The 72,089-nt window shown below is 32.9% G+C and overlaps 4 protein-coding genes across 5 annotated transcripts; 2 read left to right on the top strand and 2 right to left on the bottom strand.

The window, feature by feature from the left end:
* The first annotated feature begins 5,503 nt into the window (after positions 1–5,503).
* On the top strand, positions 5,504–7,945 carry LOC115705058 (inositol oxygenase 4). The gene is made up of 10 exons (XM_030632298.2): positions 5,504–5,763; positions 5,855–6,008; positions 6,095–6,176; positions 6,284–6,488; positions 6,745–6,804; positions 6,905–6,957; positions 7,046–7,168; positions 7,290–7,438; positions 7,526–7,607; positions 7,720–7,945. Exons 1-10 carry the CDS (start codon positions 5,733–5,735, stop codon positions 7,744–7,746), a joined length of 966 nt encoding a protein of 321 aa, XP_030488158.2. The 5' UTR covers positions 5,504–5,732; the 3' UTR covers positions 7,747–7,945.
* A 29,486-nt stretch (positions 7,946–37,431) lies between these two features.
* On the bottom strand, positions 37,432–38,407 carry LOC133038673 (uncharacterized mitochondrial protein AtMg00810-like). The gene is made up of 4 exons (XM_061116817.1): positions 38,107–38,407; positions 37,766–37,931; positions 37,596–37,698; positions 37,432–37,554 (listed from the first exon to the last, which is right to left on the bottom strand). Exons 1-4 carry the CDS (start codon positions 38,405–38,407, stop codon positions 37,432–37,434), a joined length of 693 nt encoding a protein of 230 aa, XP_060972800.1.
* A 1,499-nt stretch (positions 38,408–39,906) lies between these two features.
* Positions 39,907–51,513, top strand: LOC115705182 (uncharacterized). 2 transcript variants are annotated; one of them, XM_061104555.1, is made up of 23 exons: positions 39,929–40,157; positions 40,586–41,302; positions 41,963–42,078; positions 42,632–42,840; positions 43,142–43,261; positions 43,542–43,670; positions 43,771–43,896; positions 44,723–44,778; positions 44,904–45,003; positions 45,102–45,219; positions 45,376–45,585; positions 46,379–46,703; positions 47,123–47,216; positions 47,667–47,775; positions 47,930–48,201; positions 48,314–48,441; positions 48,589–48,823; positions 49,482–49,670; positions 49,771–50,060; positions 50,150–50,333; positions 50,446–50,688; positions 50,874–50,959; positions 51,059–51,513. In XM_061104555.1, coding segments are annotated over exons 2-23 (3,489 nt in total). In that variant the 5' UTR covers positions 39,929–40,157; positions 40,586–41,300; the 3' UTR covers positions 51,207–51,513. The 2 variants fall into 2 exon arrangements, with proteins under 2 accessions (XP_030488292.2, XP_060960538.1); XM_030632432.2 differs by having other exon boundaries at positions 39,907–41,302.
* A 1,683-nt stretch (positions 51,514–53,196) lies between these two features.
* On the bottom strand, positions 53,197–53,750 carry LOC133031146 (ubiquitin-conjugating enzyme E2 13-like). The gene is made up of 3 exons (XM_061104558.1): positions 53,642–53,750; positions 53,449–53,526; positions 53,197–53,354 (listed from the first exon to the last, which is right to left on the bottom strand). The coding sequence occupies exons 1-3, from the start codon at positions 53,714–53,716 to the stop codon at positions 53,277–53,279; spliced, it is 231 nt and encodes a 76-aa protein (XP_060960541.1). The 5' UTR covers positions 53,717–53,750; the 3' UTR covers positions 53,197–53,276.
* Positions 53,751–72,089: the final 18,339 nt, after the last annotated feature.

Below are 72,089 nucleotides of genomic sequence, written 5' to 3'. Positions count from 1 at the left end.
ATATCATGAATTAATTTTTAAAAAATAATTAATTTAATTATGATATTTAGAATTGAAATAGGAATAGTAAATGTTTAAATACAAAACTACACAAAAAATCGGAAGTTAAATCCATGAAATAGCATGAAAAATTGAAGAAAAACGAAAAAAAAAAAAAATGCGAGCTGTACAGACAGTATGCTGAGCATACTGCCCGCGCGCGCATATGGGAGTGCATGGTTGAGGTCCCTCGGCGCAGGAGGCTGCACGCAGCCTGTTCTGCGTGCGCAGGGACGAAATTCAGACAAGAAACTCGGTCGAGCACTGTCTGAACGCGTGCTGTCCGAGGGTGTCACCCTCATCCGCGCGCGTGGCCTGTTGCACAACCCTGATATTTTTCGAAACTTCAAAAAATCATAACTAATTCAAATTAAATCGAAATTGAGTTCTGTAAAACAGTAAATTGCTTAATTTTTTCCATACTATCCAACAAAAATAATTCCAGAAACAGAATTTCAATTCTTTTTCACGAAAATTCACAAACATCAATCAATTATCATATAACACACAACACAACATGAAACCATCCAAATCACAAACAATCGTTTTAAAGTCCAAATTTCTTGCAAGCAAATCAATTACCATGGCTCTGAGGCCAGTTGTTGGAATTTATTTTACCAGGATCTTAGATCTACTCACAAGTATGTTGTTTAACACCCTAAATATGAACTTTCTAAAACAATAAATAAACACATATAAAGTTAAGAAAACCTTACATTGGTTGCAGCGGAATAATGTCTCCTTCCACTCAGATCTCTAACCCTTGTATCCTTTCTGTCGTAGAGTATTATCAAGATATGAGCAAGAATGTCCTTCTCTTTGTGTGTGATCCTTCACAGTCTTCCAATCTATGATTGAGGTACCACTTGCTGTGTGTGGGCACTACTCTATCACTCAGGATTTCGAAATTTAGAAGAGGAAAAGAGAGAGGGATTAGTTCGGCAATAGAGAGAGAGGGAAGGCTCAGTTTTCTGAAAAAAGTAATTTTCTAACAGAATGCTTGTTGAAAAACTTGTTAAAACTTATTATTTGACTGAGCCATCACTTTCTATTTATAGGCAACTACTAGGTTTAGGTTAGTAATTATTTGGCATTAAAATAATGAAAATATTAATTGGAAAAAACTATCCAAGTGGCCGGCCATAGGTGTTAATGGGCCTTACTTGGATTTTGCAGTTTTCACAATTTTTATTTCTATTTTTTCAAAAACGCTAATTTTCCAATTCTAACCATTTAAATGCCAAAACTAATTATTTAATAACTAAAATAGATTATTAAATAATATTGTCATTTAATTTAATTATTAATTAGACATATAAAGTCTAATAATTAATAAATAAACCTAGAATCTCTTTTCTTTACAATTTTGCCCCTACTTAGTGAAAATTCACAAATCAAACATAGTCTAACTTTTAGAATTATAATTGATTAATCACAAATCAATTATTGAGTCTTACAAGCAGTATAGTCTCCACTAGAATGGGGACCATGGATCTATATGCTGAGCTCCCAATAAGTGAACCGAATTTACTAAGTAAATTCCTACTCATTAATTCTTCGTTGAATCCACTCTTAGAACTTAGAATTGCACTCTCAGACTTATATAGAGCATATTATATGTTCCACGATATAGATATGCTATCTCATTTAACTATTGTTATAATCTTATCGTGATCGAAGATCCTCTATATAGATGATTTACATCGAGATGGGTTAATTTTACCGTTCTCACCCCTCAACGTATTTTGCCCCTTCAAACACTTAGCTACCTGTAAATGCTGTTTAGTGATCTAAGAATTAGTCACTTAAACAAGAGCTCATCCATTTACTTCTATTTAGCTAAGCTCGAAGGGAATCATCACTTGACTTCTATACACCAGTAGAAGCTATAGATTCCATATTTATGTTCAGCACTCCCACTCAATCATACTGTCATGTTCCCAAAATATACGTATCACCCTGACCCAAAAGTAGGCTTAACTAATAAATCAAAGAACATGAATAGTGCTCCTGAGTTGAGCCTAAGCATATCAGGATTTAGATTCTTTTAATCTTAAGATTAACTACTGATATTGACTTGGAAAGATATGACGGTAAGTTTATAATATCTTAACTAAGTTGCAATATCGGTCCAGTCCAATGTATACTCCATACATTCGAAACTAGTATACTTTACTAATGTCTTGGAAAGAACATAACACTTACTCCAAGTGTAAGTACACATTATCGCTGATAATCACATTAGTGTAAATCCAAAACACTGATGAAACAGGGACTTTGTCTTTTGATTCATATGATCACAATCACATTCCACTGTGTTGACGATACTGTAATTGTGAATAAACATATGATCTGGACTTAACAGATTTTGTGTGTAAATGTAATAAACATATTAAACCATTAGCATGTAAAATTCATGCAAACATAAATCACTTCAAATTTCTTATATTGATAACTAATCAGATTGTAAAGGGTTTTATTTAGGGCACAAAACCCAACAATATGTTTAAATAATAAAGGATGACTTAATAATATTGATTACAGACGACATTGGATGGTGATAATCATATATGCTCATAGCCAAGATGCATATTTTTTTCGATCCAGTTGGTAATCATCCAAAAGAAGATGTTGTGAGTGTAGTCAAAAGGTTAGATTAATTCAAAAAAAAAATCATATAAATCTTATAAAATTTATAATAAATTATGAATTATATTACCTAATTGAAAATTTATTTTATTTTTATGAAGTGCATTTGACTTATATAATACCCGAAATAATAATTTAAGAAGAAAAGTCCAATGTGTAACTTGGTATACAGTTCAGGTATGAGTACTTAAATTGAATTTTAAAACTTTTTATATTTGAATTATTTTTCTATTCAAGAATTATGACATATATATATAAATATTTTCAGGGTCTCAAACAACCTGACGATAAAGTCTGTGGTTTTTACATCATGCGACTAATGAGAGACCTATCTATGTTGAACGATCCAAGAGATTATCTAGAGAAGCATGTAAGTGTTTGAGCTATCGTATCTTTATAATATAATTTAAATTTTGAATCATAAAGAAACTAGTATATATATAAAATTTGACGCACTTTTATATTGTAGTGTTATGGTCAGAAAACATACTCAATGGATGAAATCAACGAAGTGCGTGAAGAATGGGTCTCCTACTTAACTGATTATATGCCATGATTTAGATTAAACTTTATTAAGTATATATGACTAATTATACTCATTGTCAAACTTTTGAACTAATTACAATATATATTATTATGTAATACTTTATTATATTAAAAGATGAATTACATACATCTATTTAAAGTATTGAAAGATTATTTTGCATATTATTTTTGAATTATAAATTTTTGTATGCAATTAATGTAATGGAAGGGGGAATTATTTTTTTTCCACCAGTACACTATCTCGGCGGGCTCTTTAAACAGCCAATATTGACCAATAACGAGGGGCCATGCCCGTCGAGATAGGTGTCAAAAATAAGTAAATTAGAATAAAAATATACCTATCTCGACGGGCATAGACTGCCGATATTGCATCATATTTAACGGCGGGCTTTGCCTGCCGAGAATGACCCCAATAACGAAGGGCTGGGACCGCCGAGATAGATTCCCCACCAATCTCGGCATTGAAATTTACGGCGGGCCAGACCTGCCGACATAGACCTATTTTTTTTTGTAGTGCTTCCTACTACAACCTTAAAAAAATTGAGACATAGTATTGGAATGTGTCATCTACAACATCTATGAGAAGTAACTGGTAATGTTAGTGTGAGGGGGAGTTTATTCAGCTGTAATATAGGAATAGTATTCAACTTGTAGTAGTAAAGTATAATGATTATATAAATTATACATGCATGTATTATATATCTGTAACTTAGTGGAAGCAAAGTGAAGAACAGAAAAAAAAAAAAAAATACAAAGTTTATTACTCATATTTATCTAAATTTATAACAATATATATTATTTAACAGATTTTATAAAAATTTATAAAATTTGTAATTTCTTAAAAAAAAAAAAAGTATAATTTGTAATTTCTTAAAAATAGTGTAATTACTATATTACAAAATTACATTAAAAATATGGATATATTAATAAATTTTTTTATTAAAAAATTAATAAACAATTGTTTTTTTGGTATATAATTAAAAAAAAATATTAAAGGTATATAATTAAAAAAAAAAACTTCGGGAGAAGAGAGTTTACAATGTAGCAATAGTCTAAACGGTTGTTTGACTTCATAACTTAAAAAATTATTTTCGGTTTTACATCTTTTAAAAATTAATAAGGTGTGTTTGGCCAATTTTTTTAAAAATAGTTTTCTCAAAATTGAGTTACAAAAAATCTAAAAAAAATAAAAAATATCAAAATATTATTTTTTATTTTTAGAAACAATTTTAATTTTTTTTTTGTCTCTAACATATTTTGTTTTACATTTTCGCTCACATACCTAAACTCAGACATCAAACTTGAATAAGACCCAGGACCTCGGACTCCGAACCCGGCCTTAGATCACGGACCATCCGTCTGGGTTCGAAACTGCAAACTTATATAAAATTTAATATTTTTATTAAAAATAAAAAATTAACAACTTTATCATTAATTTTATTATATATAAATACTTCAAAATTTTATACTGTAGCTAAAATATACTAATAATATATTATAAATAACACAAAAGTAAATAAAAAATAGCATATTTATAATGATGTAAATTTTATATCATAATAAATATTATGTCAAATTTAATATAAAATGTGTTAAATATATTTTTGTTAGTTAAACCTAAATTTTAATTTTCTATTATTTATTTGCATCTTCAATAAAAATACTTTAATAGTCTATAACATAACTATTGTTCCACAAAAAAAACACTAAGAAAAGAAAACAAAAACAATAATCCCTTTTATTATCACGTTTCGTTTGTAGACGGATAAAATTAGAGAGCCTCCATTAATTACTGAATAAGTATATTGGAATTATTAATATTTATTGGAAAGTTACTCATTTTTGGATTGTAATTTAAGTAATAGAAACCGAGTAAACAGCTATGATATTATCATAATTGATATATTTAAATTTTTTCTGGAAAAATAACATTAAATATAGAAATGTCAGTATACCACTTGTCAATGACTGGATTCCGAGTCAGTACTTCCAAACATTGAAAATTAAAGATAATGATTTCATATACACGCAGCGCTGACTCATGCAAATTTACTCCTAACTCACCCCAGAACTTATGTTTCTCTGTACTCGTCCCTACTAAATTACAATATTCCCGCAACCATTTTCCAAGTTTTAACAATCCTTCTTGCCATAGTAGGACACGTGTTGAAATTTTATTGGACGAAAACGATACACACTGAAACTGATGATGTACCGGATTAAAACACGCACATTTTGGAACGCTTCTTTCGGAGTATTGGGATAATCTAAAAACTTTAGAAGGTTGGTGGAAGATTTTTTTGTTTTCAGTTGAGGACTCCAAACTTCCAAAATCTCAGGCAAGGACTCTTTTTCATATAATATAAATAGCTACGACGTTAACAACCTTCTTCAATATCCATTGCAAAAACATCTTTGTTTCGTCCCTTTTATTTTTCATAAATTTCTGTATAGAGTCCTTGTTTATTTGATTTTTTTCGACTTTAGAAGCGAAAAAAATGACTATCCTCATTGACCAGCCTGTGATTGGTACATTTTTTTTTTACATTCTTGTGTTTCTTTTGATGATTTTGTTGATATTTCAAATGTGTTGGTAGTAATAATTTCAAATTTATCTCAGGTTCACATCTTGAGAACAAGAAAGTTGATGAAATAAATGAGTTGGTGTTGGATGGTGGGTTTGTTGTTCCTAATGGTGAAAATGCTGTATCAGAACTTGTCTCAAACAATGAATTTGTTGCCCCTGAAATCAACTCATTTGGTCACTCTTTCAGGTCTTTATTATCTACTTTTATTATTTGTTACTTTTGATATAATCAATTTCTCAAAATGACTAATGTGAAATCAATAATATAAACAGAGACTATGATGCTGAAAATGAGAGGCAAAAAACTGTGGAGGAGTTCTACCGCTTGAACCACATTAATCAAACTTATGACTTCGTAAGAAAACTCTCTTGTATCCAATTAAGATCAAAATTAACTTTTTTTTTTATTTGGATATTGATCATGATGTTGAAATTTTGGAATATATGTGGAAAATTGTATAGGTGAAGAAAATGAGAGAGGAGTATGGAAAGTTGAACAGGGTTGAAATGAGTATATGGGAATGTTGTGAACTTCTTAATGAGGTTGTTGATGATAGTGATCCTGATTTGGATGAACCCCAAATTGAACACTTGTTGCAAACTGCTGAAGCCATCAGAAAAGACTACCCTGATGAAGATTGGCTCCACTTGACAGCCCTTATTCATGGTACAAAATATACCAAAATAGACAATGTATTATTTTTATGTAATGAATTTATTATTATTATTTTATATTCGGCTGCATTTGACTTATTCTCTCCCCAAAATATGTGACAGTGGTATCTTTAGTCAGGTTTTTATACCCTTTTGGATATCACCAAAATAAGGAATATTATAAAATTAATCAAACTCTAGCTAGCTTTGGAAAGATAATATATATTAATTTAATTTGACTTTTTTATATTTTTTTGCATTATTTTCAGACCTTGGAAAGGTTCTGCTTCTCCCTGTTTTTGGGGAACTTCCTCAATGGGCTGTTGTTGGTGAGTATTTGGTTTATTAGAATTATGTTTATCTTATTTTATATCTTTATAAAAAGCTTTTTCTTAACTTGAAATATCTTAAAAATATGTTTTGTTACAGGTGACACTCATCCTCTGGGGTGTGCTTTTGATGAATCTATTGTCCACCACAAGGTTTTTTTTTTCTTCCATTTCAGCTTCTGACATAAAATTTGATTATTGGTATTTATGAAGTATAATTAACATTTTTATGTTATTTCAGTATTTCAAGGAGAACCCAGATACCTATAATCATGAATTCAATTCAAAGAATGGAATTTATTCCGAAGGGTGTGGATTAGATAATGTAATGATATCATGGGGACACGATGACTACATGTATTTGGTACATTTTTCTTTTCTTTTCTTTTTTTATTATCTGATCTTTGTCAATTTTTGTGGCTACTAAGGATAATCCATATTCTTTAATAAACAAATGTTTATTTAATTTCAATATTTTATTTCAGGTGGCCAAAGAAAATGGGACTACTTTGCCTCAAGCTGGATTATTCATTGTCAGATACCACTCATTCTATCCTTTACATAGGTGTGGAGCCTATAAACAATTCATGAATAAGGAGGATAAAGAAAACTTGAAGTGGCTTCATATTTTCAAGTAAAGAAAATATATTAATCACTTGTTTTCATTATATAATATTAATTAATTTATTTAAGTAGTAATTATATTACTTTTTGTTTGTAGCAAGTACGATCTCTACAGCAAAAGCAAAGTTAGAGTGGATGTAGAGAAAGTGAAACCATATTATTTATCACTCATTGAAAAGGTATTTATTTATTTTGTTAATTATTATTTTTCATTTGTTGTTTGAGAATTATCACCAATTTTCATTTTTTTTTGTTTCTTTAATTTAATTGAATGAGGCTTTTTTGTGACAGTATTTCCCAGCAAAACTGAGATGGTAGAGACTTAATGGAGAATGCGGCAGTATTGGAAAGACTACTTGGGATCAAACTTCATTTGTTTATAAATAAATAAATAAATATTATTGTGGAAGGACGGTTTCTTTGGGCTACATAATACAGAGTTTTACTTGTTTCGAAATTAATATTGTATTAATGTGTTGAAAATTATAATATAATATGATTAATTTTTATTCAGCAATTCATTTGCTCTTTATTTATTTATTTTTATTTTTTTGGCACCATCAAGTTTTATTTATTTATTTATTTTTTTTTTTGAGAAAATTCACTCTTATTATAAATTAAGAATCATTTACAACAACGGAGAATATATTATAGGGAGTTTCTCCTATCCAACTAATGTCATCATCCCTAAAGCGAATTTAGCTAAATCATGTGCTGCTTGATTAGCAGATCGTTTGACATGGGTAATTAAAACCTGAGGGAAAAAGGACAAAAGACAACGAACATGCATGATAAGATCAGAAAAACAAGATAAGTTCGTAGAAGCATAATTTAAAACAGAGGAGACTCGCAAGGCATCTGTTTCAATATGAGTAATAGCAAGTTGTTTTTGCAATGCCCAATTTAGAGCATGAAAAGAGCTTTTGCTTCCATTTCGTCCGATCTGAAATTTCCTTGAACAACCTTTGAAAAAGCTGCAATAACAACACCATTGTGATCTCTAATTAGAGCTCCAATACCCAACTTTTTTTGTTCTTCATTAGTAGCAGCATCTACATTCATTTTAAAACCATTTAGTTGGGGTGGCTGCCATTTTGCAACCTGGCAGAAGAAGAATTTGCAGGTGGATCAATGCTGATTGCAGCAGCAGGTGGAGAAACTCTTCTAGCCCTAGTGAAGTCTTCATGGAACCGGACTGCATAATCAACTCAAAATCTTGCTGACTCAAAAGTGTTGATAAATTGTATAAGTAATCACAATTGAACATGTTTTGAGCCCTTGAATAGTCAAGCTGAAACTTAGAAGATCACCATATGGCTTTAGCATGCTTACATCCAAAAAGAGCATGTCCAATAGATTCCCAACTTGAGGCACAAAGAGAGCATTCAGCAGAAGTTAATACCTTTTTTTTAAATAGTGCAGCAGCTGTTGGAAAGATGTTATGAAGCACCTTCCAAACAAAAATTCTGATTTTTGGGGGGCAAAATCAGATTCCAAAAGAACTTCCAACAATCTCTTTGGTTATTTGAAGTTGAAGAGCAAAGTTGTTCTTCCAAGGAATTTGCTAAGTGAAAACCGGATTGCACAGTATATGAGCCATTGGAAGTGTAATGCCATATCAACCGATCTCTATCAGTAAAAAAACTCAATGGTATAGTTAAAATGCGATCTGAATCTATAGGTTGGAAATATCTATTCAACATTGGTACATTCCAAACTCTTTCCTCAGTGATGAAGCTTGAAACCGGCAATGAGTTTGACCCTGAAAAGCTGACTGGTTTGAACTCATTAAAACCCGGAATCCATGGATCATGCTTGCAGTCAATATGAGTACCATTCCCAACCTTATATCTCAACCCTTTAACTAACAACTCCTTACCCCAATAGATGCTTTGCCAAGTCAAGGATGGTGAGTGACCAATGTTGGCATCAAGAAAAGAACTGTTAGAGAAATACCTATGTTTGAGAAGTCAGCTCAAGAGTGAATCGGGCATATCAAAAATCCTCCAAGCTTGTTTGGCTAAAAGTGCTTGATTAAAATGAACAAAGGATCGAAAACCCATACCACCTTCATATTTTGATTTACATAAGGATTTCCATCTCTTCCAATGAATTTTGGTACCATTTTGATTGCTTCCCCACCAAAAATTGGCCATCATGCTCTCTAATTGGTTGCAAAATTTCTTGGTAAGCCTGAAACAACTCATTGCATATGTAGGGATGGATTGCACCACAACTTTCAACAATACTTCCTTTCCCCCAACTGAAAAAATTTTCTCATTCCAAGAATTAAGAAGTTTCCAAACCTTCTCTTTGATGTTGCTGAAAAGCTCATTCTTATCACGGCCAGAGTAGGAAGGTAAGCCCAAATATCGTTCATGGCACTCGGTTATTGACATTTGTAATGTTTGAGAGAAAAAGTTCTGAGCTGCTTGTGAAGTATTTGGCGAGAAAGACATTACAGATTTGTCATTGTTAAAACTTGTCCAGATGCTTTGTGATAAGTGTCAAGTGATTTCTTAATGGACATGGCAGATTGGTCATTCGATTGACAGAATAATAAACTATCGTCTGTAAAGAGCAAGTGTGAAACAGAAGGAGAGTGCCTTGTCAATTTAAGACCATTCAACATACCAGCTTGTTCTTCCGATTGCAAAAGTCTTGAAAGCCCCTCTGAACAAATGAGAAATAAGTAGGGGGAGAGTGGGTCGCCTTGACGTAAACCCCGAGAAGGATGCACTTGTCCTACTACTTCACCATTTAGAGAAAAGGAAAAGGAGCTGCTAGTTATACACTTCATAATCAATGATGTCCATGCATAGTCAAAACCCATCTTAAGCATGATAGCCTCAAGGTATTGCCATTCAACCCTATCAAACGCCTCACTCATGTCTAACTTGAGTGCGGAATATCCAATTCTTCCTTGAGTCTTGTGACGAATATGATGAATGAGTTTGAAAGCAATCAAGATGTTATCCGTAATTAATCTATTGGAGAGAAAAGCTGATTGTGTTTCAGAGATAACAAATGGGAGCACCTTCTTGAATCTGATGATGATTGTCTTGGAAATAAGTTTATAGATAACATTACACAAACTTATCGGTTGATAATCCGTCATTGAACTTGGGTTAGGCACTTTTGGAATTAGTGTAATAATAGACTTGTTGAGATCCCTCATGTCTAGACCTTCGTTAAGAACACCAAGCACCAGATTAGTTACTGAAGTGCCTACAATATTCCAATAATTTTGGTAGAACATGGCAGACATTCCATCACAACCGGGACTCTTATCAGGACTCATTGATTTAAGAGCATCATACACTTCTTGGCTCGTAAACGGTTGAATTAAAGTTTGGTTCATGTCATTTTAGATGGTAGTTGGGACAGCACTGAGAACTTCTTGCAGAGACGCATGATCTACACCATCGGAAGTAAACAAATTATCATAATAAGCACATATGGTGTTGGTCATATCAGCCTTTGATGTAATAGTAATGCCCTGAGAATTGATAAGTGATCTGATCATGCTTTTGGACTTCCTGGAGGTGGCGTGAGCATGGAAAAATTTAGTGTTCTGGTCACCACTTTGTAGCCAATCTACTCTTGATCTTTGATGCCAATATTTCTCTTCTTGTGCTAGTAATTCATCCAAAATAGATTCTGAATTTTGCAGCTCCATCATATCCCGATTAGTGGTTGCTGCATTATTTAGCAGCGACACCTATTTTTGCACCTCTGAAATTCGTTTTTTGATGTTACCAAACTTGGATACATGCCACCGTTGTAGTGCTTCTGTGCAAGAGTGCAAATTGTGCATGAAAAGATCAACTCCACCACTGGAATTTGTAGACCAAGACTCACGGATTATAGCAGCAGCCACAGGTTCATCCAGCCACAATTTTTTAAATCAGAATCTTGTTTTTTTTGCTGGTTTTTCCTGAACAGAAGTGATGTACAACACATTGACAGCAATAGCCCGATGGTCTGAAGAAAAATAATCCAAATGTGAGGTTGTCATGGGTTGGAGAATGGTATTTTATAAGTCGTTTGTGAAACACCAATCCAAGCGCTCCTTGATTGCATTGACATTATGTCTACCTTTGATCCAAGTATAAGGATCCCCCTCAAAAGGTAGCTGAGAAAGGGAACAAGAATCCAACACCTCACGGAAGTCATCCATTTGTCTCTCATTCCTCAATCCTCCCCCAAGTTTATTTTGATTAGAAAGAATTTCGTTAAAGTCACCGATTACCATCCATGGAAGTTGAGGGGCAACATCTTTGAGTCGTTTTGAAAGAGTCCATGTTAAATGCCTATTGTGGACAGCAGGAGCACCGTAAAAAGCTGAAAAGTGCCATTCGGGACCATTTGCAATAGCCATATAACCATCAAAGACATTTGTATTAAAGTATTGCAAAGTTACATCTACATCATCTTTCCAAAGTAACATAAGACCACCACTTAAACCTACTCTAGGGACTTCAAGTCCATTATTGAAATGTAAAAGACTTCGAAAATGAGAAATAGAATTACTTGCTAATTTAGTTTCTATAATGAAAAGTACACTGGGGTTTTGCTCTTTTACAAGCAAACGAAGTTTGCGGATAGCACTCGGGTTCCCCAAGCAACTAGCATTCCAGCTAATGAACTGTTGGAAATTATTTTACCAGGATCTTAGATCTACTCACAAGTATGTTTATTAACATCCTAAATAAGAACTTTCTAAAACGATAAATTAAACACATATAAAGTTGAGAAAACCTTACATTGATGCAGCGGAATTAATGTCTCCTTCCACTCAGATCTCTAACCCTTGATTCCTTTCTGTAGCAGAGTATAATCAAGATCTGAGCCCGAATGTCCTTCTTCTTCAAGTTTGATCCTTCACAGTCTTCCAATCTATGATTGAGTTACTGCTTGCTGTGTGTGGGCACTTACTCTTTCACTAGGGTCACGAAAAAGATGAAGGATAAAAGAGAGAGGGTTTCGGCCAAGGTGTAGAAAGTGGGGAAGGCTCAGTTTTTCTGAAGAGAGAAAATTCTGTCAGAAAAGCTTATTCAAAGATGTATGTTTGACTGAGCCATCACTTTCTATTTATAGGCAACTACTAGGTTTAGGTTTAGAATTATTTGGCATTAAACTAATGAAAATATTAATTTGAAAAACTTCATCTAAGTGGCCGGCCATATGGTGTTTAATGGGCCTCACTTGATTTTGCAGTTTTATCAAATTTTATTTCTATTTTCTCAAAAACGCCAATTTTCTAATTCTAACCTTTTAAATGCCAAAACTAATTATTTAATAACTAAAATAGTTTATTAAATAATATTTTCATTTAATTTAATTATTAATTAGACATATAAAGTCCATTAATAAATAAATAAACCTAGAAAACTCTTTTCTTTACAATTTCACCCCTGCTTAGTGAAAATTCATAAAATTAGACATAGTCTAACTTTAGAATTATAATTGATCAATCAGGAATCAATTAATGAGTCTTACAAGCAGAATGTTCTCAACTAGAATGGGGACCATGGATCTATATGCTGAGCTTCCAATAAGTGAACCAAATTTACCAAGTAAATTCCTACTTATTAATTCTTCGTTGAATCCACTCTTAGAACTTAGAATTGCACTCTCAGACTTATATAGAGCATATTGTATGTTCCACGATATCAATATACTATCTCATTTAACCATTGTTATAATCTTATTGTGATTTAAAGATCCTCTATATAGATGATCTACATCGAGATGGGATTTCTTTACTGTTCTCACCACTCAATGTATTTTTCCCCTTAAAACACTTAGCTACCTGTAAATGGTGTTTAGTGATCTAATAATTAGTCAGTTAAACAAGAGCTCATCCATTTACTTCTATTTGCTAAGCTCGAAGGGAATCATCACTTGACTTCTATACACCAGTAGAAGCTATAGATTCCATATTTATGTTCAGCACTCCCACTCAATCATACTATCATGTTCCCAAAATATACGTATCACCCTGACCCGAAAGTAGGCTTAACTAATAAATCAAAGAACATGAATAGAACTCCTGAGTTGAGCCCAAGGATATCAGGATTTAGATTCTTTTAATCTTAAGATCAACTACTGATATTGACTTGGAAAGATATGTATAACGGTAAGTTTGTAATATCTTAAGTTAGTTGCAATATCGGTCCAGTCCAATGTATACTCCATACATTCGAAACTAGTATACTTTACTAATGTCCTGGAAAGAACATAACACTTACTCCAAGTGTAAGTACACATCATCGCTGATTATCACATTAGTGTAAATCCAATAACACTGATGAAACAGGGACCAAAACTTTTGATTCATATGATCACAATCACATTCCACTGTGTTGACGATACTGTAATTGTGAATAAACATATGATCTGGATTTAACTGGATTTTGTGTGTGAACATAATAAACATATTTAAACCATTAGCATGTAAAATTCATGCAAACATCAATCACTTCAAATTTCTTATATTGATAACTAATCAGATTGTAAAGAGTTTTATTTAGGGCATAAAACCCAACAAACTCCCACTTGCACTAATATAAAACAAACTGTGCAAATAGGTCAATCTGATGTCTTGATCTTCAGATCAAGTGTAGTATATTTGAATCCACCCAAACTTCTGGAAACTAGTTCATAAATACACTTATGAAACATCCTTTACTATATGCTTTACTCATCAAGGGATACTGAAATCTTTTACTGTTTTAAAAGTACATCTGAATTAACAGAAGACATATCTCTCATATTTTAAAATATGTAATTGAGATAATACAGTGTAGACTTTTCTTCAGTGATATAACTTTCTGGTATTTTCGAATAGACCAAGTTATAGTTCTTCTCTGGTAGAGCTTGAATTATTATTCAATAATTCCTCCACCCCCAAAGTAAGCACCATCTCATATAAATCGAAATTAGATGGTGAGATACAAGGAAAACTGATACACAGTTCCTTAATATCTAACATATAGATCACTTTCATAAATCTTTCTTGAATATCTTCTAATGTTCCCTATTTGATTACATCTCAGATAGCTCCCACTCACTAGCAGATGTCTAGTTAAATAATGCTTTTAACCTCTGATTGTTTAGAGAGTTACCTAGTTGTGACTTTTGTATTAGTCTGAAACTTTAAGTTAAGACTAAGTCATCAACATAGCAGACTAGTATTTTGAAGTGAAAAATACATGCCAGAGATAAAGTAATCAAAATTAAGATACCATCAAATTTTTATGAGGATTAAGAATTCTTGGTTCAAGTCATTCGAATGGACTGAACTAGAGTTCTTTATATTATTCTCATAATTCTGATAAGCTATACCTATCCATGTGAATGGTTAGATTCGCTTTTCAGTAGTGTTCTTAAGTACCTATCACAATTATCAACCTGATGAAGATGGGTATAGAAATTTAAAATTCTCCCACTCAATTAAGGTAGTGTGAAACTTTAACAAAGAACTTTCAAAGGTATCAAACTTTTACTTACAACAGTAAAATCGAAATGGAACATACAATCAATATCAAGAATTTATATTGACAATAGCTGACTCATTATATTACTTCCATGTTTAAACAAGATATGTGTTTCATAGGGAATTGTGGAATGGACTCCACCCCTAAGAATATACATATAGGGTACTATGGATAACCTCCACCCCTAAGTATATAGAGATTATGATCCACCTTTAAAGGTTGTAAAGATCATGATACTCTTAGTGTGATAGAGTTTATGTGGAGTTGAATTCTATCCAGAGTTCATTAGATATAAAAGATCGTTGAACTGTATAGTTTTCTTAACTTTTCTCCACCCCTATCAGATCAAAAGATCCTTTTATTAAACAAATTCTTAATAATTGTATGAGAATTAACAATTATTGATAAACATAGAAATAATTTCTAGTGTTTATATAATATAACTATATGAAGAGTTGTAAATATTATAGAATTTGCATCAATAATAAAAACACTTACACATACAAACATACAAATATAATGTGGTAATAATTGATGAAGATGAAATAAATGAAGCTCAATCTCATAAGTTGCAATGGTGATTTCGAAAATAAAACTTTATTAATAAAAAAAGAGTATTGCAACAATATGAGAAAAACAGGGATAAATATCCCTAACTAAAATTTGAAATCCAAATTGTCTTTAAACTAAAACAATTAATTCAAAAATGAAGAGCTTCATCTTCATCTGGACAATTTTACCCTTGGTCCAGCTTTCTGATCCAACTCAATTGAGTTCAAGTAGCTGGGCCTATCAGAAGAAGAAAACAAATAAACAAAGTTAGTCCAGAATCATAAATCCAATTGGATAACAATTCACTAAACTCTTAAAGTTTATAAATGGAAATACCTTGTTTCTTTGCAAGAAGTTTAGGACATTGGGGTTTCCAATGACCTTTCTCATTGCAGTAGAAACACTTTCCTTTAAGTGTAGCACCACCGGAAGGAGCAGCCTTTTTATTGGCTTTTGTTCGCTTCTTGGTGTTGTGCCACTTCTTCTTCGATTTGGGCTTTGAAGCAGAGGCAACATTTGCTTCAGGTTTCATCGTCCCATTACCATTACCAGGATTATGAGGTTTACTCCCTTTCTTCTTGGGTCCTCCAATCAAATTTTCATAAGTTTGAAGGTCATTGACTAATTCATGAAAGTCAATTTCCTTCTTATTCATGACATAATTTGATGTATATGGTAGAAATGCTGGAGTCAGGCTATTCAAGATAAGACTGACTTGAGTAGCACTGTCCATTTCAGCACCATGATCCTGGGCTTCTTGGAAATAACTGGACATGAGGAGAACATGGTCACGCACGTTTTGATGAGGTTCCATCCGTGCATTAATGTACTTCTTAGTCGCGTCAAAGCGTGACTGAAGCGATGCCTTACCGAATAGCTCATTTAACTTCGTCATAACTTTAGCAGCCTTCTCAGTTTTAGAAAACCGAGTTTTAAGGGTGTCAACCATGCTAGAAAGCATAAAGTATAGAGCTTTGTCATTTGCTTTCTGCCAACGCTCATACTTTTCTTTCACAGCTTTGGATGCATTATCCCTGTGCACTTCGTGTGACGGCTCAGTTAAAACAAACAAGGCACTTTCTCCTATGAGAGCAATATTAATGTTCTCATTCCATTTATTAAAGTTAGATCCATTCAGCTTATTTTCAGTCAACAGTGATAACATGGGATTCATTTTGATAATACAGGATACTACAAAATAATAGAAATCAACAAATAGAAATTAAATAATGGTTTAACACACAAAATCAATTCAGAAATTATAAGCACATAGCAAGTAGGAATGATATGAGAAAATACTTAAAAATTCAATCCTAAATAATTTCCAAGGTTTTCAACAAACTGATATCAGTGTCCCGTTTAGACGAGAGTCAAAGCTACCATCCATTGAGTAGAGTTGTCAGCTCATCTAAAATGTTAAACATTCTAGCAACCTTTTATTCGATCAAGATTGGAATCCAGCGTTGTCCCGTTTAGGCGAGAGTCAAGGCTATTCTATCTCATGAGCTTCTACTATTGTTTCGCAATTTGCAAGTCAAATATGGTCGCCACCATTAGGGTGATTTATACCATATAAAACACTTACAAACCACTTATCATGCGAGATTAAACGGTGCGAAATTGCTAATGAACGTTCCTCCATTAGGGAGGATTACTCACTAAACAAACGCGGTGTAAAACCCACAATGGAGATCGAATATCTTAATAATAATAAAGCTCATTCTTTAAAATGTATTTTTTTTTATTATTCTAATAAATAAATCTCATTAAATTCTAAATTAAGAATTAAAATTCAAAAATAAGAATTTAATAAATATTTATAAAATTATACTTAGATGGTGATTGAAATAAAATTAATTATTTCCATCTTAGTAATAATCTTAAATATAAATATTAAGGAAATTAATTTAAGTTGAATTAAATTAAATAATTAGCAACTTAAAAATTTCCTTTGAGAATATATTTATTTAGTTCGAAAATTTAAAGTATATAAAAGAAATATACTATTTTCGAAAATAATAAAATTAGAAAAGAAATACTTCAAGCAAAAATATCACCTATCTAGATTTTCTTTTGACTAGTTAATTCAATTTCTAATAATATATATATATTTTGAATTCATTTATTTTAAATTAATCAATTAAATGAAAAAATCATTGATTGTAGTTGGTCCAAGAATTAATTAAAATAAATAATTAATTTACAACTCAATATATTTTTCAAAATAAAAAAAAAAATCGAAAATATTGCATAAATAAAATGCAAATTTCGAAATTGATTAATAAAATAAAGAAAAAAAAATATATATTGAAAATTATTTAAATTTAAGTTGAAAAATTAAATTTCAACCTAAAAATAATTTTCTATTTAATTAAGTGTCATGAAAAATCAATAAATATTTAAGTATCATGATGAAAATTAACTTAGATATTTAGATTTTTCAAGTTAATTAAATGTATTAAATTCAAGAAATAATAATTAAGTGTAGATAAGGCTTAATTATTTATTTCTAGTTTAATACTAGGAAAAATATACTTAATAAAATTGTACCAAAATTAATTATTTAAATAATTAATTTCACAAAGTATAATTTTCCTATTTAAATATTAGAAATTATAAGTAGTCTAGAAATAGAAAATATCTTATTTGACTAAGTATCTTTTAAAAAAAAAATTTAAAAAATATCTAATTTAAGTTATATAGAAAAAATCTAAAACTTAAATAATTTCAAATTTAGATTTAATTAAATATCAAAAATTAAGTTGTAACCACTTAATTTGAAAATATATTAACTTAAAAAATATCTTAAGAATCTTTAATAACTAATGCCTAGGATTCCTCAACTTGATTTAAAATTTAAATCAAATATTCAAATTTAAGTTAGATAAGAAAAAGTTAGTTGATACAACTAATTTATAACTTAAATAGGAATATTTAATTAAATAAGCTCCATAAAGAATCTAGTTAGTTAAAATTCTATATTTAATTAAATACAAGAAAAATACAAATAGTTTGTCTAGAAATAATATCTAAACTAAAAGTGTTTTTCTTAAAATTAACTTTAAAATATTAAAATGAAAATAAATTTTCATATATTTTAAAAGTTAATTATGTTGCTAATTCAATTTTATTAGGTCAAACTAATATAATTAACCTAGTACAGTTATTCAAATCAGGCAAATGGGCCTTCACAATTGGGGTAGTTCATGTGAGGGGGTGTTGGGTTCAGTATGTCGTACCCACTTCTATGGCTCCCAACTCTCACACAAGACCCAAAAGAGAGGAATTTAACCTTAAAATGAATAACTGTTATTAATTGAATAGGTCCAATAACTAAATGGACCTAAATAAAATCTATCATGGTGTGACATTTTATTTAGCAACAACCTATATGTATCTATATTAAAACAAAATAAACATATAGGCTCACACAGGCACACTTTGGATGGATCCTATCATGTTGCTAGGTCATACACAGATGAAAGAAGATTGTAAAATTTACATGTTACAAATTATTAACTTGACCAAGGGAGCCATCAGATCATTAGATATGGCAAAAAGTAACCATGGCTATTTGCAATCAAGTAATAATAGGTTTTTAAAAAACTTACACACAAGTTAAAACCACATACTCCTGCAACAAGGTTAGCTGGATAGTTGGAAGTAGGATTTATTTAATTTTAAATAAATAATTTCGAAAAATAAATAATTAAAAAAAATATTTAATTAATTTCGAAAATAAAATTTAAAAAAAAAATTAGGTTTCAACCAACCTAAATATCATTTCAAAATTTGCTAACTACTTTTAAAAATTAAATGTTATTTTAAAAATAAAAATTAAATAAAAATTAGAAAAGATAAATGAAATATCTTATCAGATTTTTAAATTTAATTTAAATAAATAAAATAACAAAATTTAAAAGTTAGCAAAATATCTTACATCTATTTAAAATTACATGATTATAAATATCTTATTTTAATTTTAAATAAGGTCAAAATATCTAAAAAAAGATTTGATTTTTAAAAAAAATATATATAAAATCTGACCTTAAATTTAAAAATAAGATAAGATATAATCAAATTTAAAAATAAGATAGATTTTTAAGCAAGAAGATAGATACTAATTCTATTCAAATTCAAATTACACTAATATCTTGAATTAAATTTAAAAAATATTAAATTAATTCAAAATGATAATTAGAATTGAATTAGGAATAGTAATAGTATATATACAAAACCATACAAAAAATCGGAAGTTAATTCCATGAAAAAGCATGAAAAATCGAAGAAAAACGGAAAAATTGTGAACTGTACGGACAGTTCTGCGATCGTAGGAAAACATCAGCACAGCCCCGATTTTTTCCAAATCTTCAAAAAATCATAACTAATTCAAATAAAATCCAACTTGAGTTCTATAAAAGGCTAACTTGCTTAATTTTTTCCATACTATCCATTAAAAATAATTCCAGAAACAGAATCGCAATTATTTTTACCGAAAATTTTACAAACATCAATCAATCATCAAATAACACTCAATACAACATGATACCATCAAAAGAACATACAAACAATCGTTTTAAAGTCCAAATTTCATGTAAGTAAATCAATTACCATGGCTCTGAGGCCAGTTGTTGGAAATTATTTTACCAGGATCTTAGATCTACTCACAAGTATTTTTATTAACATCCTAAATAAGAACTTTCTAAAACGATAAATTAAACACATATAAAGTTAAGAAAACCTTACATTGATGCAGCGGAATTAATGTCTCCTTCCACTCAGATCTCTAACCCTTGATTCCTTTCTGTAGCAGAGTATAATCAAGATCTGAGCCCGAATGTCCTTCTTCTTCAAGTTTGATCCTTCACAGTCTTCCAATCTATGATTGAGTTACTGCTTGCTGTGTGTGGGCACTTACTCTTACACTAGGGTCACGAAAAAGATGAAGGAGAAAAGAGAGAGGGTTTCGGCCAAGGTGTAGAAAGTGGGGAAGGCTCAGTTTTTCTGAAGAGAGAAAATTCTGTCAGAAAAGCTTATTCAAAGATGTATGTTTGACTGAGCCATCACTTTCTATTTATAGACAACTACTAGGTTTACGTTTAGAATTATTTGGCATTAAAATAATGAAAATATTAATTTGAAAAACTTTATCTAAGTGGCCGGCCATATGGTGTTTAATGGGACTCACTTGATTTTGCAGTTTTATCAAATTTTATTTCTATTTTCTCAAAAACGCCAATTTTCCAATTCTAACCTTTTAAATGCCAAAACTAATTATTTAATAACTAAAATAGATTATTAAATAATATTTTCATTTAATTTAATTATTAATTAGACATATAAAGTCCATTAATAAATAAATAAACCTAAAAAACTCTTTTCTTTACAATTTCACCCCTGCTTAGTGAAAATTCATAAAATTAGACATAGTCTAACTTTAGAATTATAATTGATCAATCAGGAATCAATTAATGAGTCTTACAAGCAGAATGTTCTCAACTAGAATGGGAACCATGGATCTATATGCTGAGCTTCCAATAAGTGAACCAAATTTACCAAGTAAATTCCTACTTATTAATTCTTCGTTGAATCCACTCTTAGAACTTAGAATTGCACTCTCAGACTTATATAGAGCATATTGTATGTTCCACGATATCAATATACTATCTCATTTAACCATTGTTATAATCTTATTATGATTTAAAGATCCTCTATATAGATGATCTACATCGAGATGGGATTTCTTTACCGTTCTCACCCCTCAATGTATTTTGCCCCTTAAAACACTTAGCTACCTGTAAATGGTGTTTAGTGATCTAATAATTAGTCAGTTAAACAAGAGCTCATCCATTTACTTCTATTTGCTAAGCTCGAAGGGAATCATCACTTGACTTCTATACACCAGTAGAAGCTATAGATTCCATATTTATGTTCAGCACTCCCACTCAATCATACTATCATGTTCCCAAAATATACGTATCACCCTGACCCGAAAGTAGGCTTAACTAATAAATCAAAGAACATGAATAACACTCCTAAGTTGAGCCCAAGCATATCAGGATTTAGATTCTTTTAATCTTAAGATCAACTACTGATATTGACTTGGAAAGATATGTATAACGGTAAGTTTGTAATATCTTAAGTTAGTTGCAATATCGGTCCAGTCCAATGTATACTCCATACATTCGAAACTAGTATACTTTACTAATGTCTTGGAAAGAACATAACACTTACTCCAAGTGTAAGTACACATCATCGCTGATTATCACATTAGTGTAAATCCAATAACACTGATGAAACAGGGACCAAAACTTTTGATTCATATGATCACAATCACATTCCACTGTGTTGACGATACTGTAATTGTGAATAAACATATGATCTGGATATAACTGATTTTGTGTGTGAACATAATAAACATATTTAAACCATTAGCATGTAAAATTCATGCAAACATCAATCACTTCAAATTTTTTATATTGATAACTAATCAGATTGTAAAGAGTTTTATTTAGGGCATAAAACCCAACATGAACTTCATGGCTGATTGCGGGACTGGTAACCAGCCTCCGCAGAATTGTCCATTACACCAGTAGAATCCATGTTGTCAACAGAAACTTGATGGTGGAAATCATCTTCATCTGACAAGGAAGAAGTTGAGGTTGTTGGTGGATTTGCTCTGCATCTTTTCAGAGTTTGCCTTAGTGAAAGACTCTCAATTTTCCTCTTTGATTGCACATTTGGATTGATATTTTCCTGACCATTAGCAGAACTAGCAGCCATTGTGGATGTATACGTGGCTAATGCCATGGAAGATGAAGTTGGGTAGATCATTTGATTAGTGGTATTAAGGACGGGAACTCGGGTAGTGGCAGGAGGGTAAGTGGCGAAATAATTATTGTTGTTGGAAATGGAAGCCATTGGGTTAAAAATCCTGGTGAGATCAGTATAATTCTCTAAGTTGCCAATGGTTTGATGTGTAGCAGACTTGAGAAAACTTTTTGTGGCACTGGTAGAAGGAATGATCGATGACTTATCAAGATGGGAAGGTGCAAAAGTGACAGGCTGATGTATTTGGTTCAAGTTGGGAGTAAAATCAGGAGTTTCATTTACGGGAGGCCTATTCAATATAGTGTCAGGATTATTAGCAACGTCCTCATAAGCAGCAGGAGCATTAGAACGAGAGGACTCACCAAAGAGCAATTTTCGTGGTTGAGGTAAACCTCTATGTTCCAATTAGGGAATTGCTGAAGTGAGACCTTTTTTGGCAAGCCTAGTCAACAATGGCCATGCATTCCTTTTTGAAAAATTCGTACGATAGCGATCGTATCCGGAAGTAGGGAGTGCAGATCCTTTGATGTACGGTCGGTACTCAAGATCAGGTTCTACCCCATTGTCAAGTTTTTCAAGATAGACAAGGCATTTGTTAAAGGGATGGCCAATAATTCCACACTCCATACAATATTCGGGAAGTCTTTCATAGCGAAAATCTACCCAAAATTTATCCCGAACATTTGATAAAGAAATCATCCTTCCCCTCTTCAAAGGCTTAGAAACATCCAATTTAACTCTCACTCGCAAGAAGGGTTCCCAACCTTCATTTAAAGAATCCTCAAAGACATCAATGTACTCTCCAATTATATTCCCAAGTGCCACAGCCAGAGACTTTGTTTTGCTGAGAAAGGGTAAACGATAAATTTGCACCCAAAATGGTGTAAATTTAAGGTCTTCAGAAGTGAAGTTTTTACCAATTTCTGGTGTATGCAAGACTATATGATGGTTCTGAAAATGAAATGGCCCACGATCAAGAACCCTTATTTTGTCTCATTCACAGCCGAAGGTTAACAAAAACATATCAGAGGGTTCCGAGACTTTCACAGGAAATCTACCATCCCAGTGCTCTGCCATTTGATTCTGCAATGTGGATAACCAAACTTTCTTTTTGGTAAGGACTTTGGCATACAACACTAGATCAGTGGAAACAGCAGGAACAACCGCTTCAGTGTCATGGAATTCGAACATGGCTTCTTCATCTTCAATAGAGTGATCTTTGACTTCATCTTGTTAGTCAGAGGATCCATTGATGAGAATCGTTAAATTGCTTAGAACAATAGGAGATTATCAAAAGCAAAAACCAATTGGAAAACTGCTAAGGGAGGGATAATAACTGCTAAAAACTGGAAAAAAGGATGCAGAAAAAAGGATGAGTATCATATGAGTAACTGTAAAACCATGAAGGACAATAACTGCCACAGAGCACTAGAAAAGGCAGACGCTCATTTTTTGTATAGCATCAAGTTTTATTAATATGCTGAAGTTTACTAATCTTGAAATATTATATATATAATATGGGGATATCATTTAAAATATTTCGGGATCGTTTATTAATATTTTTTAATTTTTAATTTTTTAATCACAAAAATATATGTAAATTTTAAAATTTTAATTTTTAATTAAAAAATTATAATGTAAAAGTTAATTAAAATTTGTTACCAAATACTCAATATTTTTTTAATTTACAAAACCACTAATTGATTATGTCCCATAAAATATTGTTAGTTTACTTTTTCATAAAATTGTGTAATAAAAAGAAAACTTTTTTTATAAAATGGACTTTAAATACAGTATTAAATAAAAATGAAAAATATTTTAACAACATGAAAATATGTATTTCTTTAAGTTTTTCTTACACTATCATAATATAGAATAAAAAATTACTAATTGGTGTATCTTAATAATTAAGATGATAAATTTTCTAAAATTTTTTTTTAGAAGTAAAAATTTAAAAACGTATATTTAAATTATTATGGTCTAAAATTATTAAATAGTGATAATTTTTATTTTTTCAAATTGAAGTAGTTATTTTTTCAAAGGGGTACAATTCAATGATAACCGACCGTCAAATATTGGATATCCCATTGTGATCGGATCGGATTGGATGTTATTTTTGAATATCCAATTGGATCGGATCAGATGTTGGATGGAGTGTCTAAAAATCCAATACATCCAACATCCAATTAAACTAATTAGTATTTTCATTTAGTTTGGATGAGTAATTAGATTTTATAATGTTATACGTAAAATGCACGATATAAGCCTCGAGTATATTTCCTAAAGATTGTTTTTGTATATTTTTTTATTTGTTGGAGCATAATGAATAACTTTTTAGTCTATTTTTTATTTATATTTATTGATAATCTTAAATAATTACAAGGTACATGAATATAAAAAATAATTAAACTAATTTTTTTTTCTAAATGTCAAAACAGATAAAAAATATACAAGAACAACTTTTTTTTATTATTTATTTATTTATTTCGAATAAGATAACAACTTTATTAAACAAAACATCCTTAACATCACTCCCATAAAACATATGACCAGAGATAGAATAAGATGCAAAGAAACTAAAGAAAGAGTCGACATCAAACTAAAAACAAACACAAAGAAACTATAGGAAGAGTCAACATCAAACTTTTACAATCCTCACGAAGTAAGAGAGCATTGGTGCACTTCCAGCAGTCAAGCGATAACGAATTGCTTGAACCAACACCAAACAATTGGTTTCGAGCACCACCTTCCTACACGGCTGCTGCTGTAACCAACTTAGAGCTTCTTTGAGACTAATACTTTCTCCAACTTCATGCTGAGGAGCACTTGGTTTACACACCGATCGAGCCTCCAACAAGTTGCCATTATTATCTCTAATGACAAAAGCAAAACTATAGTGACATGTTTCAGCAAAAAGTGCCAACATTTATGTTTTCCATAAGAGTTTTTGAATTTGGTTTTTATTAAAATATTTTTATTTTAAGGAAATAAAATAAATAATTGATTTTTTGATAAATGAATATTTTATATTTATTGAATATGGACAAAATTAATTACGTAATATTCTATATTTGGTCAGATTTCAATATTCATTACCTGATTTGATTTTCGGAATTAATTGTCAAAATATTCTGACAATTTATGTGGTGCAGATACTAATGAAGTATCTCACCTATAAATATAGGGTCTCGGTCCCTGAGCTCCTCATTCATTCAGTTTATACAGCAAAAATCCATCTAAAAGAGAGTTGAGAGAGCAAGGAAGCCCGAACTCCAATACCGTAACTATCACAGGGATTGAAGCTCAAAGATCAATGGCTGGAGCTATTTCGATCTTTCATTGCATATACATTTCGATATATTTATAGTATTTTTTGTATTACATATCGTTTATATAAGCTGTATTTTTATATTATATATTATAGTCTAACAGGTGGTATCAGAGCGATTTTAATCTCTGTCTTGATTTTATTTGAGTTTCATTCATATATATATACGTATATGATCGGTTATTAGTTTATATATTTTATATATATACATTTATATTCATATAATTCCGATCATATATATACATTTTAATTCAATCTACTTATATACATATATATTCATATTTTAATTTTATTTATATATATACTATATATATGTATTACTGTATATATATACATATATACGTATATACATATTTCATATATATTTATATATATTTGCACGTAAAATTTATAATTTTATTGCATAAAAATATATGTGATATTCTCTTTTATATATTTATATTATTTTATGCGATATGTACGTGCATATATACATATAAACATGATTAGAGTTTTTTGGTCCGATTATTTGATTTTTTTCGTTTTTCATTTTTCAGTGTTTATTTCGAATTCTATATATATATTACTATATTCTTATAGTATTATAGATCGATCTAAGCATGTGAAAATCATAAGAAAAACTTAAAGATGGAAAAAAATTTCAGTAAAAACTTTTTCGGACCTTACTTAACTTTGTGATATTAAAGTTCACATTTTTTCGTATTTTCGTGCATAAAATCTATGTGGATCTCTTTATTATTCGATTTAGAACATTTTAGATTTAAAAACACGTAATTTTATCGTCAGAATTGTCTTTTCTGATCGGGTTTGGGTTGGGTCCGTCGGACCCATGTGGCTGAAAACGGGTCAAATTTGACCCAGATGGAGGTTGAAGAAGAAGCCAAAAAACCTGTCGTTTTCCACAATATGGAAAACGACATGTTGTTTTTCATGCTTGTGGCAACCATCTTTTGCTCCAAACGATGTGTCGTTTTTCCGTGTGGAAAAACAACGTGTCGTTTTTCATTTTAAGGTAGCCAATGTTTTATTGAAAATGACGTGTCGCTTTTTGTCGTGTGAGGCAGCCTTACAGTTGAAAATGTCGTGTCGTTTTGCCTTTTGTAAAAATGACATATCGTTTAGGCAATGTCATTTTTTAAAAAAGAGGTAATTTTTTTTGAATTTTTATAATTTTTTATTTATTTAGAATATTAATTATTTTCCTATTATATGTTAATTTAGTCAATTTTCTATTTTTGTTTAATACATATATTTAGTATAAATTGAAAGTAAAAATATGTTTAATTTGGTAATTTATTACATGATTTATTTAGGCATGTAATAATTGTGCTACTTTGTATAATTGTGCATTTAATTATAAATTACCAAATTTATGTAATTTATTGTCTAAATTAATAAAATTTGAAAAATCTCTCATTAATTATATATTTAGGAATTAGCATTTAATTAAGTATCATACATTAATTGTATCAATTTGTATTTATTTGACAAATTTGTTTTAATACAATTAAATTTATATTTGTATGATTTAAATGCTATACATGAATTCTTTTTATAGTGCTAGATATATTTAGAAATATTCAAACATTAAGATAGGTTGAATATTTTATTTAGCACATTAAGTTTCATAAAATTTCATAAAATTATTCATAAAATATTCATAAATTTTTTTTAAAATGAATAAAATATGAATAAAACGTAAGTAATTTTGTGGTTTGATATAAGAAAACATGAACCTTGGACAAATGCTCATATGTAGAACAGTTTTTAATGATTTTCGGACGACCACACTTGGAGCACTAATCTCAGTGATTGTCTATTATGTTAATAACGAAATTACTTTTAGATAGAGCTCAATACCTAATGTCTAAGTGAAATTATAATTTTAAATAATTAAGGAGTAGCCACATCATCTTTAATTATATAAAATTATATATTAATTTAAATAGATAGAGGAGGTGAGTATTATGATAGATGCACAGAAGATGGACAAGCACCTGGTCCATTTGCGAAGTTTCTTGAAGAAAATGGGATTGTTGCCCATTACACCTTGCCCAGTACACCCGAGCAAAATGGTGTTGTAGAAAGGAGAAACCGAACATTAATGGACATGGTGCAGAGTATGCTTAGTAGCAACTCTAACCTTCCTAAATTCTTGTGGAATGAAGCTTTAAAGACTTCCGTGTACATATTAAACCGAGTTCCAACAAAGGCAGTCTAAAAAACTCCTTTTGAATTATGGAAAGGTTGGAAACCAAGTTTAAACCATGTACGCATTTGGGGATGTCCATCTGAAGTCAGAATATATAATCCACAGCAGAAGAAATTGGACCCAAGGACCATAAGTGGATTTTTTATAGGGCACGCTGAAAAGTCTAAAGATTACAAGTTTTATTGTCCATCTCATAGCACAAGAATTGTGGAATCAAACAATGCAAAATTTCTTGAGAATGCCTTGATCAGTGAGACTGATCAATCAAAGGACTTAGGTCCTGAGAAAGATCCTTCAGAAACTTCCTGTAACGCCCTAAATAATTAGGCAAGCTACCCAAAATACTTATGAAATCCTAATCCCCTAATCGGGATTACTAATCAAAATAGCGCAGAATTTAAACTTTTATATTAAACAGAATGAAAATAAACTTGTAATATATTTAAACTTTTAAAATAGTTGGGATCCCAAAAATATTTACAAACGCTATTACAAGTCATTTCTTTCTAGCCGACCTAAACGGCAAAATAGAATTCAAAAGTTCATCACTGATAGACCCTTAACCCGCTTGGTCTGATATGGCTTGAACATGTACATTCTTCATCTTGATCCTCAAACTCATGGTTGATCAGCCACTGACTTACCCTTTCCTGCACAGTAGAGCACCCGTGAGCCAAGCCCAGCAAGACAGTATAAATCACAACAAATATAATATACTCATCATACTATTTAATAGATATGCCATTCACATACGTCTGTATGACACAGACCTGATTATTATGCCAACATCCCCATATATGTCTACGTGGCATAGACCTATGTGTTGCGCTCACACATCTATTTAAATCTACATGACGTAGACCCACGTGTTGCTCTCACACGTCTAAATACATTAAGGCCTTAGAAGTGGTTCATCTCGGTTATGAGTACCGAGTCCAACCTGATTATGCCTTGAGCGCATAATCCCTAAATCTCATTTCAATTAACATGGCATGACATTTATACACATATATCACTAGGGTAATAACCCTAGACTATTAGACCGTTCCTATTAGGGTAATAACAGAGATTCCAAATCCCCGGGTGCTCCTGACCAGGTGCCGGTAATCCTAGTCACAATACTGGGATTTACACAAATAGGGTTAATCCCTAAATCCACTTCCACAAAAATATAAAATTGGCATTCAAAATTCAAATAATCACATAGAGCTCAAAAAGAGCTTTCCAACGGTATAAAGAACGTCCCAAACGGAGTCCCGAGTCAAAAGTTATGGCCAAAACAAAATCAGGAAAAACATATTTTCTCGCTGCCACACCCAGTCGCGACAGCCAAAAATCCCGTCGCGACGACTGGGTTCAGAACACCCAAAAATCCCATTTTTAAGGCCTAAAAATGCCCAAATTCAAACCTAACTTCACCTAAGTCATACACAATAAAAATTCATGCTAAACCAAGCTGTTTCCAGGCATTAGTTCCACAGAATATATGCTCAAAATAACCAATTCATAATCATACACAAAACATGCTACACAACCATACATAGCACAAAATCTCAAAAGTTTTGACACTTCAAACATTAAAATCTTCAAAGCGAAAACCCACAACTTCAAAGTAAATTCCCAGAATTTGAACATTAAATTCCAACCCTAAAACCTCTCAAAACATAATATAAAGCATCTTACATCAATCTTCAACACAATCAAGCATAAAGTATCAAAAATTACACTAATATCAACATGCATGCATCTCAAGAACATTCAAAACTCAAAGACCTATTTAACCACTTCCATTTCAGCAACAATTTCAAATTAAAACAGTAAGAAAACTACCTCCAAATCTTCAACAATTCAAGCTCCAAAGAATTCCCACAAATCAAGCTTGAACCCAAGCTATTTCGCAACAAATTCACAAGTTGATAAACATGGATAAAGAGAGAGAGGGGAATCGGTATGGGGGCTGAGAAACAAACTGAAAAAAAAAGGCATTTACTTTATTTAAAAATTTCCTTTTTGCTGTAGATAATACAAAGGGTCAAAATGACAATAATGCCCCTAGGGCCATAATAAAGCATAAGCATCAAGCAAGGGTAAAAAAATGTCATTCTCACATAACACCCAATTAATTCCCAAATAAATTTCAGATTTCACATATCAAATAAAAATGCCAAATAATCAATCCAATTTACATTTCGGGCCCGAACCCGGTTCGGCCCGAAATTCCCGGTTGTAACTATACTGCGCCAACCTGTCAGAACACACCTGAAAAGATAACACAGGCATACTATATAATAATATAGTTCTATTAAGCACGTAATTAAATAAATTTCACCATTTTACCCTTCTCGGGTCATAATTACCAAAATGCCCCTGGCTCACCAACGGGGTCTTAACATATTAAAATTCATATAATTTCACATATATTGAACTGTATAATAATATAATTTCTCAATTATACATAATTATCGAGTTAGGGTTTTGCTAATCCTTTCTCATAATTCCAGGTATTACACTTCCTCTTTGAAAGCAAGATTGAGAATGGTCAACGCCCCTGTAGTTCAAACGAATGTTGAATAACCATTACCAATCATTGAAGATCCACAAGTTGGTAATGATAATCTAATAGATCAAGATGTGCAAGAGTTGTCTGCAACTGTTGAACAACCTACTGAACCAGCTGCTGCTCCCCAAGAGCCTGTTGGTGAAGCCTTAAGAAGATCTACTAGAGTATCAAACCAAAGATTTACAAAGGCTATGTTGTGTATTTATTAGAATCTGATATTGGAACTGGAAATGATCCAGAAATATTTTTACAAGCTATGAACAGTAGAGAATCAAAATTGTGGTACAATGTTATAGATGATGAAATGAATTCTATGAAGTGCAACAAAGTTTGGGAACTCGTAAAGTTGCCTAATGGGGCGAGAGCCATTGGATGTAAATGGGTTTATAAAACTAAAAAAGACTCATTAGGTAACACTGAGAGATACAAAGCGAGACTTGTTGCTAAAGGATTCACTCAAGAAGAATGAATTGACTATACAGAGACTTTTTCTCTTGTATCAAAGAAAGATTCCCTCAGAGCCATCTTGGCATTAGTTACTCATTTTGATTTAGAGCTGGAGAAAATGAATGTAAAAACTGCTTTTCTGAATGGTGATCTGGAGGAGGAGGTATACATGAAACAACCAAAAAGATTCTTCTCTAGTGAAGGTCAAGATTTACTATGCAAGCTTAAGAAGTTCATCTATGGATTAAAACAAGCATCCCGCCAATGATATTTAAATTTCATGATGTCATCTCCTCCTTTGGATTTGAAGAGAATGTCATGGATCAATGCATATACCTAAAGGAAAGTGGGAGTAAGATTTATTTTCTTGTTTTATACATGGACGATATTCTTATTGCATCCAATGATAAAGGGTTTCTACGTGAAGTGAAACAATTTCTTTCAAAGAACTTTGAGATGAAAGACATGGGTGAAGCATCCTATGTCATAAGCATTAAGATTAATAGAGATAGATACCGAGGTATCTTAGGTTTATCTCAAGAAGCCTACATGAACAGAGTTTTAGAAAGATTTCATATGAAAAATTGTTCACCGAGCGTTGCTCCAATTGTGAAGGGTGATAAATTAAATTTGAGCCAGTGTCCAAAGAATAATTTTGAAAGAGAAGAAATGAAGAACATTTCTTATGCTTCTGCTGTCGAAAGCCTAATGTATGCTCAGGTGTGCACAAGACTTGACATTGCTTATTCTGTCATAGTGTTAGGAAGATTTTAGAGTAACCCAGGGATAGACCACTGGAAAGCTGCAAAGAAGGTAATGAGGTATCTTCAGGGTACTAAGGATTACAAACTGATGTTCAAATGAACTGACAATCTAGAAGTAGTTGGCTACTCAGACTCAGATGTCGCTGGTTGTACTGATTCACGTAAATCAACATCTGGTTACTTGTTTATGTTTGCTGGTGGACCTAGGAGGAGTAACAAACAAACTTTGACTGCTACTTCTACTATGGAGGCTGAGTTCGTTTCTTGTTTTGAGGCTACATCACATGGTGTATGGCTAAATAGTTTCATTTCAAGCCTTAGAGTTGTTGATTCCATTGCAAGGCCGTTAAAGATATTCTGTGACAATTCAGCTGTTGTTTTCATGGCTAAGAATAATAAAAGTGGAAGTCAAAGCAAGCACATCAACATTAAGTACTTAGCTATTAGAGAACGTGTTAAAGAAAATAAAGTGGTCATTCAACACATTAGCACTGAATTGATGATTGCCGATCCTATGACAAAAGGCTTGCCACCTCATAAATTCAAGGATCATGTAGAGAACATGGGACTTGGTTCCCTTATGTAATTTGTACAAATAAAGTTATTATTAATGAAACTATGATTTTGATATTTTCTCATATTTATGCGCATCTTAATTTTACATTTGAGAAAATTTTAGAGGACCTGAATTAACATAAGGTTTATGGTTTATTCACTTAAGTACATTGCCACATAAAGTACATTGTTATATAGTAAATATATTGTAATGCATGGAAAATAATATTCGACTCATAATGAGAACATATCGCTATGATTCGTATGTTTATTATATAATGAGGAACGCTGGGTTTGAATATTTTAGTCTAAATACTGACCAAGTGGGAAAATACTAGAATATTTCTATTTAAGGAAGTAAAATAAATAATTAATTTTGTGATAAATGAATATTTTATATTCATTGAATCTGGATAAAATTAATTACGTAATATTTTATATATGGTCAGATTTCAATATTCATTACCTGATTTGATTTTCAGAATTAATTGTCAAAATATTCTGACAATTAATGTAACGTAGATATTGATGAAGTATCTCACCGATAAATATAGCGTCTTGGTCCCCGAGCTCCTCACTCATTCGATTTATACAGTGAAAATCCATCTAAAAGAGAGTTGAGAGAGCGAGGAAGCCCGAACTCTAATACCGTAGCTATCGCAGGGATTAAAGCTCAAAGATCAATGGCTGGAGGTAATTTGATCTTTCGTTGCATATACATTTCGATATGTTTATAGTATTTTTCGCATTACATATCGTTTATATATGTTGTATTTTCATATTATATATTATAGTCTAACAGTTTCATCCATTTCTCAAGACCATCTCTTGGTTCAAACGAAGTCATAGAAACTTCATTAGAATCCCGAGCAATACACCTTTTTTGAAGCGTGACAGCTACTACCATTTTGATTTGTTGAACTGAAGCATGTTTTTGCTTCCAAACTAGAGCATTTTGACTTCTCTAAATTTACTAACATAGCATGGAAACTTCAGCGCATTTCTTCTTGACATATCTTTGAAAAAGATCATGTAACCAAGCCCTAAAACTAGAATTATAGTGTCCACCTGACAACACCACACTAGAATTACTCCAAAACCTCTTGCACAAAAGCACACTCAACTAACACATAATTAGTAGTTTCAGGTGTTATAAGACACCGTGGACAATAAATGCCAACTTTCAAGTTTTTTAACTATAGCTCAACTAACACATGACTATAAAAACCCTTTTAGAACAAATGGTGCTGAAGTATTTCTTAAAGGCTTTTTTTAAAATAAAATTTTCGTAAAAGTTTTTTTAAAGCTTTTTTGAATGAAATTCATCTTCATTAATCTCGAGCTAATCACTCAAAAGGATATTGTTTACACCAAAAGTAGCCCTGATGATGTGAACATCCATGTTTGACACGTCGTAAGAAAGATGACATCTCGGAGTTGAGTAGTCCTGAGTCATAGCAAGTCGACTTGGGAGGGGTCCCTAGCCTTACGCCAAGGTTGACTTTGGGAACTTTGGAATGGAAGTTTGAACTTTGATAACTTGTTTCCAACTCACTATCTTTTAGTATTCTATACCATGAAGATGTGGAGTAACCAAATCTAGGCCCCAAGAGCTGAAATTACATGAACATGCACCCCGGAAGTCAACCTAGACACCTAGGGTTTCATCTTGTGCTTAAGTTGACATCTTCAACTAGGATTTCAGTTTCCGAGACCGTATTAGTGCACATGGGTCAAACTAGACATACCACGAACATATTTGAGGTATCATAATTAGATTCAGAGTAAGTTCATTTTTGAGCACCCGGTACCCAAGAACTAGGGCTATACATAAACTTTTATAAAGTGTCCAACCCGAATAATCGTCCAAACCAAACTGAGATAACCCAACAAAAAATGCAAACAAAAAAACTCAACAAAAATATAACCCGTCCAATCAACCCGAATTAACCTGACCAATCCGATTAAGAGATTTTTTTTAATATATTTATATATTTTTATTATATATATTTATATATCATATAATTTAGATAACTATTTAAAAAATATAAAGTTGAAACTAATATGTTTTTTTTTATGGTAGTTGATTTTAACTTTAAATTCAATCTATATATATTTGTCTCATTATTATATTTTACTAAAACATAACAATTGAATGTTAAAATAAAAAAATAAATTAAAAAATAAATATTAGTGGTCGGTTTGGACGGGTTAACCCGACTAAACTGACCAATTTTATTAGGCAGATTACTATTTTCTTTTTTCTTAATTGGGCGGGTTGCACTTAGATTTTTGTAACCCGATCTTTACATTGGGTTGAATAAAATATAGCATAAACCAACCAAACCCACCAGCGTACACCCCTTCCAGGTACCCAACGCCTAGGCTGATAATTTGTCACCTTCCAAGTATCAAATCGATGATCCGACTTTTGCATCTTCTTTGTCTTCATCAAAAACAAGAAAATATGTTATCTTGGGGAAGAAATAACACTTCCTGGGTGCCAGAAGCAAGGCCCAACACCCAGGTTGACACCAAGGGCTGGCCCAACGCCCAGGTTGATATTTTATCAATTTGGGCCAATTTCAATGATGTTTTCTGAGAACTTTTGTGAGCATCTTCTCTGTTTTCAATAAAGAGTAAGATTCAACTATTTTTGGGGACCAAACGAAACTTTTGAAGGGCCATAAAGGGGAGCCAGCCCCCAGGTTGACACCTGACACTGGGCCTAGCACCCAAGCTGACATATTGTTGACCTGGGTTGTTTCCAATCAAGTTTTCAAAAAAAGTGTTCCGAGCATTTTTTTCGTCATAAAAAATAATGAGCAAAATCAGAGAGAAAACTAAAAACCTGAGGCCCTGGAAGTAGAGCCCAACGCCTAGGTTGACCTTATGCTGGGCCCAACGTCCAAGTTGACAATCAACCTGGTGCGATTTTTTCGATCATTCAAATGCCAAATAAAATCTGAACATTCAATATATAATGGTTAAAAATGGGGTAGGAGACATCGTCCTCAAGTTCAACATTGGAAGTTTCAAAATGACATCTTGGAAGCTCCGAAATAAGCACCCGGCGCCTAGGTTGACAAATGACCTAGTGCACTGGGTTTTGCTTATCCGATTTTGATTCTATTTCAACCATCCGTCTGTTTTCCACAATAACCAAGATCCATGAAGCCAGAAAAGTCAAATTCACTATTTTGCATTTCTCATAACCAACATGGTTAAGAACACTTGGAAATGAAGAGTTTCGAGTCTCTCATTTATATAGAAAAATAACATCTCCAAGAACTGGTGACCAACCTCACCAAAACACAGAAACAGATTAAGTGATGTCAAAATATTACTTAGGCTTCGAAAAGTACATCCCCATGACATTTTTCCACTCATCCAGCATCCAGATTGACGTCATATGTCAACGTGGGCACTGGATGTCAATGTGGGCGATGGGCACAAAACAACCTTCAATAAAATAGCCATAACTTACCCAATATTGATATGATTGATACGATTCAACTTGCATTTCGAAGCAAATTCAATGCTCTATCAAGTAATATCTCACACTTCAATCGCAATTTTGAAGTTATCAACTCTAAATTTTACCCCAAGAGAGTTACGAAAATAAGCTCCGACTTACCTAGAGCGGGTCCTGCCGTTGCAACCCGAGCTTTGAAAATTGACGATTAACCTCAGAAGTTAATTTTTTATCGTTAGATCATCATCTCTAGTCAAAAATAGCTAACTTGTATTTTTTTTTATTATTTTATTCCTATTTTTAAGGATCTCCTTCACTTACAAAAGGAGAGCTCCCTTAGTTCATTTTTCATATTCAGAGAACTACCCACAAGGTCATAGCATCTCTCTCTAGAAATTAGAGCTTAAACACTTAGCCATTTTTTTTTGTAATTCCATCTCGTGAGAAATAAAAACTCAAAGAAGACGTAGCTCCATTACCATCACGACATGGGGAGTAAATATTATAAATTGTGTGTCTCTCTCTAATTTTTTTTTTTACCTAAACTCATTATTCATCTCGCCAATCTAGCGAGCTGGTATTGACCACTTTTCAACGTCAACATTTTGGTGGTTTCATTGAGAGCCACAATTCGAGTTCCCCAACTACAATTTGAATTCTTTGCTAAGAACTTTGTTTAGAAAGGAATTTATAAGTTCAAGCAAATAATCATCCATGAACACGCGAAGCAACACTACCACTCCTAATAGTCAGGCTACTACTCAACAAGCAACAGGCACTGAGATTCCCCATAAGGAATAAAACTACGAGCGAGCGTCTGAAATGACTCGAACTCGAGAACGTGCATCTACGGGTCCTTTACCTGATATGAAGCAATCACTTGTTAGGGAAACGAGCTACGAGCAAGCGTTCGAAAGGACTCAGACTCGAGATCCCATACCTATAGGTCCACCACATGCAACTGATAAGACCAACCGTAATTCTGCTCGAAGCAATTTGAAGAATGAGGGAAACCAATCTCCTCCATTGAATTCTCTTCACAAGTCTGATGAATCTCAATCATCCTGTGACCCTACAAAGGGAAAGGGACCTACAGTCAAACATAGAGGAAGAACCCAGAATCTCTATCAAGAAAGTGAAGAGTATGAGATTCAGAGGGTGAAGATCAATGAACTACTCCACACTCAGAAGTACTTCCATGATGAACAAGGTGCTTGATGTAGGTACTTTGCCTGAGGTCTTGATGGCCAACAATATGAATACTTCCCATAGGTGCATGAAAGATTGTTGAACTTGAGAAATCGATCCAACTTCCTCCACACAGGTCACTCTAAGGAAGACTATTTTGAAGGAAATAGTCGGTATAGTACTGTGAGCAGCTCCTCATGAAGTAAATGTTCGAGAGACTACTCTATCGTCATACGGGATAGATCCCCATAGTTATCAGCAAGGCCACACGACCAGACAACAACCCCAAGGCCTAGGTCGATGAATTCTTTTGATTAACTTGGAAGATAAAATATCATGCATAACAACATCAACAAGAAGCAGCCAACTGATGCACACATCACCACAGTGTGTAGGGCTAAATTTGACACCCTTACCGCTCTGGTTAAGGGTATCACTACTCCAAATCTAACATAGTAAGAGTTAGATCGACAATAGTGTTCTCCTCTCTCAAATCGAATCAAGGCTTTGGAAATCCCCTCAAAGTTTAAAAATTTAGCGTGGCATCCATACGCTAGCAAAGAAGACCCTCTCTCTCACATACACAACTTCAAAGTATAGATTGATCTGTAAGGCATTCGAGACAATTCTCACACTGATCTGCAAGTCCTTTCGAACACTTGCTTGTAGCTTGTTTCCCAAACAAAGTAGTTATGTAATCAACGAAGTAGTTCTGCATTGTTTAGCTAATTTATTGTCACAGTACAACAATACAGGACCTTCATGCTCAACATTTAGCTCCCTTAGGATAGATAAGAGCCAAAAAATCTCACATGTTGTGTTTGCAATGGCTCTATATTCTGCCTCTACTGAAGATCTAGAAACAATTTGTTGTTTTTTTACTTTTGCATGACATGATTGATGTTCCAATGAAGATACAAAACCTTGTGGAATATCTTCTTATATCTGGATAAGCTGCCCAATCTGAATCTGTATAGGCAGGCAACTTCACATTTGTATTGGCAGCAAAATATAATCCTTGACCAAGATTGCTTTTGACATACTTAAGCACTTTTTGTGCTGCAAGTAAGTGAGTGAACCGAGGTGTTTCTAATAATTGACTCAGTTTATCAACTGAGTATGAGATATCTAGTCTTGTAATTACTAAGTAATATAATTTACCAACAATTCTTCTATACAGAGTTGGATCAACCAATTTCTCTTTCTCATCTCGTCCAAGTTTGAGGTTAGCTTCAATTAGTGTGTTCATTGATTTGCAACCTACGTATCCAAGCTCTTGTAGCAGCTGCAACATAAGGTCTCTGAGAAACAAAGATTCCCTTTTCTGATCTAGCGACTTCTAGGCCTAGAAAGTATTTCAACTGTCCCAAGTCCTTCAACTTGAATCTAGCATTTAATCCGACTTTCACGGCTTCAAGTTCTTGTAAGTTGTTATTGGTTATAATAACATCATCCACATACACCAATAAGAAAAGGAAACCTCCATTGAAGTGTTTGATGAACAAAGAGTGACTTGTAGCAGAATGATGAATACCTTCATCAATTAAAGCACAGTACTGCTGCATCTGCACCAGCTATCATAATCTTCATGATCCTCATCTAGTTGTGGAAGTTTTCCATCAACGAATTTTGCTTTGTTTTGAGCAACAAGGGTGATCATCATCGATCGCTTCCAGATGTTGTAATTCTCACTTCTGTGAGAATTTTTGGAACCAACACAACTCATGGATTGTCACCAGTATAAAGAAAGTAAGGGTTAGAAATATCATTAGCATTCGTCGATCTTGAATTTTCACTAAGCACTAAGAATCAATTTGAATCATTCAAGTTATGTTCAGGATTACGACTGCTCCTAGTTTGAACTCCTTCTTCCCGTGCCATAACCACGAACCAAAGAATGAAACAAAAAGGATGAAGAAAACAAGAACCAAGGAGCTCACACCAATGACAGCTCTGATACCATATTAGTGTGGAAGTAATATAGAAAACAGAGTAAAAGGAAAAGAAGAATCAAAATCTTTATTCAATGAACTCACCATCTAATACAAGTGATTATCAGTTATAGTAGGTAGAGTTAGTTACAAGACCAACTAACTCACTCACCAAAGCTAACTAACTCAATGAACAACCCACACAACTTAACTAACTTCTACTCTAACTAACCTTTTAACTGGATATAAGACTTTGATTTTAATTTAATGATATGATATCCTGTTTTGAGATAGCCATTCCAATCATTTTTTTTAATGTTTTATTTTGATATGGTTCATATAGTATTTCAATGTCACAAGTTAAAACTTTATCTTTTAGTATGACTTAATTGGGCCGTTCATGTTATATCCTCATTCAAGCAAGCATAACTATTAATAATAGAAATGTATACTTGAATAAGCTTGGTGTTATTTTTGATGATGTAATAGTTTTATTAAATTTAAGGAGCAGTTTAGGGTTTAGGGTTTAGAGTTTAGGGTGATTTGTGATTTGTATCATGTGATTTGTGATAATAACTTAAAAATTTTCGATTAAGCTATCTTAATTTGCGATTATTAATATCTTTATTGTAATTTCTGGAGTGATTCTCATCAATTTATCAAAATATAGATATAACTATTTAATTATCCAAATTAATCTAACTAATCCTAGTCATTATATCTAATTTTAATTAACGAATAGTTTTCCAAATGTAAGCCAGACTCCCTATTGCCAACCATCCAATCAATCAAGTGTACAAAAAAGCTAGCACAAGTATCATCAAAATGTTTGTGTCATTTGTGGAAAAAAGACTTTATAATTCTATTTTTTAAAGTGACTTTTAACATTTGATTGGAAACGGACTCCTTAACACACAACACGTATAATTTGATCTCAATTATTAGGACCATTGTACTATATTTGGGCAATTAAATTTGATAATATAATCTTCAAGTAATTTATGATTATCCCTTTTTACTAAACTACACCATGTAAGACAACATGAGTTGTTCCCTAAATATTGGCTTATTGTCTAATCATCCCACATAACTGAAAACCTTATTGATATGACGACAATGATAAATTTAAGAAAACAAATCATAATAATAAAATAATTTATAAATAATAATAAAAAGTACATCATATTCATATCATTTTCATAATGATAAAAAGAGTATTATCTAGTGGGCCTATACAATCTTAGGTGGCCCTTTAAAGGCCAAGGCCCAGCCCAAATTGGAAGACGGTGCAAGAAGCTTCTCCTCCTGCGTGCGTGTCTTCTCTCCTCAACTGAAACTCTGTCATTCTCCGCTCCTTTCCGTTTCTCGGTCACATTTGATTTTGGTAACGCCAATTTCATTTCTCCATTCATCTCTTTCGCGAAGATTTGTTTTTGTTTACAACCATAGGCCCACTTAATTTCTTGTAATTATTATTTTTGTTTTGTTAAATTAAATCTTAATTTCTCATTCCCAGTGTCACTCTCTGATCGAACGAAGAACCTATATATATATATTATTACATACACACATATATATACAATATATACGCACACAGTACACACATCCCAAGAAGGAAGCGAATTTCCATGCCAAAATCCAATTTTGTATAATTTGAATTAGAATTTGAGATAATCTGTGGGATGAGTTTTACCTTCTTGAAATGTCATCAAATTTCCAGTTTCTTCTTCTTCTTCTTCTCAATTTCCTGGCACTTTTCACCGTAAACCCTTGTCTGGGTTCCGATTTTGACGATGAATTCTCCATCGCCAGCTTGGATGTCGACGCGTTTCGTGGAGATTACACACCGCCGTCGCCTCCACCACCAGCACCGCCGCCACACCCCCCGTCGCTCACATGCGTGGGGGGTCTCAAAGGTGTTGGGTCGCTTAACACCTTGTGCGAGCTTAATTCGAGCTTGAGCTTTGAAGACGATGTCTATATAGAGGGGAAAGGTAGTTTGCATATACTCCCTGGAGTGAATTTGAGTTGCCCTTTGTTCGGCTGCTCAATTTGGGTTAATGTAAGCAAATCATTTACTTTGGGTCGGGGTTCGGCTATTGTGGCTGGGTTGGTGTCTGTGAATGCCTTAAATGCAAATTTATCAGATGGGTCTTTGATAAACGTCACGGGTTTAGCTGGAGAGCCGCCGGAGCAGACTAGTGGCACGCCGCATGGTCTCCAGGGATCTGGTGGTGGTCATGGCGGGAGAGGAGCTAGCTGTGTGAGTGATAATACGAAGCTTCCTGATGATGTATGGGGTGGTGATACTTACTCGTGGACGTCATTAGAGCACCCAGATAGTTATGGGAGCAGGGGAGGTACGACTAGTAAAGAGGTCAAGTATGGTGGAGAAGGAGGTGGGAGGATTTGGTTGGAGGTGAATGTTACCATAGATGTTTCAGGGAGTCTCTTGGCGGAAGGAGGTGAGGGTGGCTTGAAGGGTGGAGGAGGTTCTGGGGGAAGCATTTTTATCAAAGCTAATAGAATGTAAGGACTATCCCTCTTTCTGTTTAACCAACTTGATAACCGTGACCCTATGATTAAGACTTTTATCTAGTTGATGATGAAAATTATGATGGTTTCTGTAATAGTCAAAGTTGTTGGCTTTTCCATTGGTTATCATGGTAACTTTTTTCCATATATGTCATATGCTATTTGTTTCTAACATAATTGGGAGCATGATCGATTGATGTTTTTTTTTTTTTATCTTTCTTTCTTATCCGAGGTCCCCCCCTGCGCCGAACTAAAATTTCTGTTTATTGGTACTATAGACTTCTGTGCATGTGAATATCTACTTTATTTGTTAGTACCACGTTTCAGCAGTCTATGCTTTTGGAAATTATATTATTTAGAGACTTTACTTGTTAGATTGATTCCTGTTTGCAAGTTTTAAAACTGAATAGAATGAAACTTACCAACTTGGTAAGCATGTGAACTGCAGACTTTGGTCATGTGATAAATAATAGTGAGATTAGGCTTCTATGCATGAATAGGATATACATACAAAAGAGGGGGACTAATCAAAAGTAGGAGATCAAAACATGGTTTTAGATTGGCTGAACTTATGTTATTTAAGATTTGTCTTTGTTGTTTGTTCATAGCTATCTTTGAAATGTTGTAAAAAACTTTTTCCTTTTTGAAGAACAGGACTGGGATTGGCAGGATAAGTGCAGCTGGAGGTAATGGATTTGCTGGAGGTGGAGGTGGAAGAATTTCAATCCATGTTTTCAGCAGGCATGATGATACACAATTTCTAATACATGGTAATACTTTTTTGTTTGTTTTTATAATATGTAGTTGTGCAGGAGTACCCTTGACATGTATGTTGTGTCCTGCTATTTATAAAAGGACCAGTCTTCCTTTCTAGCACCAATATTAGGAAAAGAACTTGTTGTTAAGTAAATAAAATAAAAATATGCGGAGGGCATTATATTTTTTTGTTTTTTGGTTTTAGTTGTGGAATGTGGTTATCGTGGTTATCTGTTGGTCCTTGTGGCTAGAACAGAATAATGGGGTTTTTTAACATTTAGAGGGGAACCTTGGAGCCTTTTTGGGATCTAGTCAAGTCAGTGTTTGGTAGCACATTGGGTGTTCCAATTCTAAATATTTTAAAGAATTGTATTTTTCCTAATTTAATCACTTATTGGGGTACTTCATTGTAAGCGTTGAGATTATTCATTGTTATCTTTTTCTTTGATATCTTTTTTTATATTTTTTTTTAAAATAATTATCTTATGGTCAGTTATATCTTTCTGTTCTCATAAAATAAAAAAAGAGAGTTTGATTGCCAGTTTCACTATCTTGTGTTATTTTCAGGAGGAAGGAGTTTAGGCTGTCCTGAAAACTCAGGTGGTGCAGGGACTTATTATGATGCAGTGCCTCGTATTCTTATAGTTAGCAATCACAACAAGACCACACAGACTGACACGCTCCTGATGGATTTTCCCAAGCAGCCACTTTGGACAAATGTTTATATTCAAAATCATGCCAAGGCTTTGGTTCCTCTATTCTGGAGCCGTGTGCAGGTTTAGCAGCTGAAATCTTTGTGCTCCTACTGTACTATAACTTTGGTTTATTGCTTATTGTTTCGTAGGTGATCTTTGCCTTCCCTAAGACAAAAATGCTTATTTTCTAGCTGGTAATTTAATTAGGAATTTGAATCTCCAGTCAATTTCACTGGTGTGTAGATTAAGTGATGTATTGAAGGGTAAGGTAACCTACCAATAGATCCTTTCGTCAGGGCTTTTTCAAAAGCTGTAAGATATGAATTACAGTCTTCCATACGCTGTTTATGCTTGTGATTTAAAAAATTTATAAATTATATAGGTCCAAGGACAAATTCGCTTGACTTGCGGTGCAACTTTGAGTTTTGGGCTTGCTCATTATTCATCATCAGCATTTGAGTTAATGGCAGAAGAGCTTTTGATGAGTGACTCTGTTGTTAAGGCAAGTGGCTTGTATTTTATTTTGGTTGCTCCCTCTCTATGTGGTTTTCTATTCTGCTCTTGTTTATAATGTTGATTATGATCTCTTGTGTACAGTGGTGCCATCTTCTATAATTATGTGTATTTTTGTTTATTTTAGTGTGGTGTCACTTGTATCTTTATATATTTCTGTTTCTTTCTCTCAACCCTTTTCTTTTAATTTCATTTCCCAAATCTTAAACAGTTAAATTGTTGGCATTGGCACCTTTACTCTTACTTTTTTTTTTTCATAATTAATTCAGATATTCGGGGCCCTTCGTATGATTGTGAAAATGAACTTGATGTGGAACTCTGAAATCGTTATAGATGGTGGTAATGATACACTCGTGGCAACATCTTTGCTTGAGGCAAGCAATTTAGTGGTTCTTAAGGTATATCATCATCTTCTACTCTTTTTTCTTTTGTACGTATCTCAATCATATATTTGGTAGATTTTATGCCTGAACTCACAATTTTGGATTTTGTTTGTAGGAATCATCCAGGATACGTTCTAACGCAAATTTGGGAGTTCATGGACAAGGCTTTCTAAATTTATCTGGACCGGGGAATTTGATTGAAGCTCAGCGTTTAATTCTTTCATTATTTTACAGTGTCAATGTAAGCTGAGACTCGACACCAAAATTTCTTAGCTTTGCTTATTTAAATCAGTGAAATATGATGGCTAAAATTCTCAGTACTTAGTTTTTATTTTCCAAATAACCATTATTGGAGCATTGGAGGTATGTTTCCATGCTTTGAAACATGGAATTTCTACTGACAGATGATTGCCATTTTATACATACAGTAGTTGATATTTCATTTTGCTGTTGAAGAATAACATTATGGCTGACTGTACAGGCATCCTGTTGGATGATTAAAAAGTGTTTTAGTACACAGTGTACTGCATTCAAAATCTGATTGAGGTGGTACACCCACCTACTAAAAGATTTGTAGGACATTGTATAATTTTCTCATTTCACTTTGCAAATAATTGAAATTCTGACACTAATCTCATATTTCCTTGCTTAATGAAGTGTTAAAAAAGAAAATTCATATTTTGTCGTAGGGTTAGGCAGGGATCCTAGTTAAAATAATAATAAAAAAATTAATATTTTGTTCATTTTCCCAGTATTGCTGTGAACCCATATTTTGAATCTACTTTTATAATCTCTTAACTTTCCCTCCCTCCCCCCCTCTCTCTCTCTATATATATATATGTATATATATGGTTATGTGAAATGGCTATCTTTATGTGTATGAATAAACATGATACACAAAATATGTCTGTCCTAACTCCTACATAATTTTGTAGATATGTGTGCTGTAAATATATTTGCTGTTTATAGTCCTAATTTTCCTATGTAATTAGATATTTGCTTGAATGAGCTCTAACTGTGTAGCATCACTAGACATGCATTTGCTAATCTTCTCTTCTTATTTGAAGGTTGATTCTGGATCTTTTCTACGAGGTCCTTTGGAGACAGCTGATGGCAAATTAGGGTAAGCTTATATTTTTATATATACACACACACACATACATACAAGGAATTATATGTAAGTATAAGATATAAACCTATTCTTTTACAAGCTACTTCATTTTTATAATTTTTTATGGGCAATCGTAGGACACCACGGCTCTACTGCAATCTTCCAGATTGCCCCGCTGAGCTAATTCATCCACCTGAAGATTGTAATGTGAACTCTACATTGGCCTTTACTATTCAGGTTTTCACTGATTCAGATTGATACTTATGCTCTCTTCACTTTGATTTATTGTAACATTGACTCGGTGCATTTGATGTTGTTTTGGTTTGTGTCTCCAGATATGTCGAGTTGAACAAGTTGTTGTTGAAGGCACCCTTACAGGATCTATTATTCATTTTCACTGGGTTAGAGCAGTAACCATCTCTTCTTCTGGAGTAATTAGTGCATCTGGGCTGGGTAAGCCTTCCGCGTCATCTTTGCTGAACAATTTTTATACCATCAGAAATATGAATTATCAGTAAAAGGAATGGGTCCACCTTAAGAGACAAAAAAAATCCTTCTGTCCAGTTTCAGATTTGGCAAACCTTTAACAGAATTTTATTTGGGTGCTAGGTTGCACTGATGGAATGGGCCAAGGGAAGATATTTGAAAATGGTCTTTCTGGTGGAGGAGGGCATGGCGGAAAAGGTGGGCATGGATATTATAATGGAAATTTCATTGAGGGTGGAGTTGCATATGGAAATGCTGGTTTACCTTGTGAACTTGGCAGCGGTAGTGGAAATGTTAGTTTAGCTGGTGCAACAACAGGTGGTGGTATCATTGGTAAGTATTTTATGTGATGAATTTTTGGTCTTTGATCGATGTGCTTTGAAAGGTGAAACTGATTCTGTGTTTGGTGCAGTCATTTAAACTTGTAAAAAATGGTGGAAATACTCTTGCATGTTTATCGCAGTATTCATATTTTGCTAGTTATGGATATTTGTACTTAAAATCACAGTGCTTATTATGGGGCTTAAATTCCAGAGCTCAATAATCGATAGAGAACGTCCTAGTGTGAACATTACAACTTTGTTTATCAGTTTAACCAGATGATTGTGTTGAAGATTTGTACCTTTTATTAAAAAAATATGGGCCATGCTCAATAATGGACAAAGTCCTGGCGCGAACCTTACTGTTTTGTTTACCAGTTTAATCACGTTTATCATTGTCTTGAAGATTTGTACTTTTTAAATCGAATTCTGATTTTTGAAGTAGCCTGAAAAGAAATTTATCTGAAATCATTTCAGATATGTCAACACTGTTTAACATCCTAAATCAAGGTGTTATCATATCTTCTAGAGATAAAAGTACTAGTCAAATCAGATTCATGATATAGAATTATTGTATTAGGCTAGATCAGATAGGTTCCTGGGACCTAGACATGTAGCCTTAGGTATTATGGCGTTCCCCATCCAATTTTGGCATTTACTTTTAATCATATTAGCCATTGGTGACTAGTCATGTTATTTTTTCTTTTTAATACTCAATTTTTGTAATTTATTTGAATAACAGTTGGTATCCTTGTTATTTAATTTTTCTTCTGATGGGTGGTTGTTATTTCTGTTCTTTTGATTAGTGATGGGTTCAATGGAGCGTTCCTTATTAAGTTTATCTGTTGATGGCTCACTTAAAGCTGATGGGGAAAGCTTTGGGGAAGATTTGAGAAAACAAAATACCATTTCAAAAATAGGTCCTGGGGGTGGCTCTGGTGGAACGATTCTTTTATTTGTGCAAACATTGACACTTGGTGATTCTTCTACCATCTCAACTGTTGGAGGACATGGCAGTCCTTATGGTGGTGGCGGCGGTGGGGGTGGAAGGATTCACTTTCACTGGTCGGAAATACCAGTAGGGGATGCATATTTACCGATAGCTTATGTGAAAGGAAGAATTCTTACCGAGTATGTATATAACTCATTCACACACACACACATATGGTACTTCTTAACCATTGCTTCATGAAGCCACTTCTTGTGAATCATTATGTTGTTATATGCTGATTTGCTTGTAAGACACACCGTTGTCTTCGTAAATTGCTTGAATGAAAATAACGTATTGACATGAGTGCTTGTATTTTCTAGACCATTCTGCAAGCTTTCTTTTATTACAAGTAAACATAATGCTCTCTAGCTGATAAGAACGGATCAGTAAGGAGAAAGGATATTTTACATCATATCAAATGGGACCTCAAAATTTATGAGTTGTTGCATGTGGAAGAAAGGACCAGTTGTTTCTTGATTTTATGCGGCAAAAGCCTTCTTTGCATTTCTATCTCATTTGATAATTTAGTTAGCTGATGCTTCTTTCCTCTGTGTGGCAGGGGAGGATTTGGTAGAGGTCATGGTCATTCTGGCCAAAATGGAACAGTTACTGGAAAGGCCTGCCCAAGAGGTCTTTATGGTATCTTCTGTGAGGTAGCTTTTATTTGTCAATGGTCTATGCTCCTTTTTAGGCTCGTCTGGTTTTTGTTATTGAATATGATAAATTATAAACTTGCTTTTGATATTTAATAGAAACATTAAGCTACTAGGTTGGTCTAGGGAGGTCGGGAAGTGGGGGAGACAAGGTTTGAACCTTGGATCTCTAGATATTAAGGTTCTTATGGCCTCAATTAATTACCAAGTGTGCTGATATTCATTTTAAGGTTCTTAGCAATATACTATACATAAATTTCCCCTGGTGGTTTTATTTTAAAATTTCCTTGGTTAGCCATTTTCCTCCACTATATTCTAAAATACTTAAGTATTTACTGTGGAGGATATATATCTTTCACCCATATTATATTCTTAGTCTTACCTTGGATTATTTATTTATTTTTTATTTATTTTATTTTCACTCTAAATATTTGAGCAATTGGATTTCAGGAATGCCCCATTGGAACTTATAAGAATGTCAGTGGATCTGATAGAGCCCTTTGTTATGCTTGTCCATTTTATGAACTTCCCCACCGTGCTGTATATGTTACTGTTCGAGGTATTTCTCTTAGTATATACCCTGATTTGTGCTCTTCTTTTCTAAGAAGGGTGGTTTTATCATTGCTTCATGTCTCTCTGGCTTTCCCTCTCTTAAAAGGTTCTTACAATGGTGCCTGCTACAGTTAAATGAATTATCACGTTGTTTTTTACAGGTGGTGTTACTGATACTCCCTGTCCATATAAATGCACTGATGATAGATATCACATGCCACACTGTTATACAGCACTTGAAGAGGTCGTATACACTTTTGGTGGGCCATGGTTATTTGGTTTTATTCTTCTAGGTATTCTCATCCTGCTAGCTCTAGTACTTAGTGTTGCACGAATGAAGTATGTTAGTGGGGACGAGGTACCAGCTATTCTGCCTGCTCGCCATGGTTCTCAAATAGATCATTCCTTCCCTTTCCTGGAATCATTAAATGAGGTCAATGTTCTAATTTCATTTTTGAGTTGTTTGTGCTTCTTTTATATGCAATTATGTTAAAAATACTCCTTCATTTTGTGAAGTATTGTGAACAAATCTTTACTTTCTTCAGGTTTTGGAAACGCACAGAAATGAGGAATCCCGAAATCATGTGCATAGAATGTATTTCCTGGGTCCTAATACTTTTAGTGAACCTTGGCATCTGACTCACTCTCCTCCGCAACAAGTAAAAGAAATTGTGTAAGCTTTCCTTTAATGGTCTCACCTACTTTTTGGCTTATATAGAAGAAGCTGTGTGTGTGATAATTTAGGGTTTAGTTTCATATGTTGTAGAAGGTTATTATACAAACGTATCTTGAAATATAAGTGTTTTGCCTTATATGGCAGCCATGAGGATGCATTCAATAGATTTGTTGATGAGATTAATGGTTTAGCCGCTTACCAGTGGTGGGAAGGATCAATCTTCAGCACTCTTTCCATCCTTGCATATCCACTTGCATGGTTATGGCTACAGCGATGTCGAAAAAGTAAATTACAGCAGCTTCGCGAATATGTTCGCTCAGAGTATGATCATTCTTGCTTGCGTTCGTGTCGTTCACGTGCTCTCTATGAAGGACTTAAGGTTTCTTTCTTCCCAAACTTTTGAACAGCTTGTTGTCCACGTTATCTTTTGTTTGTCTGTTTTTAGGGTGTTCGTAATTTGGTTCTGGAATAGCATGTTGAGATATTTGCCATATACTAGTAAGGATGATGCATGGCTCAAAAATATGTGTATGAATGAAATGCATTTTCGCATGGATTTGTTTGATAAATTAATGTGCTCTCCTAGTACTCTTGGTGAAATTTCAGTCGATGTTTTAGATAAGATGTGTTTACTAAATACTGTCCCAAGTTATTGTTACCTGGAAGAACTTTGTCCAGTGTTTTCCAGCTGTATTTCATTTGAGTGATGGTGTCTATACACTTGGATTTCACCCGCTGAAGCCACTATAAATTTATTTGTTTTCTGTTAAAAGTATTACTAGTAAGGAGAAAAGAGTTGATACTGATCCAAGGGTGCTATGAAAGTGGTGGTGTTGCAGGAAGTCTTTGGATGGAAATGGAGGTTCCAGAAGGTCATTTATTTTCTCATTTGTCATTAGGGAAAAAAGAAATTGATAAAATAAACATGTCAGTCCTTGATTGAAATTGAAGGGGCGGAATGCATATTGTCTCCTTGCAACTTGCAGTGTATGTTAGATGTTACCAACATTGTAAGGCTATTGTTGTTTTTGTTGCAGGTTGCTGCGACTTCTGATTTAATGCTTGCATACATCGACTTTTTTCTAGGTGGGGATGAAAAGAGAGTTGATCTTCCTCTTGGTCTTCATCAACGTTTTCCAGTGTCTTTAGTTTTTGGAGGAGATGGAAGTTACATGGCTCCTTTCTCTCTCCACAGTGATAACATCGTAACAAGCCTCATGAGTCAGGTTGGCTACTAAATCTTTTGAATTTATGATTTATTTGAAGTCCCCCCAATCTTTTTCCTTTAAATGAAGCTCCCTTATTTGTAAATTTGTCAACTTTCAGTCTATCCCACCTACCATTTGGTATCGACTTGTGGCTGGTTTAAATGCTCAACTGCGCTTAGTATGTTGTGGACACTTAAAAGTAACATTGAGTCATGTCATCAGCTGGCTTGAAACACATGCGAACCCTACCTTAAAGGCGTATGGTGTACATGCTGATCTCGCATGGTTTCAACACACAGCATCTGAATATTGCCAATTTGGACTTGTGGTATCTGCTGCTGAAAAGGAGGATGTTGTAGAAGCACAAGAAAGTCAGCACATCTCGCTGCTTACTGGGCCAGAATTAGGGTAACAATATGCTCATAATTATTTTTGTCATGGTGAGTTATAAATTGTTTAGTAGTTAAGATAACTGCTTTCTACTGTTCATTTTACAGTGAGCCAAGATTTGACAGGGATGATCAACTGGGCCATTTGAATGGCGACGAACATTTTGTGACACATAAAAGGTTTTTTGGAGAGATTTTACGAATAGAGAGCTTAAGAACGCTGAAGGAAAAGACGTCTATATTTTATCTCTTTTCTTTCATAGTTTATAACACTAAACCTGTTGGACACCAGGTATGTAAAATTGTGCCTCACTGGATCTACTAAGCATTTCCATATTTTGTAGTCATGTTATGATTCTTGGACACTCTCTGACTTTCTCTTTCTCTCTCTCTAATTATTACAGGATCTTGTTGGTTTGGTCATCTCAATTCTGCTTCTAGGAGATTTTAGCTTAGCCTTCCTCACTTTGCTGCAACAGTACTCGATCTCGTTGCTCAACTTCTTCTTTGTACTATTTATCCTTCCCCTCGGTCTACTTTTTCCCTTTCCAGCTGGAATCAGTGCTTTGTTTAGTCAAGGACCTAGACGGTCAGCAGGCCTTGCACGTTTGTATGCTCTTTGGAATCTCACGTCCATGATAAATGTTGTATGTTATCTCAACTCAAATGTCTTTTCCTTTCAAAGAAGTTCCACATTGTATAAATACACCTGAAATATTTCATTTGGTGGAAAATTTGTTGCAGAATTTGTATTAAAATTACTTGTATTGCTAATTTGGATATCATGCTCTCAGTACATTCATATGTTTTGCAATTGGTCTCTTTTCTGCAGGTGGTTGCTTTCATTTGTGGACTGCTTCATTATACAGCTCACTCGAATCGAAAGCGTCCTGACTTTCAGTCCTGGAATTTTAGCATGTAAGTGATTAATCATATTAGCCTGCCATGTAAGTTAAGGCATAATGGACCAATTATAATTATGTCAGTTCATGACAACATACATTTTGGGGAATGCAGGGATGAAAGTGAATGGTGGGTGCTTCCTTCTGGATTGGCTGTGTGTAAAATTATCCAAGCACGGCTTATCGATCGCCATGTGGCTAATCAAGAGATTCAGGATCACTACTTGTATAGCAATAACCCAGATGTGTTTTGGCAGTCGTGAAAGCATTCGTTGACCGTGTACAGAGGCAAGTTAGTTATCCATTCTTTACTATAGTGTTATTCTTTCCTAGTCGTTTTGGGAAATCAGGTTGGTGGTGTATAGGATTAAATTAATATAGAGAAGTATAGTAATTGAACAAACTCCTATTTGTGTCCTGTTAACATTTAGCTATAGTTTCTTAATACATAGGAGTAGCTTGTCGTTGTGGCTGCTCTGCTGCCTGCTCTTATAAATTATTATTAAACCACAGAATGAATACATGCAATCTGAGCTCTTTCTTAGCCAATAAAACCACTTCATTTTCTCACTCGTTTATTCCCTTTCTATTTCTCTCATTTGTAGTGTCTTGCTATTTGTGATCATTCCAATCGATGAAACTACTATTTAAAAATTAGTTAGGCAATGGGACGGCCCTCAACTATAACTCTTTTTTTTTTTTGGTTACTTTGGTTATTCAATTAAATAGCTCCAAGCCTTTTATTAGATCACTTCGACTTGTACTATATTAACTTGGAATGTCAGTTTTATTCTGAGTCTTTTTTTTAACCACTCATTAGTCAGTTATTAAATGAAAAGAAAAACACATTATGTAATAACACAAATATGTTGAATTATTCATCTCATGTTCAAACAACAATCACAATTTTCTTAATACTAGTAGAAAATTACTAAATTTTATGTTAGGTATTTTCTATTTTATATAAAAGTGATATACTTAAAAATTAAAGAAAAAATATTATTAGTTTTTAAGTGAGATTATTTTTATATATATTTAAATAATATAATTTATAATTTTGATAATTAAAAGTAAATACTAAATGTAATATATTAGTGTTAAAGCTTAATAATTTAAATATGTTATTAAGATAATCCAAAAATAAATTAAAAATTGATGTTCAAATACTTAAGAATACACAACTTAAATGTGTGTAAGATAAAAAAAAAATTAAAAATCAATCTTTAAATTGTCGATAGTTGAAGATAACATCTGTCTAAAAATTGTAGATAAAGAAAAATAATGATACTCATAGGTGGATTTCAATCTTCCTTTGCTTCGACATATACAATAGTTGAATTTTTATATTTTGCACTTTTCATGTAAAAAAATGACAAAATAGATGAATAGATTGTAAATAATTAAAAGTAGTTGAATTTACTGATATATAAAAAAGACATTTATTTTTTTTATATAAAAATAAATAAAAACATTGCAAAAAATGTTAAACCATGAATTGTAATGTGAAATGACTTATCTTGTTAAATGGAATTAGTAATTGAAGAAGATTCACAAACACTAATTCAATTATTTAAATAACTATTATAACTCCAATGACTTTATAACTCAAATAACTAATAATTTAAATTATATTTGTAGTAATCTAATTTAATTACTTTAGATAAAAAGATTTAATAATGAAAAAGTATTTCAAAAGAATATACAATCTCAATATTTCAAAAAGAATATACAATCTCAACAAAAATTTAAAATGATTGATAGGAAAAATATCTATATGATTGAAAGGAAAAATTATTTATCATTCAACCATTTTTATAAAAAATAATATTATAGTAATATTATAATATTAAAAAAAAATTAAATTAGTAGAAGCGGCTATATTACTTAGATTTTATTATAATTTAAGTATTTATATTATAAAAATTAATGAAAAAGAAAATCAATTTACAACATTTTAAACAATCAATAAATATGTATTCAGTAGACTTTTTAATGAATAGAAAATCCAATAAGAAACTAATAATAATAATAAACACATTACTACAAAATAGTCTAATAAACAGATTATACTATAATTATGGAAATAATTTAAAAATAACATAACTTGCGCTCATTAACAGCCATCACACCAGTCATTGTTGACCGCCGATGACGAAGTTTCTCAACTCTCCCGACTGACTTATATATACTCTTGACGGATTAATTGTTCAACAGCTATTGTTCATTACTTAAGAATGTGCAAAGACAAGAACGGTTGTTTAAGAATAATTGTTAATAAATAGAATTAAAATCGTCTACATAGATCCATTGCTGGAGGTGATTATTAAGGAAAATTAACACATTTCTTGTGATTTTCTGACACAACGACTGACTTTCTTCCTGAATTCGCCTCTTCTTTCTCTCCATTCTTTCTGCAATAACATAATTTGCAAGATTCTAAATCAGAGTGCCAAGCCAATAGTATGTTGGTCTAAAGGAGGAAATGAAGAAAACAATGACACTTACCGCAGCTTCAACATTTGCAGGGGATTCATCGTTGGGGCTAGAAAGCATTGATATAATGCTCAAAACTATACTCTCAACCTGCAAATTGAATTCAAATTTGACCATTATGAATAGGAAAGACATTTTAAAACTTAATAAGAAAAATATATCCTTCCACTCTTTTATGGAATTAATGTATAATCTACAACTCAACTGAATTTTCTGCAATGCAATTTCCACTCCTTGGCCATCTGGATGCAGTTCGATCTACAATGAGGGAAGATGACATAATTATGAATATTTAAATAAATCCATCATGGCCGGACGAGAGAAAATTATAATATTTAAAATGAGATTATAATTATTTTTAAAATGAGATTATAATTATTTTGAATTTACATATTTGTTAATTTATATTTAAGGGTTAAAGAATATTCTGTTAATTAATGATATATTCTCTTAAAGTTAAGATTTAACCCATTAACCTCAGCCAAAAAAAACTTATTATTTTTTAAAAGAATTTTTTTTTTTTAAAAAAAGTCACCTAATAATTTCTCATAAACCAATAATTCTGCTATATAGCCACATTTTATATAGAATAGATATTCCCAATTTTGTGTATTTACTATAGGGCCAACTGGCCAAGGATGTGACTTTCGTTATAGGGCCAAGATTCAAAATGGCTTTAAATCTAACAATTAAGTTAATAAATGTCCCTTTTTATAAAAATTAACAAAATGTCCATTCTGTTAAAAGTTTGATGATGAAATTACAATTATAACCTTGAATAATTAAGTATTTGATATAGTTATTTTGCACAATAGTATATCGTTTTTATGTGTAATAGCATATTAAAAAAACAGAAAGGTAGTATATTAGTTTAAGATTGTAGTATATTATTTTTATGTGTTATGGTATATAATGAACGAAAGACAGAAATTAAAAAATGCAGAATATTAGTTTAAGTTTGAGATATAGTTATATTTCACTAGAAAATATTGTCTTTATGTTCATTAAAATATCATGAAGGAAAGAAAAAGAAAAAAAAAACATGTGGAACATTAAATTAAGTTTTTGGTATATATATATTTTTTCCACTATACTGGTCGTATATTAATTTTTCAGTAGTATTTATGCTTACGATTGCAAAATATAGTTTTTATATGCTATTGTATATCGTGAAAAAAAAAATCATTTAATAGTATATTAGGTAAGTTTATGGTATATTCATATTGGTCGAATGTATATCGTTTGTATGTGATATGATATATCGTGAAGGATAGAAAGAAAAAAAAAACTATTAAATATTAATTTAAGAATTTAGTAATTTTTTTTTTATTTTGTACGGTATATCTTTATTATGTGCTATGATATATTAATAAATAAATAGAGTGGTATATTATTTTTATTTGCTATAGTATATCATGAAAGAAAGAGAAATAAAACTTGTGGAAGTTTATTTAAATTTATATAGATATATTTGACTATAGAATTGTTGTGGTATATTCATATTACTCTAAGGTATAATATTTGTATGTTATATTATATATCACGAAGGAAAGAAATAAAAAAAAAATTAAAAGAATTGAATAATAGTTTAGTATTCGGTATATTTATTTTGCACTATGATATATTGTTTTTATGTGTAATAATATACTAAGAAAAAAAATTGAAAGAAAATATATTAGTTTAATATTGTGGTATATTGTTTAATGTGCTATGGTACATAATAAACGAAAGAGGGAAAAAACATGAAATGTTAGTTTAAGTATGATATTTGATTGAGGTATATTGATTTGAAGGAATGAACAAAAAAAAAAACTTGGGGAATATTAAATTAAGTTTTTTGTTTAATTTTTTTTTTTTTACTATGTTGGTGGTATATTAATTTTTTTTTTCACCGCGCAAACAGTAGAACAAATTGAAAAAAATAGAGTTGAGCTTCATCTATATAACCAAGGGCATTTTAGGTATTAATATTTATAAAAGGCCATTTACTTAATTTTTTTAAAAAATAGATATTAACTTTCATTAGTGTGAGATTTAAGCCATTTATTACAATTTCCCTTCGTTATATACAATTTGAAAATTGCTAAAAAATAGTATTTGGTATTCCTAATTTTCCATGAAGTACATACTATTATTTGCTTAGTTTTATTTTTCTCTAGTAAAATAGTGAGTGCTAAAAAGCATTATGCGTGCTTAACAATTTCTTTGGTGTAATATTAGTGTAATTAAGTATCGGTTTATATGTAATTTAATAAAATAAATTTTAAAAAATATCGTTAACCAATCGCAGGTACTTACTTATTGAAGCTTCTATTTTGTTTCTTACCCCTCCTCTCTTCTCCCATGCGATTCTCATACTAATCCATTCTCATGCACACTACCTTATTAATTCAAAAATATCATTTTTTTTTCAAAAAATGCAATTGTTTATTCATGTTTTAATCTGTGTAACAAAAAAAAGTTACTGTTGTAAATAGCATATCTCCACGTATTTTGATTAACCAAGATTATTTGTCCCCCAAAACTCAAATGATTATTGTGTTCAACCTACCCTTGTCGGTAAATCTTGAGCATATCTTTTAGCTTAAATTAACGTCAATCTACAAAATGTCATTAGGGATATTAATAAAAAGAAAAACGGAAACTTCATAATCTTTATTTGTAAAAGTAACCAATTTAATACTCATTATATTATATATAGAATAATAAGTCTAGTGTGGGGATTTAAATTATGGCCCCATTAGTAAGGATTTAATTTGGTGTGGGGATCACATGATCTAAAGGTTTGGAGTTCGGGTATATTGTAGGTGGTGTGTTTTTGTGCATAGAAGATTTTTTTTTTTTTGAAACGTAGCAAATTCAAAGGGATCAGGAATGGTTGTTGTCAACCATTGATTTAGTGTTCTTGTTCTTTCATTGTTTGTCCTTCTGGTTTTGGTGTTCTTTCTGCTTCTTGTCGTTGGCCCAGGACTTTGACCTTTTATTTTGTTTTACTGTAGCTTCTAAGATCTTTCATTTGTGATTTTGCCTCCTCATGGAGGTACAGTTTACCAAAAAAAAAAAAAAAAAAGAATGGTCACTACAGATGATAGCATGGGGAAGAACGAAACGATGGAGTTTTATATACCTTTTAGATCCTGTTTACTAATTAGATCATCTATTTTGTTAAATGACAAAATAGACTCTGTTAATTTTTCAAAATTGTATAAGTAGGATCTTAAACTGTTTTTTTATCAAAAACTTAATAATAATCCGATCAAGAGATATTAGGCAAAACTGGTTACATTTTTTGTATTTGTTCATGTTAGAAATTGTTTTCAAGTTGGTTATATTAAAAAATAAAATTATCGAAAATTGAATTCAGGGTTCTATTTTTACTATTTTGGAAAATATCAGGTATATTTTATCATTTAACAAAACAAAGGATGTTAGGGTTTATAAAACACTCAAAGAAATATATAAATCACAGATCTAAACATATTCCTAAAGTGCTTTAATGTAGAAAACCTTAAATCATATAGATCTATAAAGCCTTTGCTAAATTAGAGAAGAAGATGATGATAAAAGATCAGCGGAAGCACTAACCTGAAGCCATTGTTGGAGATTGCAGAGAAGGTTTTGATCTTCCAAGAATACACTATTTTCTAAAGTATTTTCTCTGATGGGGAAGGAGAGAATACAGAAACCCTAGTGTTTCTTGGGGACCACTACCTATTTATAGAGTCATCTTAGAATAACTCTTGGGTATTTATAATTTGGCCCCTCAACAAATTATAAATTAACTTATGGTATCTACACATTAATTCCATGACACTTTAATACCCTTTTGATACCCATAACATAATTGGTCACTTAATTTCGTATCACACTTTATAATAGCATATACATTATACATATGTGCCCACAAAGGATTTTTTAATCCAACAATCTCCCACTTGGGCAACATATGTTACCTGATAAATGTATAACCTTATGAGCTCAAAATTTGCTATTATGTAAAGGTATTCACAACAATCTCGTCCATCAACTATACCCATATAGGATCAAAGCGATTTTCGTCATATCAATCATGACTAAACCCATCAATGGTCACATATACAAATATAGCCAAATGACATAGATCAATCATGGATGTGTAGCATGGAAATTACATGCAATGTGAACCGAACATGCCTATTTCCAACTGGTCCTCCTTAAACCAAAGTGAGGTCAAACTTAAACATAACAAAACAGAGTGAATAAACTGAAAACTTTATTTCTGATCAGAAAATAACCAAATACATAAATGTCTTAAACAAACATAAAGCAAAGAAAATACAAACTCCCACTAAATCATGATATCCTCAAGCAATACTACACCCATATGAGCAGTGTGCTCATGAAAGACCTTGGGTGGTAATCCTTTTGTGAGCGGATCCGCTATCATGGAGTTTGTCCCAATATGCTCTATGGAAATCTGTCCACTTTGCACTCTTTCTTTCACAACTAGGAACTTTATGTCAATATGCTTTGACTTGGATGAGCTCCTATTGTTGTTGGAATACAGCACCGCTGATTTATTGTCACAAAATATCTTAAGTGGTCTTTCAACATTCTCCAAAACACGCAGCCTAGTGACAAAGTTTCTCAGCCATATTCCCTGATTTGATGCCTCATAACACGCTACGAATTCTGCTGCCATGGTGGAAGAAGCTACAAGTGTCTGTTTGACACTTTTCCAGGATATAGCTCCTCCAGCTAACAAGAAAATGTAGCCTGATGTAGACCTTCTGCTATCTTGGCATCCAGCGAAATCAGAATCAGAATACCCTACGACCTCCAAATGATCTGATTTCCTGTATGTGAGCATGTAATCTTTTGTTCTCTGAAGATACCTCATAACCCTCTTGGCTGCTATCCAATGGTCCATACCAGGGTTGCTTAAATATCTGCCTAACATCCCAACAATGTACGCAATATCTGGACGCGTACATACCTGAAGATACATTAGACTCCCTACAACTGATGCATAGGGAATCTTTTTCATTTCCTGAATTTCAAGGCTGCTTTTAGGGCATTGTCTAAGACTGAATTTGTCTCCTTTAGCAACAGGGGTATCACCTGGTCTACAATCTTGCATGCCAAATCTTTTGAGTACTTTATCGATATAGCTCTTTTGTGATAATCCAAGAATACCCCGAGAACGATCTCGACGTATTTGAATTCCTAATACAAAAGAGGCGTCACCAAGATCTTTCATCTCAAATTGCTTAGATAAAAATCTCTTGGTTTCGTGCAATAAGCCTATATCATTAGTAGCAAGCAATATGTCATCGACATATAGAACCAGAAATATGTATTTACTCCCACTGAACTTGTGATATACACAATCATCAATAATATTCATCTCAAAACCAAATGAGATAATTACTTGATGAAACTTGTGATACCACTGACGAGAAGCTTGCTTGAGTCCATAGATGGATTTCTTTAATTTGCGAACCATATTCTTTGGGTCACCAACCACAAAGTTTTCTGGTTGCTCCATATAAATTGTCTCATCAATGTTACCATTGAGAAACGCTGTTTTAACATCCATCTGATGTAACTCAAGGTCAAAATGAGCAATAAGTGCCAATATTATCCTAAAAGAGTCTTTCGATGAAACTGGAGAGAAAGTCTCTGTATAATCAATGCCTTGTTTCTGAGTATAGCCTTTTGCTACAAGACGTGCCTTAAATCTCACCACATTACCATATTCATCCTTCTTGGTTTTAAGTAACCACTTACAACCAATTGGTTTTACACCTTCTGGTAATGGGACAACTTCCCAAACTTTATTGTCTTGCATAGACTTATTCTCTTCATCCATGGCATCAATCCACTTTTGAGAGTTAGAACTTTTCATGGCCTGATGCAAGTTGATTGGATCATCTTCCATCATTCCAATTTCATCCTCATGTTCTTGAAGAAATACAAAATAGTCATCTGAAATAGCATTTCTTCTCTCTCTTGTGGACCTCCTTAATGGCTCTTGTTCTTGAGGGTGTTGAATTTGTTCTTCTGGAACAATAGCCTCATTTTGATTTGGGAGTTGTTCAACATTATCTTGTTGAGGTTCCGGATTCATTTCTTGATCAATGACAGGTGTGGAAGCCTGAACATTGTCTAAAATGATAGTAGGAACTGAGTTTGAATTCAATTCCTCCTCAAAAACAATGTCTCTAACCTTATTTCTCCCCCCAAATTCAACATCCTCAAAAAATGTTGCAGTTCCCGTCTCAAAAATATTTCTGACAGTGGGATCATAAAACTTATAGCCCCTAGATCGCTCAGAATAACCAATAAAGTAGCTGCTAACTGTTTTGGAGTCCAATTTATTTTCATGTGGCCTATAAGGCCTTGCCTCAGCTGGACATCCCCAAATGTGGAAATGCTTTAGACTAGGGTTTCGACATGTCCGAAGCTCATAAGGTGTTTTTGCAACTGCTTTACTTGGTACTCTATTCAGAATGTAAGCTACTGTCTTTAATGCTTCTCCCCGTAGGACTCGGGTAAGGTAGAATGAGCGATCATGCTCCTTACCATATCCTTAAGAGTCCTATTTCGTCTCTCAGCAACACCATTCATGCTAGGTGATCCTGGCATGGTGTACTGTGGGACAATACCACATTCCTCTAGGAATTTAGCAAATGGTCCCGGACGTTGTTCACACGAGCCATCATATCTACCGTAGTACTCACCACCACGATCAGATTTGACGTTCTTAATCCTTTTGTTGAGTTGATTCTCAACTTCAGCTTTGTAAGCTTTGAACACGTCCACAGACTGAGATTTTTCATGAATGAGATATAGGTACCCATAACGTGAGTAATCGTCTATGAATGATATAAAATATTGTTGACCATTCCAAGATGCCGTAGGGAATGGCCCACAAATATCTGTGTGAATCAATTCTAAGACTTCTGAAGCTCTATTGGCACCTAATCTCTTAGTTTTGGTCTGTTTTCCCTTGATACAATCTACACAGACATTGAAATTTGTGAAGTCAAGAGACTCTAAAATGTCATCAGACACAAGACGCTCAATTCTACCTCTTGAGATATGACCTAAGCGTTTATGCCATAATGACGCTGAATTTTCTTTATTTAATTTGCGTTTAGTACCTCGTGATTCCACATGCAAGGTTTCATTATAGGATGCAATTGTTTCTAACAAATAAAGATTGTCATAAGTATTCAAATAACCAGTTCCAATAATATTTGAATTTAAAGACAAAGTAAACTGATTGTTTCCAAATGAACAACAATATCCAAATTTGTCCAACAAAGAAACGGAAACTAAATTCCGCCTAAAAGACGGCACAACAAAAGTGTCTTTCAAATCCAAATAAGAACCAGTTCCTAATAACAATCTGAAATGCCCAATTGCTTCCACTTCCACCGATTGACCATCGCCCACAAAGATGTATCTTTCACCATCACTTGGCTTTCGGTAGCTCATGCAACCCTGCATAGAAACACTTATGTGAGTAGTAGCACCAGAATCTATCCACCAAGTGTTTCTAGGTACTGAAACTAAATTAACCTCAGAACAGACCAAAGCAAGATTAATACCTTTCTTTACACGCCATGCGTGATATTTGGCACAATCTTTCTTCACATGTCCAGGTTGGTCACAAAAGAAACAACCCTTAGAATCCTGTTGTTGTTTCTTTTGAACTGGACCCTTAGCAGCTTCATTCTCAAATTTCCTTTTCTTGCCCTTATCCTTAGGAGTAGTGGCCAAATGAGCACTTTCGGTTTTGTCCTTTTTCAACCTTTCTTCCTCTTGCACACAATGAGAAATAAGCTCGTTGAGAGTCCATTTCTCCTTTTGACAGTTGTAACTAATTTTAAATTGGTTAAACTGTGGAGGAAGCGTTAACAAAACCATGAGTACAAGTACATCATCTGAAAGCTCAATCTTAAGTGTCCTTAATCTTGAGACAATATGATGCATTTCCATAATGTACTCCCTTACATTTCCTTGACCCTTATACTTCATGTTCATTAAAGAACCAAGAAGTGTTGTCATTTCAACCTTATCGTTTTTAGCAAAACGTTCCTCAATTTGTTCAAGGAAATTCTTAGCCATAGTAACCCCTTCGGATTCTGTGCCCCAAAAGGCTTCTGGAATGCTGTGTTTCATAATCATTAGACTCATGCGATTTGAACGATCCCACCTCTCAAATTCCCTTTTATCATCATGGGAACTTTCCTTAGTGAGAGGTGCAGGTTGTTCATTCCTTAGTGCATGGTCCAAATCCATACATCCCAGAACTATAAGTAGGTTCCTTTTCCAATCCTTGAAATTGGTCCCATTAAGCATAGGAATAGAATTAATGTTAGCAGATATTGAAGCAGCAGAAGATGAACTAGCTGAATATAGAACAAATAAAACAAGCTCACATTAATATGCATAATTAAACAATAGATTCAAAATTTGGTTAATCCCATCTCAAGATACCAAACACACATTAATATCAAGTCTTTGGACAGTAATATTAACTGTAAGCGGTACTCTTGGTGTAGCAATCAAATATTGACAATAAACTGTGTCAAACAATAGATTAATCTTTGGACTAACGTATTGCTCACACAAAATACCTTATAATTGTCACACATTTATCGCCACAGGTATGTTTGAAATCTAGCAAAATATTCACTTACCTTTGGGCTAGTCAATATAAGCATCAATTACAAACACACAACCAACCTAATATTTAAATAAATTAATCTACACAAAAGAGGTCACTTTGGCGACGTATTGTTTTAATTAATTTATTCAAAATATTAGTCCTAAACCAACACCAAAATTTAAATTAAATTGTTTGCACCAAAATACATATTTACCAAACTATACTATAATATAGATTACACACTAAAACATATTATATATATAATAACTGAAGTCCAAAATAAAAAAAAAAATAAACGAAAAACACTTACAGAAACATTCAATCGAAATATATATATACAACATAGAAGACAAAATTTTGTATATATATATAAGAACCTATGGTTGCATTCAACCGCAAGAGGCATAATAGGTTATCAGTTTATATATATATATATATCTAACTATCTGACATGATTCATTACGAAACGATTGGGCTTATGTATATATATAATTCATAAACGAAAAGTGTGAATAGACACCATAATTCAATTAAAAGCAACGGCATATATAATATAAGTCGTACATATATACTGCTTGAATAATATTTCAAGCGATATGAATAGTTACTGAAGCCAATGAAATTAAAACCAAAGTGATAAACCCAAAATCATTTATATATATATGCCAAGTATATACAGACTACATCAACACATAATTTTAACATATATATAATTGAAACTAAAACATTGCAGCGCAATATTATGTATTCAAAGAAAAATCAAAATCTTAATTTTTAAAAATCCCCAAATTTTATAAACCAAATCATCAGATCTTCAATTAATTCAACAAAGGTCGCTCTGGTACCACTTGTTAGGGTTTATAAAACACTCAAAGAAATATATAAATCACAGATCTAAACATATTCCTAAAGTGCTTTAATGTAGAAAACCTTAAATCATATAGATCTATAAAGCCTTTGCTAAATTAGAGAAGAAGATGATGATAAAAGATCAGCGGAAGCACTAACCTGAAGCCATTGTTGGAGATTGCAGAGAAGGTTTTGATCTTCCAAGAATACACTATTTTCTAAAGTATTTTCTCTGATGGGGAAGGAGAGAATACAGAAACCCTAGTGTTTCTTGGGGACCACTACCTATTTATAGAGTCATCTTAGAATAACTCTTGGGTATTTATAATTTGGCCCCTCAACAAATTATAAATTAACTTATGGTATCTACACATTAATTCCATGACACTTTAATACCCTTTTGATACCCATAACATAATTGGTCACTTAATTTCGTATCACACTTTATAATAGCATATACATTATACATATGTGCCCACAAAGGATTTTTTAATCCAACAAAGGATCCCATTGATAATTTTCGCGAAAACTGAGTCCAAAATTATATTTATCCTGTAATTATTAATCATTACTCATCTAAATTAATTAAAGCCAATAAAGGTTAAATCTGTTAGAAATTATTGGGGTCACAATTGTATATATAAAATGTGTGTTGGGTCATCAAATAAATAAGTCAAATTTATGTGGTCTATTTTGGAATAAAGTTTATGACTTAAGGGCATGATTGCCATGATTTTAATATGTGGATACCAATTAGACAATTTCTAATTTGATGAGGGGCCAAATTGGAAATAGTCAAAAAGGATTAATTTAAACAGGTATTGGTCCCTATTTTTTGCATCGCTTCATATCGTATTCTTGAATTCCCATCATCAAGAAAACTAAAGTTCCAGAGAGAAGGTTTTGATGCAAAAAATTGGAAGATCATACCAATCAAAGATCGATTCTATGGACTCCGGTACACTTCCGCTAATCTATATTCTATTGTTTGATTCTTATGAATTAATTAGGGCTATATTCTGAGTTTACAGTATTCTAACATGTGGTATCAAGAGCCTCCCTAAATTAATTCTTGAGGATTTATAGTAATTTGATCTTCCATTAAATTATTGTTTTTGCATTTGAAATATTTAGTTAATCATGCTATATATATGTCCCACCGCTGGAAATTTGTTCTGAGTTTCAATTGCTGGTTAATATATATTGCGATTGAAGTTGTTTTTTATGTATATAATGCGATGATATATGAAATGAAAGTTTTGCAAAGCATTTATATAATGCTTTACGATTGAATATATATTCTGCCGCATATATCTATTGCTTTACGATTGCAATCGTCAGCCGCATATATGTGCGAAAGAAACTCTCACATATTGAAAGTTTTGGTTTTGTTTGGTGATATCGACATATGAGAATATATATATGTGTTGGTTTATCAATTTGGATTATAGCATTTTTTATTGCACTCACAGTGGGATACCAATTTGCGATACAGATATATAATTTACTGTTTGCAATATCAATATGCTTTCCATTGATGACTGTTTTGTTTTATATATAAATATATTATAAAATAAAACAAAAGTTTGCTGCGATTTGTATATTACAGTAAACGAAATACAATTTTTCTTTTATATATATATATATAAGAAATCGGTGTGCACATAAGTTTATTAATATATATGTGCAAAGTTGTTAAGTATTATAATTTAAATTACTTATACATGTATGCATAAGTTTATTAATTTTGTAATAATTCAGTAACAATTAATTCAAATTTTGGTATGGAATTTATTAAAGATATCTAATATTTTAATTAAATTAATTGAAACAAAATATTACCAAAGTGATCTCTTTTGTGTAGATTAATTTAATAAAAATATTATAATAATTGTGTGTATGTGATTCATAAATTTATTAACTAACCCAAAGGTGAGTTAATATTTAGTTGAATTTCATGCATGTTTGTGGTGATAAATGTGTGACAATTATAAGGTATTTTATGTGAACAATGTGTTAGTCCAAAGATTGCATATTGTTTGACATAATTTATTGTCAATGTTTGATCACTACAACAAGAGTACCGCTTACAATTAATATTATTGTCCAAAAACTTAATATTAATGTTGTGTTTGGTATCTTGAGATGGGATTAACCAATATTTGAATTTATTGTTTTATTTGGATTCTTATATGAGCATGTTATTTATGTAATTGTATTGTTCTTTTCAGCTGTTGCTAGTGTATCTGCTAACCTTAATTCGATACCGGTCCTTAATGGTAATAACTTTAAGGACTGGAAGGAGAACATTTTTATTGTTCTTGGTTGCATGGATCTTGACCTTGCATTAAGAATGGATCGTCCTGCTTCTCTTACGGATACCAGTACCTCCGAGCAAAGGAGGATTTATGAGAAGTGGGACCGTTCAAACCGCATGAGTCTTATGATCATTAAGCGCGTCATACCTGAGACTTTTAGGGGTGCGGTGTCCGAGGAGGTCACCGATGCCACAACTTTCCTTGCTGAAATTGAGAAGCGCTTTGCAAAAAGCGATAAGGCGGAAACAAGTACTCTTTTAAAGAAACTTATTTCCATGAAGTTTAAGGGCAAGGAAAACATAAGGGAGTACATTATGGAAATGTCTCACCTTGCTTCAAAGTTAAAGGCACTAAAGCTTGAGCTTTCTGATGACTTGCTTGTGCATTTGGTGCTTATCTCTCTTCCTCCACAATTCAGTCAATTCAAGGTCAGTTAAAACTGTCAAAGGGAGAAATGGACTCTTAATGAGCTCATTTCATTTTGTGTTCAAGAGGAAGAAAGATTGAAGCAAGAGAAGATTGAAAGTGCTCATTTGGCAAGCACCTCTAAAGGTAAGGGCAAGAAAAGAAAGAATGAGGCTGCTAAGGATAAAGGTCCTGCACATAAGAAACAAACTCAAACCAACAGTGATGATGGTTGTTTCTTTTGCAACATGAAAGGACACATGAAGAAGGAATGTGCTAAGTATACTGCATGGCGAGCAAAGAAAGGTACATTTCTTACTTTGGTCTGTTCTGAGGTAAATTTAGCTTCAGTACCAAGAAACACTTGGTGGTTAGATTCCAGTGCTACTACTAACATCAGTGTTTCTATGCAGGGTTGCCTGAGTTACCGAAAGCCAAATGATGCTGAAAGAAGCATTTATGTGGGAGATGGCAAGTCGGTAAATGTGGAAGTAATAGGGCATTTTAGGTTGTTGTTAAGTACTGGTTACTATTTGGACTTAATAGATACTTTTGTTGTACCGTCTTTTAGACGGAATTTGGTTTCTGTTTCTTGTTTGGACAAATTGGGTTATTGTTGTTCAATTGGAAACAATTGTTTCAGTTTATCTATTAATTCAAATACTGTTGGAACTGGTTCTCTTATGGTTTATGACAACTTATATTTGCTTGACACCGTTGCTTCTTATAATGAAACCTTGAATGTGGAATAACGTGGTACTAAGCGTAAAATGGATAATGAAAAATCAAGTTCCTTATGGCACAAACGGTTAGGTCACATCTCTAGAAATAGAGTTGAGCGACTTGTGTCTGATGGAATTTTAGATTCAATTGATTTTTCAGACTTTGATGTTTGTATTGAATGCATCAAAGGCAAACAGACCAAAACAAAGAAATTGGGTGCGAAAAGAGCTATAGATGTCTTAGAGTTGATACATACAGATATTTGTGGGCCATTTCCTACACCTTCTTGGAATGGTCAACGATATTTTGTATCATTCATAGATGATTGCCATGATTTTAATATGTGGATACCAATTAGACAATTTCTAATTTGATGAGGGGCCAAATTGGAAATAGTCAAAAAGGATTAATTTAAACAGGTATTGGTCCCTATTTTTTGCATCGCTTCATATCGTATTCTTGAATTCCCATCATCAAGAAAACTAAAGTTCCAGAGAGAAGGTTTTGATGCAAAAAATTGGAAGATCATACCAATCAAAGATCGATTCTATGGACTCCGGTACACTTCCGCTAATCTATATTCTATTGTTTGATTCTTATGAATTAATTAGGGCTATATTCTGAGTTTACAGTATTCTAACATGTGGTATCAAGAGCCTCCCTAAATTAATTCTTGAGGATTTATAGTAATTTGATCTTCCATTAAATTATTGTTTTTGCATTTGAAATATTTAGTTAATCATGCTATATATATGTCCCACCGCTGGAAATTTGTTCTGAGTTTCAATTGCTGGTTAATATATATTGCGATTGAAGTTGTTTTTTATGTATATAATGCGATGATATATGAAATGAAAGTTTTGCAAAGCATTTATATAATGCTTTACGATTGAATATATATTCTGCCGCATATATCTATTGCTTTACGATTGCAATCGTCAGCCGCATATATGTGCGAAAGAAACTCTCACATATTGAAAGTTTTGGTTTTGTTTGGTGATATCGACATATGAGAATATATATATGTGTTGGTTTATCAATTTGGATTATAGCATTTTTTATTGCACTCACAGTGGGATACCAATTTGCGATACAGATATATAATTTACTGTTTGCAATATCAATATGCTTTCCATTGATGACTGTTTTGTTTTATATATAAATATATTATAAAATAAAACAAAAGTTTGCTGCGATTTGTATATTACAGTAAACGAAATACAATTTTTCTTTTATATATATATATATAAGAAATCGGTGTGCACATAAGTTTATTAATATATATGTGCAAAGTTGTTAAGTATTATAATTTAAATTACTTATACATGTATGCATAAGTTTATTAATTTTGTAATAATTCAGTAACAATTAATTCAAATTTTGGTATGGAATTTATTAAAGATATCTAATATTTTAATTAAATTAATTGAAACAAAATATTACCAAAGTGATCTCTTTTGTGTAGATTAATTTAATAAAAATATTATAATAATTGTGTGTATGTGATTCATAAATTTATTAACTAACCCAAAGGTGAGTTAATATTTAGTTGAATTTCATGCATGTTTGTGGTGATAAATGTGTGACAATTATAAGGTATTTTATGTGAACAATGTGTTAGTCCAAAGATTGCATATTGTTTGACATAATTTATTGTCAATGTTTGATCACTACAACAAGAGTACCGCTTACAATTAATATTATTGTCCAAAAACTTAATATTAATGTTGTGTTTGGTATCTTGAGATGGGATTAACCAATATTTGAATTTATTGTTTTATTTGGATTCTTATATGAGCATGTTATTTATGTAATTGTATTGTTCTTTTCAGCTGTTGCTAGTGTATCTGCTAACCTTAATTCGGTACCGGTCCTTAATGGTAATAACTTTAAGGACTGGAAGGAGAACATTTTTATTGTTCTTGGTTGCATGGATCTTGACCTTGCATTAAGAATGGATCGTCCTGCTTCTCTTACGGATACCAGTACCTCCGAGCAAAGGAGGATTTATGAGAAGTGGGACCGTTCAAACCGCATGAGTCTTATGATCATTAAGCGCGTCATACCTGAGACTTTTAGGGGTGCGGTGTCCGAGGAGGTCACCGATGCCACAACTTTCCTTGCTGAAATTGAGAAGCGCTTTGCAAAAAGCGATAAGGCGGAAACAAGTACTCTTTTAAAGAAACTTATTTCCATGAAGTTTAAGGGCAAGGAAAACATAAGGGAGTACATTATGGAAATGTCTCACCTTGCTTCAAAGTTAAAGGCACTAAAGCTTGAGCTTTCTGATGACTTGCTTGTGCATTTGGTGCTTATCTCTCTTCCTCCACAATTCAGTCAATTCAAGGTCAGTTAAAACTGTCAAAGGGAGAAATGGACTCTTAATGAGCTCATTTCATTTTGTGTTCAAGAGGAAGAAAGATTGAAGCAAGAGAAGACTGAAAGTGCTCATTTGGCAAGCACCTCTAAAGGTAAGGGCAAGAAAAGAAAGAATGAGGCTGCTAAGGATAAAGGTCCTGCACATAAGAAACAAACTCAAACCAACAGTGATGATGGTTGTTTCTTTTGCAACATGAAAGGACACATGAAGAAGGAATGTGCTAAGTATACTGCATGGCGAGCAAAGAAAGGTACATTTCTTACTTTGGTCTGTTCTGAGGTAAATTTAGCTTCAGTACCAAGAAACACTTGGTGGTTAGATTCCAGTGCTACTACTAACATCAGTGTTTCTATGCAGGGTTGCCTGAGTTACCGAAAGCCAAATGATGCTGAAAGAAGCATTTATGTGGGAGATGGCAAGTCGGTAAATGTGGAAGTAATAGGGCATTTTAGGTTGTTGTTAAGTACTGGTTACTATTTGGACTTAATAGATACTTTTGTTGTACCGTCTTTTAGACGGAATTTGGTTTCTGTTTCTTGTTTGGACAAATTGGGTTATTGTTGTTCAATTGGAAACAATTGTTTCAGTTTATCTATTAATTCAAATACTGTTGGAACTGGTTCTCTTATGGTTTATGACAACTTATATTTGCTTGACACCGTTGCTTCTTATAATGAAACCTTGAATGTGGAATAACGTGGTACTAAGCGTAAAATGGATAATGAAAAATCAAGTTCCTTATGGCACAAACGGTTAGGTCACATCTCTAGAAATAGAGTTGAGCGACTTGTGTCTGATGGAATTTTAGATTCAATTGATTTTTCAGACTTTGATGTTTGTATTGAATGCATCAAAGGCAAACAGACCAAAACAAAGAAATTGGGTGCGAAAAGAGCTATAGATGTCTTAGAGTTGATACATACAGATATTTGTGGGCCATTTCCTACACCTTCTTGGAATGGTCAACGATATTTTGTATCATTCATAGATGATTACTCAAGATATGCGTACCTATTTCTACTTCATGAAAAGTCTCAAGTGTTGGACGTGTTCAAATCTTTTAAGGCTGAAGTTGAGAATCAACTTAGCAAAAGAATAAAGTAAGTCAGGTCTGACGGTGGTGGTGAGTACTATGGCAGATATGACGGATTAGGTGAACAACGTCCAGGACCTTTTGCCAGATATCTAGAGGAGTGTGGAATTGTCCCACAGTACACTATGCCAGGATCTCCTAGCATGAATGGTGTTGCTGAAAGATGAAATCATACTCTTAAAGATATGGTAAGGAGTATGCTCAGTCATTCAACCTTACCAGAATCACTCTGGGGAGAGGCACTTAAGACAGCAGCCTACATTTTGAATAGGATACCAACTAAAGCAGCTGCAAAAACACCTTATGAGCTTTGGACAGGGCGAAAGCCTAGTCTTAAGCACTTTCATGTTTGGGGATGTCCAACTGAGGCTAGGCCTTATAGGCCAAATGAAAAGAAGCTGGAATCCAAAACTGTGAGCAGCTACTTTATTGGATATTCTGAACGATCTAGGGGTTTCAAGTTTTATGATCCCAAAGTAAAGAATATATTTGAAACGGGAACTGCAAAGTTCTTCGAGGATATTGAGTTTGGGGGGAGAAATACGGTTAAAGACTTTGTTTTTGAGGAGGATCTAGAATCAACCACTCCTCTTGAGGATGAGTTGATTCCTATTCCAATAGTTGCTTTTGACAATATTCAGGATTCCATTCCTAATATTGATCAAGTTTTAGATCAAGAGCAACCAAACATAGTCACTCAAACCCCAGAGGTACAAACTCAACAACCTCAAGAACAAGTGCCTTTGCGACGATCCATTAGAGAAAGAAGAAATGCTATTAATCCAGATGAATACATAGTGTATCTTCAAGAACATGAGGATGGCATTGGAATGATGGAAGATGATCCAATCAACTTTCATCAGGCCATGAAAAGTTCTAACTCTCAAAAGTGGAATGATGCCATGAATGAAGAGAATAAGTCTATGCAAGACAATAAAGTTTGGGAAGTTGTCCCATTACCAGAAGGTGTAAAACCAATTGGTTGTAAATGGATATTTAAAACCAAGAGGGATGAAAATGGTAATGTGGTGAGGTTTAAGGCACGTCTTGTAGCAAAAGGCTATACTCAAAAAGAAGGCATTGATTATAAAGAGACTTTCTCTCTAGTTTCATCGAAAGACTCTTTTAGGATAATAATGGCACTTGTTGCTCACTTTGATCTTGAGTTACATCAGATGGATGTTAAAACAACGTTTCTCAATGGAGACATTGATGAGACAATTTATATGGAGCAACCAGAATGGTTGGTGACCCAAAGAAAATGGTTTGCAAATTAAAAAAAATCCATCCATGGACTCAAGCAAGCTTCCCGTCAATGGTACCACAAATTTCATCAAGTGGTTCTCTTATTTGGTTTTGAGATGAATGTTGTTGATGATTGTGTGTATCATAAGTTTAGTGGGAGTAAGTGTATATTTCTGGTTCTATATGTCGATGACATATTGCTTGCCACTAATGATATAGGCTTATTGCACGAAACCAAGAGATTTCTATCGAAGTATTTTGAGATGAAAGATCTTGGTGACGCCTCTTTTGTTTTAGGAATTCAAATACACTGAGACCGTTCTCAGGGTATTCTTGGATTATCACAAAAGAGCTATATCGATAAAGTACTCAAACGGTTTGGCATGCAAGATTGTAGACCAGGTGATACCCCTGTCGTTAAAGGAGACAAATTTTGTCTTAAACAATGCCCTAAAGGAAGCCTTGAAATTCAGGAAATGCAAAAGATTCCCTATGCTTCGGCTGTTGGGAGTCTAATGTATGCTCAAGTTTGTACGCGTCCGGATATAGCGTACATTGTTGGAGTGTTAGGCAGATACTTAAGCAATCCAGGAATTGATCACTGGAAAATAGCCAAAAAGGTTATGAGATATTTGAAGAGAACAAGAGAGTACATGCTCACATATAGGAGGTCAGATCACTTTGAGATCATTGGATACTCTGACTCTGACTTTGCAGGAAGCCAAGATAGTAGGAGATCCACTTCGGGCTACATATATCTGTTAGATGGTGGAGCTATATCATGGAGAAGTGCAAAACAAACACTCATAGCTTCATCCACCATGGCAGCAGAATTTGTTGCATGTTATGAGGCATCCAACCATGGTATATGGCTGAGGAACTTTGTCACTGGGCTGCGCATTGTGGATGGAATTGAAAGACCACTTAAGTTGTATTGTGACAATAAATCAGCTGTATTGTATTCCAACAACAACAGGAGCT

The sequence above is a fragment of the Cannabis sativa genome, chromosome 1 (genome assembly GCF_029168945.1).
Source record: "Cannabis sativa cultivar Pink pepper isolate KNU-18-1 chromosome 1, ASM2916894v1, whole genome shotgun sequence".
Classification (NCBI taxonomy): Eukaryota; Viridiplantae; Streptophyta; class Magnoliopsida; order Rosales; family Cannabaceae; genus Cannabis; species Cannabis sativa.
The sequence above is the reverse complement of the archived record's forward strand: the minus strand, read 5'-3'. Positions and strand labels throughout refer to the sequence as shown.

What these genes read in the sequence shown, in the direction of transcription:
- LOC115705058 (XM_030632298.2), top strand. Translation starts at nt 5,733, where the DNA reads ATGACTATCCTCATTGACCAGCCTGTGATTG. An exon ending in AATCTATTGTCCACCACAAG is followed by an intron (nt 6,958 to 7,045) that starts GTTTTTTTTTTC and finishes ATGTTATTTCAG; the next exon opens with TATTTCAAGGAGAACCCAGA. An exon ending in ACGATGACTACATGTATTTG is followed by an intron (nt 7,169 to 7,289) that starts GTACATTTTTCT and finishes ATTTTATTTCAG; the next exon opens with GTGGCCAAAGAAAATGGGAC.
- LOC133038673 (XM_061116817.1), bottom strand. Translation starts at nt 38,407, where the DNA reads ATGCAGCAGTACTGTGCTTTAATTGATGAAGGTATTCATCATTCTGCT. An exon ending in TGCTACAAGAGCTTGGATAC is followed by an intron (nt 37,932 to 38,106) that starts GTAGGTTGCAAA and finishes GTCAATTATTAG; the next exon opens with AAACACCTCGGTTCACTCAC. An exon ending in ATGTTGAGCATGAAGGTCCT is followed by an intron (nt 37,555 to 37,595) that starts GTATTGTTGTAC and finishes TAAACAATGCAG; the next exon opens with AACTACTTCGTTGATTACAT.
- LOC115705182 (XM_030632432.2), top strand. Translation starts at nt 40,476, where the DNA reads ATGTCATCAAATTTCCAGTTTCTTCTTCTTCTTCTTCTCAATTTCCTG. An exon ending in TACACAATTTCTAATACATG is followed by an intron (nt 42,079 to 42,631) that starts GTAATACTTTTT and finishes TGTTATTTTCAG; the next exon opens with GAGGAAGGAGTTTAGGCTGT. An exon ending in TAACAAGCCTCATGAGTCAG is followed by an intron (nt 49,671 to 49,770) that starts GTTGGCTACTAA and finishes GTCAACTTTCAG; the next exon opens with TCTATCCCACCTACCATTTG.
- LOC133031146 (XM_061104558.1), bottom strand. Translation starts at nt 53,716, where the DNA reads ATGTCATCTTCCCTCATTGTAGATCGAACTGCATCCAGATGGCCAAGG. An exon ending in ATTGCATTGCAGAAAATTCA is followed by an intron (nt 53,527 to 53,641) that starts GTTGAGTTGTAG and finishes TTCAATTTGCAG; the next exon opens with GTTGAGAGTATAGTTTTGAG. An exon ending in CTGCAAATGTTGAAGCTGCG is followed by an intron (nt 53,355 to 53,448) that starts GTAAGTGTCATT and finishes ATGTTATTGCAG; the next exon opens with AAAGAATGGAGAGAAAGAAG.